Below are 71,609 nucleotides of genomic sequence, written 5' to 3'. Positions count from 1 at the left end.
TTAGATACAGGCTCACTAATAGGCCTGCTTTGCAGCATCTTCTCTGCTGACCTGAGTTCTCTGTATTAGCACACCTGTTTCGGTGGCTTTCTCCTTCAGCCTCAGAATCTCACTTATCTCCAGTCGTTTCTCCAGCAGCGACATTCTTTCTGTTGGCTTGAACTCTATCTGGCATGAGTCGCGCTGGGTCCGCATAGCAAGATTCCCTCCCTCTCCCCCCATCCCAGAACCCGTGTCTTCTGGTATTTGGAGCAATTATATGGTTTTTCTATTGGGACGATCTGTCAACAGCTTCTGGAAACAGCTTATGCATCTTCATTAGGGCTCCAGCGATATGTCATTCCCAGAGAGGAGGAGGGGAAAGAGGAAGCCAAGTTGGCTGGGATGATCAGGGAGCGAGGTCACACTGCTGGCGGAAGAGTCTCGGTGGGCGTGAGCAAGGGTGATGCGTGGGCCCGCCCGAGGGGTGCCTTGCGTGTCAATGGACCCTCCACTCCCCTGGGAAATGGTGATCCCTCATCTCACGCCTCCTTAGCTCCGTGCTGCTGCCAGATCTGAAGCCCGCTGGAAACAGCTTAGGCGTCCAAAGACAATTTAGGCTGCATTCCCAAGGCCGCTTCCTTGGAAGAGAGTCCCAGTGGCATGACAAGGCGGCTTCCAAGTCAGTCTGTTCAAGAAGCTGGCGCAAGCCCGGGGAGGGAGGCAGAGAGGGAGGCTGAAGCAGGACTGAAACGAAAGCAACAGTGAACTGACTTGGTTATATACATCTTGTCCAGTGGCATCTAGAACAGGAAAAACTGCAACCCTATATAGTACTCAGAAGTAAGTTCAAAGGCGTCCACAGGCATTCAGCTTAGCAGTAAAATCCTATCCATACCTGCTAAGGTGTGAGCCCTATTGAGGTCAATGGGCCTTACTTTCAAGTAAGAATGTCAGTCTGGCAGTCTTTAAGGTGCCACAAGATGCATTACTGTGTTACTCTGGAGATAACGTCAGTTCTTCTTTCTGTTCCTCTAACTTGGAATAAGAACTGAGGGGAAACTGATCAAGATGTCTCCTCACCCCCACGGGTTTGGGATTAGCAAAACAGTGTTTCCCATGCAGGACTAGGTAATCACTAATGACGTGTAGGATGGGGCCTGCTTGGAGCTGAAGGATCTTTTTTCCTGGCTAAAAGTGCATAGGATTTCGTCCGAAGGCTGCAATGTTAGGTACAATTTCTTTAAGAGTAAATTCCATTGAACTGGACGAGCCTCGTTTGCACGTAAACGTGTAGCTCTGCTTAAGATGTCGTGAGGTCCCGTTCACTTCGTGCTCCGTCATTCTCTTCTTAATCCTCTCCCGCGCACTCCCCCTTTTTATACCTCGATCCTAAATCAAAAGCGAGGCGAAGATATTGGCAAACAGCAGCTTGCCATTAACACCTTTCTGGAGGCCCTTTCCTGGTGATTTCTCTTTTCCCCAACAGGGTGTTTGGAGGTGATTACTGCAGTCTATCCGACGTGTTTCGCCGTCCGAGTCACTGTCTGGAGGGTCCCTTAAGAACTTCGAGTTGGCAACCTCCTCGAGCGGGGCTGAGCCCACTCCTTTCTGGTCGCAGCCGCGGCGTTGACAAAAGACGCCGGTGGGTGGCGCTCGCGTTCCCCCATACGAATAACCCGACCGCTGCTTGTGCGTGGCGGGCGGATTCACGCCTTCGGGAGAGTTCGCAGCGCAGAAATGCTAGAAAAAAGGTTCATTAAAACACACACACACACGCACACTGTGCTTGGAACTTGCCTGCTTTCCCAGCAGAGAACTGCAGCTCAAGGGGTTAAACATGCTCGCTGGATCTCGTTTTCCTTGCAGTTTTTTTTTCTCATTTTCCTTTCCATGGATAAGCAACTGATATACATCATAAAGTCAGGCTTGAGGAAGAATCGCTTCAGAGAATTAGAGTCTATTTTGTATGTATGTATGTATGAAGGTGCTGGTCATTAGGGATGCGACGTTAATAAAACTGTTCGTCGTTTTAACCTTTTGCTTGTGCTTTGCTAATGAGATAATTTTAGGCAAGGGAGAGAAAAAATATTGTTGTAGCCAAATCTTTGGAGCATTTCTATGCAAATATACACATATATGTATATCCAGGTGGGATTGCAAGCCATTTCAGGTGGAGGGACGGATGAGAATTTTGAATAACCCACCACTTAAAAACAAGCCATGGAGCCAACTGGGTGACTTTGGGCCAGTCACAGACTCTCAGCCCAACCTACCTCACAAGGTTGTTGTTGTGGGGATAAGATGGAGGAGGAGAATGATGTAAGCTGCCTTGAGCCCTTTGTAGGAAAAAGGCAGGATATAAATCACAATATGAATGAAAGAATGAATGAAACAAGCAAGCAAGCCTCGAGCAGTGAATAGGTGTGAGAGAGCTATGCAAAGCTCTTTCCCCCTGTGTGCTAAATTACCCCATGGGGAGGAAGTTATCAAACACAGAGGAGAATATAAAACTATGGTCTAATGTGACAAATGCAGCAGAATTGTTGGCCCAGAGATGATAGAATGATGGTGCCATTTCAGACTACCGACAGAGGAATAGCATATTTTTAAGCCTCTCCTGTAGAAACATATCCTTGCAAGGATGCTAGTATCACATCAGTGCATACTTTGGCCTGTGGTTTTTCTCCCAAGTGTGCTAGTTTTATTTCCCTTTTGTGGTGGTGTTTTGGCTCTCAGTTCATACCTGTACCCAGTGCAAGATCCTAATCTTACAGTACAGTTCTATGCATGTTGAAGGAAGTCCCTTTAAATTTGCGTAGGAAGCCACTTCAGCCTTTAAAGCTGTTCATGCTTTTGGACCTCAGAATCTCAGATTGCCTCTTTTTATATGTATCTGCCTAGCCATACTTTGAGATGATGGTCTTTTCACTAGCAGCAATAAGGTACAAGCAATAGCAATGAAACAGGGCCTTCTCAGCAGTGACCTCTTTCCCTGCTGCCTATTTCTACATGGTATGTGTATGAAATAAGAGAGGGGTAAAGAGCATTTTTATTTTTCCAGATCTTTAAAACTTTTATTATGCTGTAGATTAGCATGGTTTTTGCTCTGTGATTTGCTATCAGCTGTGGCATATGGGGGTTCTCTCTCTCTTTTTGGTTTTAAGATGATCTGTTTGATTTCATAGTTGTACTTTTTGTGCAAGTACACTGCATTTACTCCAATTTATACCAATGGTAATATTTTCCCTTGTATTCACCCAGCGAACTATTATTATAGAGCAGCTTCTAGGCTGACTTACTGAGTGAACAAATACAACACTGCAAAGAATTTTACTCAAACCATGGGAGAGCATTTTAACAAGGCAAACTGCATGTCTGCTGCCTGAAGTGGTAAAATCCACCCCCTCATTCCAGGCCGAAGTTCTGCAGTCAAGGAAGTAACACTGCCCAGAGCATTTCTGTAGATCTACTCAGGGATAGCCATTAGTTTTACCCTCTAAGGGTTTGTGACTGGTTGGTTGCTTTTTCTTCTAACAAAGGCAAATATTTCTTTCCCCCTGTTCTGCCATTTCCTGGGAAACCTCTTGCATTTTACCCCTTGCTTTCCACGATCAGTGCAAACAATGTACAAATGAGGCAGCAGTTCAACATTACCACCCAACCAGACCAAGGTTCCTGCATCGATTAGCAAGCAACCAATTCAGCGAGAATTAAACACACTCATGATTATATACTCAGACTTCCACCTCTTGTCCCACACTTATGCACATCTGTAAGGACATATTTATGTATTTTTATTTGTTTTTTTTAAGTCAAGGACGCCCAAATGGGTTTCCAGAGACAGTCAAACATAATTATAAGGGATTCAAGGCTGGAATCAACTGCCTTTCAAGATCCACTAATGACCATACGATTCATTTACTCCCTTAATCCTAAAAACCTTGCAAGTAAATAATGCTGCCATTAACTGCCCCCCCTTAAGAAAAGAATCTAGCCAGCAGAGTAACCAACATCTGAATATATTTATGAGCTTGCTGAAGTAGCATTGTTCATTTCGCATTACAGCTCCACAGTCTGCTGAAGCATTCAGATGAACTAGGAGACAGAAACTGAAAACGGCCATGTGGCTCTGCAGGATACAGGGCAAGTGGAATGAAACTGACATCTACCGCCTCTTGTGATAGAACTGGATAGCTGGCCTATCCTTGGTTCTTAGAATGATTGCGCTTTTCAAGCTTGTACGAAACCATGACTCAGGAGTGTCCAAAGAAAATGCAAGAGCTCTTTCACAGGTTTTGAAGGGAAGGGCTCAGAAGTAAGTCCTGTTGGGGCTTACTTCCAGGAAAATGTGCATAGGATCCTAGCCTTAGTGGCATTTGGTGCAAAGGAAGGGCAAGGCTTGAATTTTTTCCTTGTGCTCCTGGCTAGGTTTTCCTAAGTACTCCTTTGCTTGCAACCAGGGTCACTAAATGCAAAATTAGAAGACACAAAAGGGTTCAAGACAATATTCCCCTTATACAAATCAGTGGTGCAACCTCATTAGAATGATGCATACAGTTCTGGTCACTACACATAGACAAGGATATTGTAAATCTGGAAAGAGTGCAGAAAAGAGCAACTAAAATGTTCAAGGGGCTGGAGCAACTCTCCTGTGAAGAACCGTACAATAACTGGGATTGTTTGGTTTAGAAAGGAGGTGAATAAGGAAAGGCACAATATAGGTGTACAAGATTATGTGGTGTGGACAACATGGGTAAGGAGAGATTTTTCTCCCTCATCCATGATACTAGAACCTGGAGTCATCACATGAAACTGATTGGAGGGAGATTCAGGATCAGAAATACTTCTTTATGCAGCAGTTAGCCGAACTCTGGAATCTCTTCCACAAGATGTAGTGATGGCCACCAGGCTTTAAACAGGATCTGAACAAACCTATCGAGGAAAAGCCTATCAGTGGCAGCTAGTCCTGATGGCTGTATGCTGCCTCCAGGATCAGAGGTATTCTGCCTCTGTATACCTGCTGTGGGGGAATATGGGTGAGAAGATGCCATCCTCCTTGTGGTTTTCTCTGTGCAGCTGATTGACCACTGTGTGAACAGAATTCTGGGCTGGATGGACCACTGGTCTAATCCAGGATGGCCCTTTTCATGTTCTTGTGGGTTCTTATGGCATCTGATTTTTTAAATTTGAAAATTCTAATAGAATACAAAGCTGATCTTTGTATTTTTAGCTAAAGATAAAAAGTTCAGTTAAACTTTCAGGTTTGGCTAGATAGTTTCTGTAGTACAGTCAGATAATTTTGTCCTCTTTTACAGGACAACTGTTTAAAGTAGCATGTAAAGTAACAGGTATTACAATCCTTAGTTCACTGTGTCAAGTCAGCCCTGCGGTGCTGGGAGCCCTCCTGGTTATTCTCCTTAGTGGGACTGGTGTTGTCTGTCCAAGAGTTCTGGCCCTGATGGTTGCACCTCAAGACAGACCAAAATCCACTACTGCACTGGTGTCCTTTTCTATATTATCATTGTCATGCAAACAGGTTCTCAGGTGAATGATAGACACCCCCTGGATCCATTTACCAGATCAGTGAATTGGGACAGCTATGACTCAAACTTATATATGGAAACAGGTCTCCCTGAACAAATTATGCTTAGTTTCAAGAATTCATGAACTGGTTCTGGTTTCAAGTGTGCTTTTAATTTGTTTGGATTTTGTCCGAAATAAGTATAATACTCTGGACGTTTCGTCCTGGTAATGCAATTGAAATTCGGGTTAAGTTTCACTTGTGAGTTGAGAATGGTGTTCAGTAGCTGCATTTCTATCAGAAGACTTCAGATTTGAGTTTATTTGCCAGCTAGTTTAGCATTTAAATGTGGACTAGAATCACACTGCCTCACCAGACGCAACAATACATTGCTGGCACTACCATCAGATTGTTGCTGCCTCTAAATAAGCTGAACCCTCTTGTGCCACCCAGATTGATTTGGGACTTTATTTCCATGAATTTTGAGAAAATCTGTTTAGGATCAGAGTGCCAATCTAAAAAATCCCTCTGTGACTTTGCCCTTGCACTGTCATCATGCACACTTGCACACGCGTGCACACACAGGCTTTTACATAGTGAGTCTGTCTTGCACCAGGTGATACGACCTCCTCTAGCTCAGCATTGTCTCCTTCTCTGACTGATAGGAATGCAGCCACCGCCCCCCTTACAAATGCCCAAGCACACCTGAAGATGCCAAGAACAGAACCTACAAAGCATGTGCTCTCACCACGAGGTAAAATGCAATGTAAGTCCTTCTTAGAGTAGATCCATTAGAATGCTTAGACCATAAGTTACCCATGACTAAGAAGTCCCATTCATTTCAGCTGGTCTGCTCGAGCAAGGATGACACACATTGGATTTTTCCACTAAGCTAACATCTCCCCCTTCTTTAACAGTTAACAGGGGAAAGTGCCACAGCCTTTCTCTGGCTGTTTGGCCTTAGGATGATGCAGTGGCATGTTTAGCAAGAGTTGATGCAACAAGAAAACAATCTGAGGATAGGATTTGAGCCAAGGAAACATGTGGCAGAGACCCTGGAGACCTGCACTCCAGATGTCCCTCGATATCAGAAGCATTTCTGGAGAGTACCACTAACAGCCGCCATTTGCTCTTTGTAAGTCACCATTCACTTTCACCTGATCCACCGGGTCCACTGTATCATGCAACCCTTTCATCCACGGAATAGCTCATCAAACTTCCCCCAAGAAAACAGGGGCACACATCTCCTGGAGGACAGGTGAACTTCGCAAATAATAAAAGAAATTGCCACAAGAAAGGACTGGATCCCAATAGAGCACACTTCCTATTCTACCTCGTATTACCAAATTCTTTGTAAGGGATGGGCTGAAGGGAACAAAAGGAAGACACATTTGTTCAGGGAATCCACTGAGTACAATCACTTACTCCAGTGCAAGGGCAGCTCTCCAGATGTTGTAGCCTACAAATTGTCCATTCCTGAATTAAAGCCTAAAGAACAAGGAAAGCTGCCTTTTGATTTCAAACAGGATACTTTACGTATCACCTTGGTCACGGAGACCAATTAAAAATCGCAACACGGCAAAGCTAGCTTTCCAGTTCCACAGAAACCTTCCTCCAGCAGATGCTAAACAAACTGGAGGGGAAGGAGTAACACCGACTGCTGACAGAAAGCACAGAAGCTGCTGCTGCCTGCTGCAGGTGACAGTCCCAAGATGTTGCTTCTTCCCCCCCCCCCCCATTACTGATTGCCCGAAAGCATCCTGGGACAAAGAAATAAAGGTCACTCTCCCTTTGGTAATATGAATATCCAGCCATTCATGGAATCAATATCAGGCAGTCATCAGAAATCAAGGATCTTTTGTAGGGAAGAGAGAACAAACATAGCAAAAAGTGGTTAGGCCTTACATTAGCAGAGCCAGAGATTAATTTTAGGTAAAACACCAGACCCACAAAAGCTGAACTGGGTGCTGCTACCTTTTTGCTGGAGGGCAGGTTCTTTCCCCACAGACACACAAGATCTACCTAGGTCACTCCCATGAAAAGAGGGTCTTTGGTGCAGCCAGTGATGTGCCCTGGAAACAAAACCAACTAACCGGTCTGCGAAGAATGCCTTGAATCTCCTCACATTTTCAAGCATTGCAGAGAGGTTCTTTATTGTGGGACCACCACCAAGAATAGAGTGACATGCTCCACCCTCCACTTTTTAACACAGGGAGTAAGAACTTTCAGAAGGGTCTGTGGCAGCAGAACCAACAAGGGATCTCACTGCACTTCATGAGTCCTACAAAACTTGGAAGCTGGCACACTGTTCTGTGTGGCAAGGTGGTCCTAATAATGCATTCTCTTATTTCTCCTGTTTGGATCCTTGCCCATGCTTTCAGTCACCTGAATACACCAACCAACATCCCTGCATTTCTGTCCTTTAGCCTATTTTTGCTTTCAGTGTCTGAAAACTTGTTTGGAGAAAGAGGAGTCCCTCCTTGCTGCTGATCTGCTTCAGTCTTGCATTGGTTGGTATTTATTCATTTGATGAAAGACCATATGGCACCTTCCCTCAGCCAATGGCACCTTCCATGGCAGTCTCTTCATTTGGAATCAAGGAAACTGATGGCTCTCAAGTAAAGATGTTCAAATCATGCTGGAATTGTGCTCCAGATTTGGTCCGGATCCTGTGTTGCTGCAGTATACTTAACTGTGTTGATGCATATTTTAATTCAGTTAAACATGCTTGCGTGAGAAGGGAAAGAGGCGAACTGATGCCATTTAACACTGCAGCCCTATCTATGTCTAGTCAAGTCAATGGGTGTAAAATGGCAGCCCAACTCTATGAATGTCAAGACAGAAGTAAGGCAATGAGGTAGGTGGGTATGGGGCCACAGCCTTATGTTTAGCAATTGTATCCACACTTGCCTGGGTCTCAGTGGATTTACTCCTGTAAAGACATGGACAAGATTTTGCTATTAAATGAGGCCGACATCCTAAAGATTCATGCTGGAAACATGTCCCATTGAACTCAGTGGTGGTTTCCGCTGAGAAAGAGTCTTTAGGAATGAGATGTCTACAACCCCACAGAGTCTGCTTACGTATAAACATTGAAAACAAGGAAACTACTCCACGCCTTGGCTGGAATCCTTAAACTTCTGAAGAAATCTCAATTATTTCAAGAGCAAGTACTTTAAGATTTCAGTAACACTGTCTTTAGGACTTCCTGGATTTGGTGCTCTCGCTTAACTGGGCTGTTGATCATTTATCTTCGTTGAATCCCTGTGTGCTGGTTGTACTGGGTTGGCAATATATTGAAAGCCATGGACTGTTACAGTGGGGGGGGACACATGTTTGAAATTGCCCATAGTTCCATGATAAAATGTTCCCTTTAAAGACTTTATAACTCATAACATTTTGCTCTGAGCAAAAGGCTCTTATCAGGTTCCCACACCAAGATTTTATTGAGCTGTTACTTTATTTTATATTTTGGAGGGTAGAGCAATTCTACATGATTTGTTCCGTTCGTTCCAAACATTATAATTTTATTGATCTACTTATCTGAGATATAGAAAAAGCCAAGTCTATATTATTTCAGATAATGATGATTGGTTAATGATAACCAGAGTTCACTCCATCTTGGGATGCTTTTTACAATGTTCTTGTGTACTTATTTCAAATGCACAAAGAGCAACAATGTGTCAGTGAAAATGCATGAACGTCTCTTAACACATGTGATTTTTGCATTTAAAATTTTAAGTTCACACATCTGAAGTTCAGGTTTTCTGCTGTAAAGACATTCATTATATCATAATTCATGTTGAAAGTAAAACAAGGGGTAGACAGTGCGTGCCCTTGAAAGCCCCTGAATTGCCCCTGGGTTTGCTACTCAGTCCCTTCTTCCTGGTTTCCAACATACCTGGGGGATTTCTCCCCCACGAAATCAGCATGCTAAGGAGTCCAAAAATTGCTACCAACAACGGTGTTGTGTAATAAAAATCTTAACCGGAGACAAGCAAACAACTCCTAGCGAGAATGACAAATACAGGGTTACAGCCAACATTAGTTCTACTTAGGGCAGACACATTGGAATGAATGGGATTTAATTTAGACTTACATTGGCTTCACCCCACAAAGAAGGTTTTTGAAAAGATCAAAGGGCAACAAGTTTAGACCCTTGTCGAAAAACCTTTCACTCAAGATTTGGAAAAAATGTGTCATTACATATGCCTTTATGAAACATACCATAGCGAAAGTGACATGACGAGATACAAGGGACTTAGATCACGTATTTGTGACTGAGAAAAGCATGCTCGAGTGTGTGTGTGTGTGTGTGTGTGTGTGGACCAGTGAGCGCGGCAGTCCGCATTTCAATCTTGCCAGATCACTTCTAAGGGGACTCAGCAGGCACTTTGTTAGACCGAAAGAACTCCTTTTGGCACATCTTTCCCACTGAAAGCCACGGGGCTTTCACGTACTTAACTTTTCTTCCAGCTTAGGATGTGTTTGTCTGGTTTAACTTGTTCTCTTCGTACTGCAATGAATAGGGAAAGTGAGGGGTAGAACTGGCTAGGCATCTTTATTCATAAATAAAGGAAAGGGAGATTTTTCCCAGGCGACTGGGGATATGTAGGACAATAAGAGCATCAGAGTTCAAAATCTTAGCTCATAAATTGTTTGCGCGCTGCAATCCTAAGCAAGTTTACTGGGAAGTACATCCTTTAGGATTCTATAACCCCCACCCCTGTAGCTCTTATACTATTGCATTCCACATAATAGGTCGTTACATGTAGCACAATTATCTCGCTAGGACTTCGGGTTCATATAAACTGAATTTTAAATTGCAGTAAATATGTTTACAGTGGTGTAAGATTTCCAGTCTGAGGATCACGATTCAAGGATTCCTTAAATCAGTACTGAAGCAGCAGGGGCTCAGACCATCAATTGTGAATGGACAAGTTTAAAATATACCCTCATAACCTGGAGTACTGGATTTTACATTGGTTCTTTAAAAGAACTCCACTTGATGATAAGGAAGACAGGGCAGCATGCATAAAACACAGAAATCAGCGAGAAAATGGAGATCAGAACCCTCTCTTGTCACCAGTACAAGCAACGTGGCAGAGCAATCTGAAATAATATAGGCATTAAGGACATTCTCTCTTCCTCCCACATTTGTTTTCAGAGGCGGTCTCATTTTCCTGCTGCAGACTTGAAGGTTTCCTTTAGCAGGAAGCGACCTCATATGTACTTTTCTGGTAGAAAGCACTATTGAACTCATTGGCACTTACTTCTGATTGCACTGTTATGAAACTGAACCATTTGCCCTGCAAATTCACTAACAATCTCCAAACAGCTGGACACTGAACTGAAATTGCCTTTGCTCCTGTAGGAACAACTGTGGCTGCTGGGCATTGACGGATGAATGTGGACTCCCATCGACTTGCCTCTCTTCCTCATTCCCTTCTTCCCAGAAGAAAGCTTCCACAGGCAATTTGGGCTGTCTGCACCACTGTTCTCCACAAAGTTTTAACCCTCTTACCCACCACACTGAGCAAGAAAATCCTTCCAAGACATGATGAAGAGCGTTCCCTCTGAGTTAGATTCCCAGCTGTGTTGTCGGAATATCATTTACTCAGACCTCTTCACTTGGATTCCTTTGCTCTTGAGCTCCAGCTGTCAACCCAAATCAAGGGTTGTGATGGCCAAATCAAAAGTTTGCCACATGGGAAACATCAGCAAAATAGGGTTCTGGGGCATGTGTAGAATTCCCTTTGCCATTTATGACATTCAGCCTCCATATCTGGGATTAGGGCAACAATATTTCCATGCTGTAGGCATAATTTGATTCCATCCTGACAGTACCATCTTAGGAGGACTCTTTTCTGTTTTCAAGTCCAGAAGTCAAGTCCACTAAAGTCAACAAAATTTACTGCCATTCTGGAAGTCCTGTGCTAAATCTGCCATCCCGTATCAACCTGCTTAAGGTAAAGGTTTCCCCTTGACGTGAAGTCCAGTCATACCTGCCTCTAGGGGGCGGTGCTCATCTCCGTTTCCTGGCCGAGGGAGCCGCGTTTGTCCGCAGACAGTCTCCGTGGTCATGTGGCCGGCATGACTAAACACCGAGGTGCACGGAACGCTGTTACCTGCCCACCGAAGTGGTACCTTTTCATCTACTTGCGTTTGCATGCTTTCGAACTGCAAATTGGCATGTGCAGATTCGAACCGGCGACCTTTCGATCAAGCAGCCCAGCAGCACAGCTGTGTAAGCCACTGCGCCACCTGCAGTCCCTTCTGCTTACGTGAAAGTAATTCTCACTGAATGCATTAAGGACTGGGACTTCATTTTGAGTGATTAGATATAGGATTGCAATGTAATTTTTTGTCACACGTGCACAGCTGTTTATTGCTGAATGTGAAGATAAGGAATGCAAGTATTAGATTCTGTGTTAGTTACTAGCAGCCACTTATGAAGTGTTCACTGAGAATCTCCATCTCAGCCACTGTTGTGTGGCCGTGGTGGGTGGAGAAATGGGAAGACAGGGAAGGGGAGCTGAAATGCGGAGTCTTTGAAGTTTATTCCCAGAAGCAGCTGCCTGGGATCCCCTGAGAATAAAACATCAGAACAGAGGCTGAGAAGGTGAATTCGTTTTGGTAGATCTGGCCAAACGGGCTGTAGTCCACAGAAGATCAGCCTTTAATTTGTGATAGTGTTTAAGGTGTCATGGATCTGATTTGTTTCTCCTGTTAGGAGAGGTGAACAGAGTCATTTACAAAATTCCCTTGCCCTAGCATGAGCCAGAATGAGGCAACAGATACTAAAGAGCAGCAAATCAAACCATTATAGTATTCATTTTTATATTCTTAGTGTCAGGGTAGCTTCATCAACTGGTTACTTGATCAATCGATTACTGAAATGGTGGCACTCTGTTTTGTTTTCTTTTAACGTTTTTCCCCCACACCATCCAGTAAAGTTGCATTCTATCCCTACAGTGTTGTCTACCATTTCCTGAACTCCCCCAAACACTAAGCTACCAAGCTCTAAACGCCCAGCAAAGCTCTGAACAAAGCAGGAATTATTTCTAAGAAAGCTGGCTAGAAACAGATCTCTGGAATATGAGATTAATACTCTTGTCTGTACCTGGCCTCTTGCCCACCCCCATCCCCCGATTCCGGTGTGGGAAAAGAGCGTTAAATTAGCATCTTGATGATGTTATTCCCTTGTCGGAAAGTTTCAAAATTCAGTCATCTGCCCTAAACAAAAAATAAAAGTATAGGAAATACAGTGCATAGAAAACAATGAAGTGTGCCCACACAAACCCAGAGAAAGCTGACTGCAGGGTGGAGGATAACAAAGGAAGACACTAAATTGGGGGGGTTTAAGTGATCCTAAGGTCCTGCCCCCCCTCCCTTGTATCACCTGCTCCTGGCCTCATCACAGTAAACGGGGAAGAGCTGCCACTAGACGCGCATTCCACTGAAGTCACTGCAGCCCGAAACTTCTGCCTGTGGTTCCCATGGCTCTGGATCGCAGGCATAAACTCGACCAAAAGTCTTCCATTTACAAGAGATCCTGAAGGAGAATTACTGCAGCTGTCCCACTTCTTTCTCTTTCCCTGCCAGACATGTCTTTAAATGGTGCCTATGAGCTTCAAGTGGTTCCGTAAGTTCTTCATATTTCACAAGTGAGAATGTTTTTAAGAGATCTTCGAGGAGGGCGTGTGTTTGTGTGAGAGAGAAAGGTCTGTAAATCTACAGCTCCTTGAACTACAGTATTTTATGGGCATTCAAAACCATTGAAATTGCCCATTAGGCTACCCTATTTGTCTGTATATGGTCATGTTATAGAAATAATGACACGTTTTATGTTTCAAATCACCATCAGAGTAAAACATTTTTCAGGTGTAAACGATTACACCATGTCTTAAGAATCATAACTGCTACATGAGATTTAATCCCCCCTAACTCCACCCTCTTTGTCCGGTTATTCTTTGTTCACATAATTATGATTTACAAACTCCACTAGAGCCAGGAGTGGTGTAGCTTTGATTCCGACATCCAGGCTGAGCCAGTAATTCCCTGATCAGGATAAGAGGAGGAAAAGTGAAAAAAACAGCAGCAGCAGCAGCAGCAGCAGCAGCAGCAGCAGCAGCAGCAGCAGCACACACACACACACACACACACACACACACACACACACACATACAAACACAAAGTATTGCCACCAAAACAGAATGACTGAAAGGGACTTCACTGGTCTAAACATCAGGTTCCAAACTCTTTGAATTTCATCTTAAACAATCAGTAGATCAAAGCTGAATGTTTAGGTTTGGAAGAAAAATTATTATTTTTCTCGGTCCTGATTATAGCATATAATTTCTGATGTTGCTGAATACAAGGCATAACCATAAGACAGATATAAAATGAAGAACCTGCTCTTTAACACGTTTCCAAGTGACAGCTGAAGTCCGTCCACATTGCTTGAAAACAACATTACAATCCAAATTTTTTAAAAATCTTGATCTGGAAGTAAATGCAAGTGAATTCAGTTGTATTTTGAGGTGTGGCATTAGGAATGACCTCCCAAGACGGTTTTCTTAGGACCCACTTCTAAATCTAACCTAATTTATATGACTTTGCTTCCAAATTAATTTGGTTCACATGCAATACCAGTCCAGTTGATCTCACAGGAAGTAAAATAGTGTTATTCCTTCTTTGGAGGCCCTTATCCAGACTGTGAGTCTGTTGTAAGTGAAGGGCAAAGTAATGTAGAGATGATATACTTGCAGGTTTTGCTTCCCACTCCTACAAAGCATTTGTACTCATAGTATTTCAAATGGAAGATAATAGCTCAAGCAGTTCAGTTTTCCTTCAGTATATTGACAGTTCCTGGGAACTACTTCCAAGTTTCCAACTTGATTGCTTAAAAATGCATGTGTTTCAAGGGGGAATTGCATTTTAACTCACAGAGAGACATGGGGCCCCACTAAAATTAATTTGTCTGTAGTTAAATTATAACATATTATAATCACTGAAGTCGTTTTCATAATTTGCTTTCTTATTTTAAGCAGTTAAGTGTGTACTCTTTTAATACTAATGTTGGACGATTTCAGCACAAAAGGATTTTTTGAAGGCCATTTCTTTACAGACAATAAATCACTGAACTTTACCTAGTGAATCAAATAAATGTCTTAGCTGGAGCCATCTTTGTGTCAGTTGACCTTTTCTGGAGGCTTGATCCACCAACTAGCAAGCTTTTAACTGATAAACTGACCAATTCACGTAATAAAACAAGGGTTCCATCGAGCCAATAACGCGACCTGCGGCCGATAGCAACCAAAATCATGGCATCGCAAACCTGGACGCGCTTGCTCGGAGGCTAATCGCGTTGAAATCCACAGGGCTCGCAAGTTTTTTAAAAGTGGCACACGGACAGTCTTGGCTCCAAGCAGCTCAACGATTTTCAACCAAGTTCACTGATTTAAATTGCGATTGGGCTTCCAGACTTATTTAGAGCGAAGTCCGCTCAGCTCGGGAGGGCTTGCGGATCGGGGCTTCACTAAAAACCCGTCCGTCTGTCGGAGAGACATCCGTCACGCGATGGTGGGAGCGCGGCCAGCCTCGCGTCTCGGAGCCTCTTGAACCTGAACAGATTTATTAGCAGGCAGTACGGCGCTCCGTTTCATACATGACGTGGTCCCGTGCACTCACACACGTGTACGAGGCGGGCCTGGAGTAGACGCGGGAGCAAACTGCACTTCAGGGGGAACAGGACTTCGGTGACATCTCCGTGCAAGCCCCAAATGCGTGCAAGGTTAACAACGGGATGCTCAGACCTTCCGCCGCGACATTTTGCTCGTCTGACCCTCTCCCACCGCCCTGGTCCTGCCGCTTCTCGGTCTCGGGAGCGACTGAGCGGCCCGCCTGAGGCCAAGACCCGGGTTATGCAACACCGTTCGTACCTTCGCGGGGATCCTGCACGCCGCCCTGGGTTCCTCGGAGGAGGAGGAGGCGATGTGAATGGAGCAAAGCAAGCAGCAAATGCATGCGGGTAGTTCCCGGGCGAACAGGCTCCGAGCCGAGGGCCGGGAAACCGAGCCGTTCACTCCCGGGGACACAGCCTTACTTGCCAGTGAAGCGTGCGGAAGCAGGAGGTTTTCCTTCCAAGCAGACGCTTTTATGTAAAAATAAAGTGAGGGGGGGGGGATCGACTTCCACTGAAAATCTCTTTAAATCGCACCTTTATCGCAAGCACCGGCTCTCCCACGAAAAACCGTGGATTCCGATTGGAGCTGCAAATCAGGGCTTACTTCCAAGTAAGTGAGTTTTTGGATCTCAGCCTGCGGTAGCAGCACTCCTGGCTACTCTCTGCACTGACGTCAGTTCAACTGGCTGCAGATTCAGTCTGCACAACCACACCAATAAGCCAGCCTAGGCTAAATATCCTTCAGCTTTAACGCAAGCCGTCCTGGCTTGCGGTTCGGGGGTGGGGGGGCGCAGACGGTGCCGTGCTAGCCATGTTTACTCAGAAGTAAGTCCAGCTGCTTTCAGGGTTTCCTCCCCAGCCACTGGTGTTATCTGTGTTCATTTACTCAGAGGTGTCTTGGCCTGCAACCTTGCGGTACATTTACTTAGGAGCAAGTCCCGTTCAGCGGTAAAGCTGCAACGCTTACCTGGGAAATGTATTGATTTGTTCGCTTTGCAAGCCCGTAAAAATGCATTAAAAACCTTTTCCTGCACGGGAAGGGAAGCCGAAATGAGATTAACTCTCGAGGCCCGCACACGTGCTTTCAAAAAATGTAAAGGCAAAGAAAAGAAAGAAGACAGGCCTTGTTTGAAAATGTTCTGTTCTCATCAAAGTGGACACAAAGTGAAAGAAAGAAATCAAGGAATCACGCAGCAAATGACTGTCACCCTATTAAGACAGCCGGAAATGTCACCCACTCCTGTCTCCGCCATAATACAGTGACTTTGGATCTTTTTGGAAGGTGCACAACCGAGTCACGGCGATGTTCGCGCGCGTGTAGGACAGAGAGAAGGGGGGGGCGAAATGTAATGGGGTGGGGGTCGAAATTGTTTACTGTTCTTCCCGCCGCCGCCAAGAAGCCCAGGAGACTCCCGAGTTCCCGGGACTTTGATGAGAGCGAGACTGGACGATGAGCAGAGTCGCCTTTCTCGCTGACACGCCGGCCGTGGCCACTTGGGAGGTCCTCCCCGGCTAATGCAGCCACCGCTAACTACTCCCAACAGGAGACTTTGTGGACCAGCCCAGGGTCACCATTAAAAGCAGCGCTTAACGAAGAAGAGGAGGAAGCAAGTCAAAGGCGGTGGTCAAAGGAAAGCCCCTCCATTCATCGGCAGGGCGAAGCCGACCCCCGCCCCCTCCATGCCGATGCCCTGGCAGCCTTCTCTCTCGGTGTGTGTTCGTGCTCCTGCCTATTAGGCTCTTAAGGGCTTGTTTCCCTGCCTTCTCTTTACAAGCTGCCGGGATCTGGCCTCGGGCGAGAACGAGGGGGCGACAGCACACTCGCTCGGATGCAAATCCCCCTAGATAGATGCAGCCCTTGATCCCGAGGAAGCAGCGAGCGGAGGATCGAGCCGGAAGGTGTGGCTCGGGCTTGCCTGGGAAAAAACTTTCCAGGATTCGGGAGTTAGGGGAGGACTGTCACAACAAATTCTCAGCAGGAAGAGAGAAGCCTTACAGAGCTCCCAGCCCAGGGTCCCACCACTGGTGGGAGGGGGCGGGAGAGAACTGTGGATTGTTGAATTGTGTGTTGCATCCAGCATTGTCTGCATGCAAGTCCTTTATTGCTTCTGAATATGCAGAAGTGTGTGTTCATCCATGCCAGGCTGATCCACTGGCCAGCCAGCAGCACTTGCTCTCGAGCAGCCCCCTCCTCACCGTCTTATGCCGAGTGTCCCTGTTTGAAACTGAAACTGCTTTTCACCCAGGGCTCTCCTATGCGTGTCCGTTTAAAAGTCCCGTTACGACGAAGGGTTTATTCCTACCTAAGCAGGTATAGGATTGCAGCCAGACTTGTGACTCGGAATATGCTGAAAAGGTGCGATGCTTCATTTAGCTTTATTGCAGTAAGTGGCTTGTACCTTGAGCCCCATTCCAGGGCACCAGGAAAAGCTGAAAACCTACACAGTCTTGTTCAGGAGTAAGCTCCATTCTCATTGAAGAAGACAATGCTAGGGAAAGGGAAAGGCAAAAGAAGCCTGGCAAAAGGGGAAAAAAGAAATTTGACGGTCCTCATCACCAAATACAAGATTCCATAATGGGAGCCACAGCCTTGAGTTTGCAAGGATGTTTTGGAGGGAATTCATAAATAGGTCGGAAATGTCTTGAGTAACAAGCACCATTCATCACAATGGGACTCGCTTCCAAGTAAACACGCAGTGCTTTGCATCCGGCAGCAACCCAGTCTAACGCTACCCAGGCTTACTCAGAATAAGCAAGCCCCGCTGTCAAGTCTGGTGTGCACTTCTAGGTCAGCGTGGATGGGGCTGAAGTCTCCGGGCCTGCAAGCACACGGGCTGTCGGTTTTTTTCGAGTTGCGGATCGCTGCGCCACCGCACGGTCTGGGCTCGTCCGCAGCCGCTTTCCTATTGATTCCATCCTATAGATCTCCGACCGCAACCTCATTAAGCAGAAGGACTTGGATCTGAGCCGACTGAAGTTCCACTAAAGACACGAGTCCCCTCCATGCGGCAGCTCCCCTGAACCGGTTTGCGGTTTCGGCAGTAAATACGCAGTACATCAAACAAGTAAACAGCGCCAAGGGATCACCTCTGAAGTCCAGAAGTTGCATCCAGTGTTAGCCCTCCTTAGAGCAGAGCCATTGAAACGAATAGGACTTAAGTTAGCCTAACATCGGGTACAATCCACTGGGCTCATGCCGAATTTCGTCGTGCGCTTAGCAGGGGCGCATTTAACATTCCGCCGATTTCCGTACGGCTGCTCTGATGACGACTAAAGCTGGAGTCGAGCCCCGTCCAGATTTTGGCAAGGCGCTGCAGCCACGAGCGGGAGCGCCGCGGGCCTCCCTTTGTTCGCAGCAAGCCGCGGGCGGCCCGCTCGCCTTCGGGGGCCTCTCGCCTCCGCAGGGGAGACCCAGGCGCCCGTGCGCCCCGTGAGATCTCGCCAAGCTCGCACGTGTCCTGCGGCAGGCGCGCATCCTGCCGCGCCTTGTCCCTCGGCCGCGGCCGGCGCCCCGGCGCCTCGAAGGCGGGGGCCGGGCAGACGCGCCCGGTGGCGGCGGGAGAGAGCGGGGCGCGCTCAGCCGAGCTGCCCGGCGTGGCTAGGAGCCGGTGTCCTCCGTGTGCCGCGCGGGAGTTTTCCCGGCGGCAAGGAGAGAAGCGGCAGGCGAGAGCAAGAGCAAGAGCGAGAGAAGCCAGCAGGGGAGCAGGGGAGAAAACGAGACTAGGATGCACGTGAAGCTGCAGCAGTGGGAGAAAAGTGGGCACCCTTTGCTTGCGGGAGGATAGCTGCCGCTCTGTGCTGTGCATGGATGTGTCCCTGGAACTCCCTAAGGAACGGGGTCCGGTTGTCGTCTAACGTCTGCCGAAGACGTCGGGAAAAACAAAACCAATAAATCCACAAATAATGCTGGGAACCGAAGCACACGCGCTGGACACGGTGCTTATGAGTTTGCGGTAAGTCTGCAATCCTAAGGTAGACGGACAACGAGTAAGTCCCAACGAAGGCCCACGAGATCTTCTCAGGGATAAATTGTTTTGATTACAGGGGCGTAAAAGTTAAAAAGAAATAAACAGCAGCAAAGAACTTCCACTTACTTGAACTCAGTGGCAAAACCTCCACTGATGTTCGTGGAGGGGCTGGACAGCACCCCAAAGGCCTTTTTCATCCTGGTCGGAGGTGCTTTATCTACTTATTTTTATATTGTTCTTAGGATCAGAGTGCCAGTTGTCTAAATTTGATCTGCAAATGTGCTGAGGGTCGAGCATCCAGTGGGGAGCCTAAGATAACATTTCTCCAGGGCAGAGGGTTGCATCTGTTGTTACGCCTACTTAGAGTAGACCTCTTGCAATGACTCGGGCTTGAGCTAGGCTCGGGGTGCTAGAATAACACTGGGTGCAAGCCAGTAGGTCAGAATCCTGTTAGTTGAGGCACTCAGGCTGCGGCGAAGTCCACAGTACAAGGCCCCTTGCTCTGAGCCATCTGACTCGTCCGGCAAAATTACACATTTGCCCCGCAGAGGGACTGATACGCAGCCAGTTATTTTCCCAAGGTGAGTTTGAGGAAGCGGCCGGCAAAGGTGGGATCATCTAGCGCTCTTTCTTGGAAACATCTCCTTATGATCTGTATATGTCAGTCGCAGTATTCACAAAGGCACATACTCCCTAACTCTGATCCTGAACCAGGGAACTTGAGTATTGGAGAAGCCTCCAATACGAAACTGGCTTGAAAGACTGACTGATTTAAAACTGTTTTACTTCCGAGTAAGAAGCCACACCCTGGACTCTCCCACCACAGAAGCTTGGTTTTCCTCACTATCTGCATTTCATTCAGTCTTTGAGTCATGTGAGTTTAGCAACCCTAGTTACGAATGAATGGATATAAATTTATAAACCGATCCAGAAAACGTAGACTCGATGAGCGCTGGCTAGTTCGAACTGAAGCTGCGGGGCGTTGTTAATTGTGGCGGAGGAGGGACTATAGTGGGCTGACTAAGGTTGCGTTCTTTCTTCGGTGCACTTACTTCGGAGTAAGGCTCGCTGAAGTCACTGAGAGTTAGTAAACGGAGGAGTGAACAACATCATGATTTGAATCAACGGGTTCTTTTTCTTTGGTTGGGGGATCCTCCTGTACAATGCTTTCTAGGGTGAAATAGAAACACTTGGCTTCTGGACTCCTTGCAGAAGCACAGAAAACTCCCAATGATTTGGATCCCCCCCCCCCTTAAATGTGGATGCCCAAGTTCCAGGTTGGGAGGAGGGTTGAGCTAACCTGAGTTCGGTCTTCTGCCTTCCGTGGGACGACCGAAAGAGTTTCGGATCAGCGCCTCCTTCCCTTCCACCCACCGACCAAACACGGGAAACGCGCCCGCAGCACTGCAAGAGACTACGGAGGAGTCTCTGCCGCAGGGACCCGCGTTGCTCTCCGCCAAGGAAGGCAGCCGAGTCTTTCCAGCAGCGGAGCGGGGAGACCTTCCGTGGGACTCCAGGACGGTGGGACAGGCCTCTTCGAAGCTGGACGGCCTTGCGCAAACGAGCCCCAAGAGGCGCCACCCGCTCGGCTAAAGCGCCCGGCGCCCGCCCGGGGGTCGGTTACCTGAGTTCTCCTGGTGCGTTTTTCCGGCGGCGATCTCCGAGCGGAAAAAAGCTGGGCACGAAAGAAAGCGCAGAGAGACGGGGGCGAGGGCGACTCTTCTCACCCGAGCGCAAGCAGCCCTCAATTTTCCCGCTGGAGCTGGCGAAGTGGGGGTCGCAGGATCTGGGGAAGGCTTCTTTTTTGGGGGGCGGGAGAGACGACGCTGGAGAAAGGAGGGCGGAAGGACGCGAGGTTTCGCATGGGAAACTCAATCTGCCCTACGGTAGCGCCCGGGTCTGGGATCTGTCACCGCTGACAGCCGCCTCCACGGGACTCGCTTGCGCGCACACGCAGCCAGATCGGTCCGTCTTCAGACCAGCCGCCCCCTCCCCGGGAGGGGAGGAGGCTGCGCAAGGATTCCGGGGCTCGATTTGCTGACTTCGGGGGCGGAATGAAGACGGGAGCCCCTCCGTGCGAGGTGTCGCCGCCGGCAGGCATCTCTCAGGACCACAAAAGGCCATCAGCTTCGGGCCGGCATCCTCGGAAAGGCTCTGATGGATAATTTGAGAGACCGTTACAGCTGAAAGCAATTGCTGCGCTTGGCTCCATAAAAACCAGGTTTGGGGTGCGTGAGGGAGGCAGCGCCCCCCCCCCCCCCACCGGCCCGCACTCTGCATGCCTGTCCTCTGAAACACTGGTTAGGTTGTAGAAAAAGAAATGCCCAAACTGACTGTCCTGGACACATGCTCCTGTAGGGGGCGCTCTTCTGATGCGGGGCGGGGGGGCGTTCTGCGCATACACACACAAGACGACCCAACTTGGGCAGAGAAAGAGCCCTTCTCAGTCCAGTGTTCTGTTCACAGGGTGGCCAAGCAGCTGCTCACAGGAAACCACTGGCAGGACTATGCTGGTCTGTGCAGGCGTCGGTCTCTGAAACCAGAGGCAGCACAGAGCCTTCAGATCTAGCAGCCATGGATAGCTTTCTCCTGCGGGAGTTTGGCCAATCCGCAGACGTCCAAAGGGGTGGCCGCGGAGCCCATAGCTCGGCTCTGTGCGGTGTGGAGACGTGCTCCTCTCTGTCTGACTGTCTAAGGATTGTACCCTATGTTAGTCCTACTCTGAGTAAGCCCATTGAACAGAATGGAATTAAGTTAGAGTAACACAGTCCTGAAGTCCTCAGTTCCAACAGTTAACCCTCTGCATGCCTACTAGGAATTCACATTGAGTTCAATGTGCTTATTCCCTCCAAAACCTTATAGAGAGCACCATCATAGGCATATATCATTGTAACTGCATTTACATCCTAGTTTAATTTTTCAAGGAACCCAAGTTGGCTTATTCCCCTCTCCATTGCGTTCTCATAACAACCCTGTGAGGCAGCCTGGGCTGAGAACCAGTGACTGGCCCAGTCACTCTGAGCTTCATAGTCGAGTAGGAATTTGAACCTGGATTTCCAAATTTCAGTCCAGCACTCTAATTACTATGCCACAATTACTTGCAGAAATCTTAGAATCAGGTCCCATTAACTAGTGAGTTTAGGGTTGTATCCTAGGGCTGACTGGGGCTTACAGCCACATAGGATTGGGCTGCCACATGCGCAAACTAAATTCCAGGATGCTGTCCTGCATTCCTCAAGCCCTTTACTCCTTTCTGGGATAAGATTCCATGTTATATATCTCAGCTGGGGCATCATTAAAGGTGCTGGGCGCCCAGGGAATGTCTCCCACAATCGCGTTACAGCTGCTCCCACGAGTGCCAACGCCATCCTGCCTAAAATTAGGAGGGGCGTTTCCAGCTCCATGTCATCCTAGACTTGGCACATCCCTTTGTCTTTTTTGGGGGTAGGGGGCAGGGTGTGGTATCCCAGCCATTGTTCTCCCATAAAGGGGACCCAGACTTCTATTTCTCAGCAAGAAGTAAAGTATACCGGCAGCTGAGATGGGTAGAAGCAAAATGAGGCAGAAAGGCCTTTCTTGTTGCAAAAGGGTGGGGTGGGGAATAAAATATGGGAATTCTCCCATGTTTAAACAAACGACTATACATTTGTAGTCAACCACCACCTGGGCGATGCCTTCTGAAAACTTAACACAGCAGGAAGTGAACTGGGATAGAGCGTCTCACCTGCTGTGCTAGTCTTTTAAAACTGATCAGGATGCATGGAAAAAGTCTCCACCAGCCGCTCACTGCAGCTTAAGCCTGCCCCAATGCCTTCAAAAGCTGGGGGTCTTAGTGTAGCTTTTCTCATGCAGTAGAAAGGTATGATAAAAGCCTGAGCAGGCAGAGAGAACAGCAGCATTTCAGAGTGCAAGTGGCCTAAATCCATTCTATCTGGTGCTCTAGAATTTTTTTTAATTTGCAAAAGTATTTTTTTTAAATAAAGGCACATCTTATTGCCAAATCTATCACCTCCTTTTACTTTCAAGTATAAATGTTGTTCCAGCTACAAGTGTTAGAGACCCACTTAAGGTCAGAAATAGTTTAATCTCCTCTATCCCTACACATGCACTATCTGATCATGTAGTTGCACTCAAAATTAGAATAATTAGGAGGGAGGCAGATATAAGCTTTATGTCCAGCAAACTAACTAAACTGAACCTACAGCTGACGCTCTGAGATTTTAAAATCGAGACCTTTGGAACATATTTTGTTGAAAAGTAGATGCATCTTTTCTCTTTACTTGTTAACTCCCACATGTGTGTGTGAAGGTATAAGAAATTCTTCTCTGTGGTATTTCATCAGCTGTCCATTCCTCTATACCTCATCTGATGACATTTGTGAACTAGTCCTACTTCTCATCCCAGGTGACAACCATCTAACCTCTAAGGTAAAGCATATCATCAAGACCTCCCTGGCTCAGATTCAATTCATTCCCTTGGATTTGGCATAGAAATAAGACTAGTTAGGAAAGGGAGATGGGTTCACTCATCCATGGCTTTTTTAAAGATCAGTGGTAAAATCCTACTTAATTTCTATTCATTCCAGTAAGCCTGCTCTATGTAAGACTTATGTTGGATTTTACCTAATGCAGATCACTGATCTTAGGTGGGGCTTGCCTCTAGAAATCAAAGTTTTCATTCTACTGTCTGTCTTTTGTTTAATGCAGAGTGTCCTATCCTTTGGATCTGTGTCATGCAAAACTTCATTTCATGATGGAGAAAAGGGAAAAGGTTGTTTCAATTTTCCATGCAGTTCCTCTGTTAAACTAGACTGGGCTCCAGCTGGTTTAAGGTAGATAGAAGAGGTCTTAGAGCACCATGCTCTTTTTCCGACAGCCATTTGTTTCTTTAATAGATGGAGGACATGAGGAACTTTTTTGGCTCCATTTGCAAGATGTGGGCTTTGGTTGCAGCATAACTGTACAGGAAGATCCAATTCTGTAGGGAGAAAATAACTGCTGTAGAATCAGTTTCCTAGGCAGAAGAGGATGAAATACTGTAAGATGATGTGTTTCCAATGCTTTTGCTCCACAAATCTGCATTTCTCTCAAGCTAGTGCCCTCCATAAGTGTCCAGCTGTAACTTCCTCCATATAATAACTGAGAATAATAGGAGTTCCAGTTCAACATATCTGGAAGACACCTTGTCCATCTGACTGGACAGGGCTATGGACCTTCTAGGTGTTTTGGTTTCTTTCTTGCTTGCTTCCTTGCTATCTCTCTCCCTCCATAAGTGGTCTATTAAGACAACTTTTACCCCTATCTCAGTTAGGGAGGAGTAAGTTCCATTTCTGATGATCCATGCTTGGAGGCTGAATATAGATTGAGTATGGGTTGTCATTCAAATAGGTTATTGTGTCAAATGAATGAAGCAACTGAAGAGAACCCATAGTTTGTTGTTGCATTAATTATGGATTGTTCACCTATGGATTTTTCATCCTTTGAGCCAAACTTTTGAGAAAAATGCTTAGCACTCTGTTGCACAAGCCATGCAATCCTTTTCATGCTTACTTGAGCACAATGTCACTAAATGTGCATAGGGTCAGGCCAGAAGAGCCTTCCGTTCGGATTGTAGGCAGAGAAGGAAGGGCATTTATGACTGCCAGCAGTTCTCCAGTAGTCTTTCTGCAGTTCTTGAGTCAGATGCTGGATTCCTCCAAGAACAAACTGTCTGGTTAACTTGAGGAAAATAACCCTTTCCATCGCACATCCTCAAAGTATCACCTTGGTAGACAGCTCTTCATTATGATCACTGTATTATTTGCCCAGCTGCTTAAAACAAGGCTTATACTCAGTCCTAAACCCCTTTGTTTCCAGTGTGGCTTTACTTTTATGCACACATGTTTAGGATGTTGTAACACACTGACAAGTTCCATATCCTATATCTGAGTTTCATATAAACAATTGCCATTTTAATCAGGTTTATTTAGAAGTTCATCACTTCATTGTCATCAATCGGGATTTATGTCTGCATAAGTATTTTTAGTGTTAGAGTTCTCTTCCCCTTTCTGCAACTATAGTAGGAGCATAGCCTTTCAACCTGTTGCCTTCCAGCATCTGGGCGGGGATGCTGGAAGTTGTAGTACAACACATCTGGGGCATGTTGGGAAGGCTGTACTGGCACATATTTTCTCCCTGGATTCAATACTAATGTATACTTTTATGTCAAGCCAGAACACTTCTTGTTTCCCTTGAAGATAATAGTTATACCAGAATCTAATTCCTGCTTAGTGAGAAACTGGAGTTTCCTCTGGTTACAAGGAAATGTGGTTGTATGATTGGCAAGGACAAAGAAAGCCATTCCTAATTAGGGCCAATCATAACCCTGTCCTGGCTCCTCCATCTTCCTCCAGTATTATAAAATCTTTCCCTCTTTTTCCTTTCCCAACGTTTAGGATAACAGGCTGCTTGTTACACAGTCTTACAAAATAACTTTTTTTTCTCTTAACAGGTGAACAGTTCCTCGGTTGTTGCACTGTTCAAAGTGTGCTTTTAATGCCTTCTTTTATTATTGCTTTAACCAAGTTATCTTTCTCTTTCACTGTTCCTATGATTGTTAGCCACCTTGAAAACAATTTTCTTGGTGGAAAGCAGAGTCCAAGTCAAATAAATGGTTCCAAACCCCAAGTCTTAGTACTGGGTTTCTATTTCATAATGAGTCTTAATATGCCCCAGAATGGAGGAGAATCATGGCTACAAGAGATTTTAGTGACAGCTCAGCCCAGAAGTCTTTTTTAGTAGTACAGCTGAGGTCTGGTCTTGGAAGAAAGCTCACAAGCCCAGCATGTACCAAATGAGTTTGCTCCTTGCCTTGAGTAATTGCAGCCCACTTTTACACATCTGGATTTAGTGTGAGAAGGGTTAAGCCTGTTTCCAAAGAATAGTATGGCTTGTAGGCACCTCTCATTTTAGATATAACTGGTGCAGAGATGAAGAGCTATAGATTGGAAAAGTGATTTATAATGTATAATTCATCTAGGTACAATCATGTCACACTATACTACAGATACAAGGAGTCAGTAACTCAGATATTTTGACTCAAACTGCCATCATCCCCGATGATTGGCTGTTTTGACTGGGGCTGATTGGATGTTTAGCCCAAACAGCTGACTGGCATGAGGTTGCCTACCGCTGATGTGGATAGCTCACTCACGCTCATAGCAGGGCCCTGTGGAAGAGACTTTGATATTTGCATTCTACAGATAGGCCTAGCAACAGAAAGGAAGGTAAAGACAACCGAAGTCTTTCTGGAAATTATGTTGTATGAATACTAATTTCAATAGCTGGCCATTGTCTCTTCTTCAAATCAAAGTGGCCTTTCCAGAAAAAAAGAGAATCCCACACAGGTGGAAAATCAAAATATACTATTTCCCACACTTTAAAGATAGCATGATTAGAGAAGCTGCATCTGTTTTCCTGGTTCATCTGTAAAATATTGGAAGCATAGTGCCTCAGCAAGGAGAAAAGTGATAAAACCATGTTTCATGGGGTAGTTTCCTGACAAGAATGCTGTGGGAGCAAAACATGTACCTGAAAAGCAATGTAATACTGGTAGCATTCCACAAAGCAGAAAGTAGTTCTGTGTCAAACACAATCTGTTCAGCTTCAGGAACAGGTGCAAGCAAATACCTCTACCTTCTCTGACATTTAAGCAAGTCCTCCTGCTTTTTCCATAGGATCTGGCTTGGCATAACTCAGAAATCTCAAATTGGTGGTGAAGAGTTTTAAAAAACATCTGCAAAAACTGGATTTGTTTGGTTAAATATAACTGAATGTGGTTCAAGGACTGCAGCCTAAGGACCATTCTCAGGATGATAAAAAGAAATGGGGTGTATGTATGTATTTTTGTTATCTATATTTTAGGTATTTTTAAATTCACAGAACAATGTCCAGAAATGTCCCTTATTCATCCATCTCCATGAATAGGTTTCTCTGGAATATTCTCCCAGTCATGGAAAACAGAATAGTCTAATAAAGTTCTACTTGGAAAGGAAAGTATCCATTCTTTATACAGCTTAAGAGGAATATGAAAGGAGACACCATCTTCTTTCCTCCTTCGTAGTAGCTGGATGGCTATTCAATGTTTGCGTATGACCATCAAGATTTTTTGATGGATTCCTATTAAGTCTGGAGTATCGTTTGGAGCAGAAGTCTTGCTTGTGGAGAACTGAAGGCGGAAGACCCAGAGCCTATCACTGGATTGTTGAAACCGTTAAGCAGCAGCAGCTACTTCAGCTGAACTGAGTGTGCGCATGTAGCTAACAAAGGGAAAAGGGCCCGGAGAAGGATGGTGTTCTTGTGTGGGCAGAAAAGAAGCTCTCTATTTCTAGATCACAGTTCCCACAGATCTGTTTTGTGCTTATTTGTAAATCTGTGGGACTTTTCCATCTTGCTCTTGTACATCAGGTATTTGGAAGAGAAGATAGTAAAAAGACATAATTTTCACTCACACAGCCCTAGGATTTAACATTTTTTAAAAAATGAACAAACAGTGAGTTTCAGGGGCAGAATCCTTGCCTAAAATGGTTTGTGCCTTAATCTCAGATTGGGAGAGGGAGGACATCTCCTTGGGCTACTTTTAAGTCTATGAGGAGGAAATGAACTTGGTACATGCCCAGAGGTTCCCTTTAATTTTCACAGGTGCTAGGGCCAGGACTGGATCGATATCACTATGGGCTTTGTTAGCAGGCTGTAGTGGAAAGCTACTCTGTCTTCAAAATGCTGAACTCATATACATGACAGATACACCACCATCACTCCAAAAACTAGGTTACCTACAACAAGGCAGAAGAGGAAAATATTCCAAATGTCAGCATATTGCTACCGCCCCCTGAGATCAGCAAGCGAGAGAGGCCCTTCTTCGGAACCTTCCATGAAGGAAATTAGGAGGATAGGTACTCAGAGGAGGGCTTTCTCTGCGGTGGCGCCCAATCTATGGAATGCGCTCCCCACAGAGGTCCGCCTGGCGGGCGTCGTTATTTGTTTTTCGGTGCCAGGCGAAGACCTTTTTATTCAAGCATCATTTTAATTGTTTATGTTATTTTTATTTTAAGTTTTTTGGCCAGGGTGACTTATTTTATATGGTTACATGTATTTTATATTGTTATTTATGTATTTTCATTTATTTATTTGTAAACCGCCCCAGGCTTCGGCAAATGGGGCGGCCTAGAAATTTTCTAAATAAATAAATAAAAATAAATAAAATACTGTAGCCGCGTGCTCTTAACTGCCAGAAACTAAGCCTTCGGTGAGGCAAGCATGACTGGGATCACCAGGCAGGCAGGATTTGTCCCATGGACTGAGTTCAAGAGCTTTTATGTACCGGATCTAGAAGTTCTTGAAGGTCCCCTCTCCCATCTTTGGGCAATGGGAGCTGAGTAGCAAGTGTGGACCAGCCTTCTCTCTCTCTCCTTTGAATGCATGAGCAGAAAATGCAGAGAAGGGAAAGCAGATGATAATGTATGGGAGAAAGCAAATACAGTTCTAAGCATGCACACATGCAATAGCCTTCCTCCATCAAGTGCCAAGTGGCAGCAGCCATGTAAGCAAACTGTAGTGAGGAAGGACACACAAGGATACAGGGCCACCATCAGTTCTGCTGCAAGACTAGCCACTTTCCGCTCCTTCTCTTTGGAACACCCAGCCAGTCTTTCTTTGTAACACTGGAAAGTGGTGCTCAAGTTTTCTCCCCCTCTTCCTTCCACAACTCTTTTCCTTTTGTGCCATGTCTTTGAGATTATAAATCCGAGGACAGGGCCTAAATTTTTAAAAGTGACATGTAACCTGCTCTGGATGCCATTTTTGATTCAGAATAAGGTAAAAACTTAAATAGAACAGTTTTGGAGGTAAGCACTGAATGCTGGCAAGTTCCCAGTGCTACAGCCAGTTAGCCTATGCTTTGATTTAGCTTAGTGCAGGACAGAATGCTGGCATGAATATAGATTCTGGAGCAAAAATTTGTTCAGTTTTTGAAGAGTGCTTCACCACCATTACTGAAAGCAGACAAACTGGAATTAAAAAGCACTCAAATCTTGAAGATGCGTTACTGTGCCTTCACATAAGTCTGATTTTTCTCCCCCTGCTCCACTTCTGTTTTGAACAAGATTTACAGTGACATAAAATAAAAATAAGCCAGTTAACAGCCTGCAAGACCTCAGCAAACAAACATTTTGCGGGGGGAGGAAGAAAATGCTGAATTAAAATGGACGAGAAGGAGAAGGGGGGAGGGAGGGAGGGAGGTTTTCTCTTGCATCCGCCTTCCAGCTCGTGGCCTGGACCGAGCTGGTGTTTGGAAACCGGCGCGGTGATTACACCCAACTCTTGCACAGGATGGCTCCTCGCGGTCTGATCTGACGTCAGGGTGTCCACAAAGACTGGCGTTGCAAGACGGAGCACCCGTGCGCGTGCGCGTGCCGGGAGCGGAGGCGCGGGCAGCGAATGGTTCTAATCACTGCCAGATGTCCTTAATAGCAAATATCAAGACTTATATGGTGCCTAAGAATAAATTTGTAATCAGTTTTCTACGAGCCCATCATCAAAGCATCAATACTGCTTGGGGAATATTGCCGGGGGGAGGGGGGAGCCCGCCTGCCGGCCTTTGGAGGGGGTGGGAGCGCAGACCCAAGGGTCGTCTGAAGGCTGGAGGTCCCAGCATACTGCCCATTTCATTTTCGATGCTTTTCAGAATTTATGTGAATACAGAATTCGGAGAACAACTGTGCTTTAATCTCCTTTTAGAGGGGCAGGCTGGAACAGCCGGGTCGTAATTGGCCAATTAGAAATGGAAAAGACTGAAGCTGCTTTGGAAAAAAGGAACATATTTCATAGGCTGGAAAGAAGACAGAGAGAGAACAAAAAAAAAAAAAAAACCTAAATTACTATCGTAGAAGATATTATAACAGCGGGTGAAAGAATTCGTTTATTTCTTCCTTTTCAGAAAAGCCTTCATTCACAGTGAATATTGTTAACATGTCTCTGTCCTCAGGTCTGAGCACAGATGGGTGAAGTCCACCTTGCCTTACAGGTCAGGACAGCAAGCTTGTTTGGAAGTCAGCCCCCATCCTTCTGCAGTCAGCAGCAGGCTCCCTGTAACCTACTTCTGAGTAGACACGCACAAGATCGCACAATTCCCAGGCGTCGAAGACGGGAGCCTAAGAGGAAACGCAACCTTCGGCACGCACCCTTCCAGCGCAATCCTCCGCACGCCTCCTGAGGGCTTGCTCCGAGAATCTCAATCGCTGGCAAGTGGATGGAGGACCCTGAAGCTGTTGGAGGGCGGCTCCCAAAAGGGGACCCACAGAACCGGATGTCGCGCTGGCGTCATCACTGGCGAACAGGCGCGATCACCCCTCTTTCCCTTCTCCGGCGTTTGCGACGCTCAGGAGCCGCGGCAGAGTTAGGCTGGGAACGGCGCAACGCAGAAAGCTCACACAGCCACTGGCAACGGCGACAAGGCCAACCCGGGTGCTAGAAAGACGCACACTGATTCCTAGCGAGTGATTTCTAACTTCTTTCTAACGCCATCTGCTGTTTGAGTGCATTCGCGCGGTGGGGGAGGGGAGAGGCATTGAAATACTTCCTTTTCTGTTTCTCTGGCCATCTAACAGGGAAACAGATTTTGGAATCTGCATGGGGGAAATTCCTTTAGGATCTAGAGGCTTGCGTGGATTAAACTGATGGCAAAATAAGCTTTCGATACATATAGCCGGTGGGAAGCTATAAGTGCACACGCGCACGCCCTCGCCATTGGTTTCAATACTGACGTAAACAATTTTAAGGGATTTTAGTACAGGAGATTATTTGTATCAGAGAATCTGTTGCATGATTATTTATTTACCTGTATAAACGATCACGTGTACCCGATAGGCTCAGTACATGTGTCTGCTTACTTGAAAGTAAGCCTTGTTGAGACCAGTAAAAATGTTATTCTATATATTGAGAAAGGGAAGGATTGATAAGTATCAGCAGTGGAATGACTACTACTAATACCTGTGCTGAAGTACCTGGATGCAAACAGGCAAGTGGATCAACATAATTGTGTACTTATATACACTTGAAGTGTCTTTTTGCCAGGAAGTCTTTTTAGAAGCAAAAAGACACTTTTTCCAAACAGATGCATTTGGCAGAAGTTTAAGATACGTGGAATTATATGTTGGCATTTTCATCTTAAACATGCTTGCTTTTAAGTTACTCATGAAAGTCTTAAGACCAACATAAATTCAATTAAGCCCTGGTATTTTGGCTTCTCAGTATTCTGATCCAAGCTGTGAAAAGGTAGGATCCCTGAGGGAGGATAAATGGTAAGATTGAAATAGAAATCTGTGGACATTTCTCTATCTGTATATTTATCTAAGTCCTGCGTTTGAAAAATCAAATGGGCTCAATGTAACCCAAATTACGTACTTTTCAGCACTGTTATTACCATGGGAGGGATCCAAATACACATTTGGAAGAAAATCCCACTTTGTTCAATTGGACTTATTCTCTAGCAAATATGTATAGAAATTCAGTGTCATGTGTATTCTTAACTCTCCTACTGAATTTTGCTAGATTGTGGCTAATATGCCTACCACACACATACACAACTTTATGGTAAATCAAGTCTTCCAATTTCAACTGCATCATATGTATGAAGTTAAAACTGGTTATTAAAAATCACCTGACCTTTCTAAACAGACAAACAATTTGCATTTTGAAGATTCTTACTTTCTAGTTAATCTGTCAAGAAATTGATGTAGATCTCTGCGCCTTGAGCTAAAAGCAGAAAGGCAAAATGTCTTTCTCCCCACCCAGCAAGCCTGTTATCCCACATTATATTTTTGAGATATTCCAGTGGAATCTACTTCCGGCAAAGTAGAATTTCAGATCCCAACCGAATGTCTATGCTACACGAATTCATGAATTTCACTGTCACCTCCTAAAATTCACAGCAGCACCACTGAAGCTATAAAAGAGTAACACCCCATACTGAAAATATGAGTAAGTGAAGACCAGAAATCAAAAGAAGTTAATTTCCAAACAAAAGTGCATAGGATTGGAGTGCCTAACGGCAATCCACAAACCAGTTAGTCTCAGACAGTTCAGATTGTCCATTTAAAATAAGATACTGTAAGGAACTGCTCCAAATATGACAAGCCACTCCACCTTCAGCTAAGGGAGAAGGAGACCTACTGAAATCAACCCCAAAACCTAATTCTTTCAAGTACTACCTTTTAGGGTCAGTATGTCCAGTGATGGAACTGTCTTGTGTACAGCTTGGAACCTCTCAGAAACCAATGGGTCTTATTCCCACGGAAGTGTAGATAGCATAACAGCCTTAAAATCATTTAAAAACGTTTCCCTTTAAGCAAAGAGTGCAATGCTGCAAGTAAAGAAAATAATATTGTTTGCTAGGTCTGTACAGTTCCAAGAATAGTAAAAAATAAGGCCCTGTTCCTTATTCCTGAGAAAATTATACAACCCCCCCCCCCCCCCATGACTCTTGCTCACTCAAAGAAGACAAAGCAGGATCCCATTTGGAAAACAAAGATATAGCTCCCTAATACCTTCCCAAATTATAGAACACTTATGAATATCTGCATATTATTTAATAGAGGGGAATGTGCTAAGTTCTTGCAAATCTTTGGTCATGAGCAAAATGCATTGCTTGGAATTCCCACTTGGACAATTTTGTTGCTTTCAAATAACTGGTGCACAACCTGAACATAATGCATGTTCACTAGAAAGCTTGCTCTCAAATGTATGAGTGTAGACCTATAGCAAGCGTGGGCAGGAGATAGATGGATCTGGCTGTACTAGGAGGTCTCTGAGTAATTTGCAGTAAAACCAAGAAGGACTTCTGATGCCAAGCCAGTTAGCAATAACAGCAACATAATCACACTGGCCTATATACACTCCTTAAATGACAACTGACAGTAGATAATATCAGCTAAGACTTCCAGTAAGATTGTGGTTAGGTATCTCTTCCAAATCATATTTACAACACAATCCTATGAATGTCTACTCAGAAGTTACACCTGTTACGTTCAATGGGATTCACTCCCAGGGAATTATGTGTACAAGTACAGTCTCCAGTGAGAAAGAAAACCACATACATTTTGATGTAACTCGCTACTCTAAAAGTGAAGCTAGGAATCCAGGTTTGGATCCAGATTCAGAACGTACCCACTGAACTCAAGGGAACTTATTCTTAAGCATGAGTAAAACCCAGGATCCAACCCATGATATCAGGGTCACAGTCTGGTAGGGGTACTGATCCCCAAAACAAAGGATTTACTGGAAAACAAAGCACTGATTAAGCCAGACACCCCCCCCCCCCCCCACTATAGAATCGTCCTCGCTGGGGATCGAGCCCAATATTTTGTATGCTCACTACAAAAACGATTCAAGCCGGCCTATCACACCGATAGGACAGACTCTTTAGGTTTGCAGAAGTTGCTTTAGTGCAAGCTCTTCGTGCTTTCCTCGAGGCCATTTTTCCTCCAAGGCAGCTGTAGGAAATTCTCCTCTCTCATTCATTAATTTCCCTCTCGGATTACCTAACCAAATAGCTGCTGCAGCCTTTTAGCCATTAGCACCAGCCAGGAGGCGAGAAGAGAGCGAGATCCTGCTCTTGGCCCCTCTCTTGCTCGCTGCGGAGCGGTTATCGGGGGGGGAAGGGGAACACGGGGAGGGGTTGCGGATAAGGCGACTGAGAAGTTCAGGCCTGACCTCAGCAGGAACTCTGCAGATAGAGCGCTGGGAGGGCGGCGGGGGGAGCGGAGAAGAGCCGCGTCTCTCTCTGCCAGGCCAGCCCGGTTCCCAGCGAGTCGCCGGCCGAGAGGGCCGCGCTCCCGAGAGCGGAGAGGCCTTATCAGGCTCTCCGCTCCAGCCCGGCGATCTGGGGCCAGGGCTGCTGACATCCCAATCGGCCATCAATTTACCTTCCACCGCCCCGCTTCCCCATTTAGCTTTTAACGTCAAAAGCTACATTTTTGTCGGCTCCGGCCTGTCTAGGGCTCTTGCGATTTAGCTCCAGGAATGATTGCTCCTGAGAAAATAGCAACAGCCCCATTACCGAGCAATTAAAAAGGATCTTTCCCCCTCCCCTCCCCCTCTCCCCCGTTCATGCTCTCTCCTAGCTCTCTTAGCCTGCCCGCCATCACCTTTCAGTGGGTCGGGTGCGGGGGGGGTGGGGGAATATTTAAAAGCCAAAAGCCCTATTGATCATCTTGTGTGTGGGAATGGGGCAACGCCAGCCAGCCATTCACCACCCAATGTCTGCTTATTGAGGCTGAGATCCTAAGTTATGCTTACTTGGAAATCAGCCAGCTCTTCTTTCACCCAATGGTTGTTAGGGTTTGTGGGGGACAAGGGAATGGTATCTCAACATCTGAGGAACAAATCTAAGGGTCTGGTCCCATCAAAGACTTTAGGGCACAATCTTGAGAGTTTAGACAGAAAAAGGCCTGGAACTCCCAGCACAACCAAGTCACTTGCACCGGGAGTTGTAGGCCTTTTTTCTATATAAACTTGCACAGGATTGTGTCCTTTAGGGTGTAATGCTACCTCTGCTTAGGCAGAAAAAGTCCTACAACTTCTAGCATTCCCCTGCAAGAGATGTAGGACTATTTTTCTGCCTAAACAGGCACAGGCTTGTGCCCTAAAATGCTTTAAAACACATTAGCAGAACAATTTTCTTAGCATTGGCAGCTTTATTTGCTGCATGGTGCAGTAACTCAACCAGTATCAGCGCTTACTAAGAAGTCAGTCCATCAATTTCATCATTATTACCCAAGTTGCTGTTCCGCATTTAAGTGATCCCAGGACTGCAGCCCCCAAATTACCAATCCCCCATTTTGGTCCCTTTTGGATTCTATAGTATATTTCAGTTTTTCCTGTATGCAAACCTGAATCAAGGACAGAACCTGTTCTCACACTGATGTCTCAGCTGCCTTACCCACACTATTGAATTATTGGCCCCTCTGCCAATTCTTGGAAGTCTTTCCCCAGGATGGCCCTGAGCCTTAATCCCACCAAATTAAGTTTGGAATGGCGGCATGGTGGAGGGTGCCTGTGAACCACGGAGTGAGGGAAAACCTGGGTCGAGGGAGTGTAAATTAACTTTGTGCAGGTTTCAGTTGTATCTGCTGCTTAAGAAGGAGAGTTTGAGTAGGAAATAAGTGTGGGAGAGATCTCTTTTCTTTGCTAAATTGGGAAATATTTCTTCCTTCCAAAAAAGAAAAAGACATAAAAACCACCAAAACAAAAATCAAATCTCCTCTAAACACTACAAATCTTGGACATAAACTTGGCTCTTCTACAGCACTGTATAAAAGAGTTGCATTTTTCGAAGAATAAAAATACAGTACACTGATTGCACAAGAAAAACTTGTGCAGTTGGGGTCTGTGCCAGGAAACTAGGAACAGACACAAACAAGCCACAATGGAGGAGGGGTTAGCCTTGCATCCAATGTTAATCTAATCCAAAGGGCGATCCTGTGCAAGTCTCCTCAGGCACAAGGTAGCAACCTTCCCCTAGGCCTTACTGCCAGGCTTACACAATGAATGGGTCTCCTCTAAGCAGGACTAGCATTGGATACAACCCCTCAGTAGTTGTGCGATCTGGAGTCATTTCTTTCTCTAGCCAGAGAAGAACTTAGAAATCTGATAACATGATAATCATTCACAGAAAGCTACTGGTGTGTGCGGTGGAGGGATTGTATCCACCTCCTCAGCAGCGGGAACTAGAAGGAAAACTTTGGAAAAGGGGGTGTCCTTTCGAAGGCAGGCGTGCCTGTAAACACAGCGACCCGGGCCAGCCCGGCCCAAGCCGCCTGACCCCGAGACGGGAAGAGGGCACATCATGTTGGCCTGGTTGTTCTAACCTCGCAACCTCCCTGTTGTCAGGGAGGCCTGGGCAGCGCTGTACAAGAGCGTGCTTATCTTTTTATGGGCAGCTGGAGATCTACCTTCTCTCGTGGTCAGAGCCCTCTGGCCCGGCTGGAGCAAGCCACTCAAAAGGGGGCGGGCGCCCAACCTGGATGCCGTCCCATTTAGGCAGCGAGTCCGGCGTGCTCGCTACATGAAAGCGAGTTTGAGAGAAAGGACAGATGAAAAATCTTCTCTCTTAACCCGACTGAGACCCCACCGAGCTTCCTCGGGGCCAGCTGGACTCCTTGCAAACCAGGGGTGGCTTCGACCTCACTCCGGCAGCCCCAAGATGCCGTTAGTGCTCAATCGAGCGATAAAAAGATAAGCATCGATCAGTATCCGCCTTATCAATCGATACATTACATGCTGAATCCCTAGGCTTAGGAAATATAAAGAAATTGGCTTAAGAAAGATCTGTTGCGCGCGCGCACACCCCCACCCAGGGGAGATAATTCAAACTAAGCGATCCTAGAACGGGTCCGTCCTAACCCTTCAGTCCAAACGCAGTCCACGTCCTTTCCGAAGCGGCTTCGCTTAAGAAACAAACGCGATCGAAGCCTTAGTCAGATTCAAGGGAGGCGGGGAGACCGATAGACCTGGAGGGGTGTCTACTCCACCCATCAGGGTTAGGTTCGGAGTTTCCACCAGTCTAACTCGCATTCCTTTGCCAGAGTAGTTTCTCCTTTAAAGCCATGTATTTATTGATTGAATACTTCTTCCTGCGAGTTGGAAGACTGCAACCCGAGCGAGTTTGGGCGAACTCGGTGAGGTCACTATACCTCACTGTAAATCTTGCATCTCTCCCCAACCCATCCCCCATCCCTTCCCTAAATCCCTCGCCTTGTTCTCTGCTTCGTACTCGAGGAGGCAAAATTACTTGTTACATAATCACTTCTACCAAGGCTTGCGAGTGTCTTTGGCCTGCCCCAGCCAAAGCGCTAGGGCGGGTCCAGGTTGGAGTCCGCTTCTTACGGCTTTCTGCAATATCCCGAGTATAAGACGCAGCGAAAACAGTGGATCCAGTAAGTATGAAGTACGTGTCACGTTAGCTTCCGTCCACAGTTCCCTCCCTCTTTCACAGCCAAACACCTTGAGAAGCTCACTGTAAATGGCTAGGGCTTCTGGAAAAAGAGACCGTCTCTCTGGCTCCTTCTCTCTTTCCCTCCTCATTCCCCGACAGAGAAAACAATGCAAAGCTCGTCTCTGACTCGCTCCAGCGCAAACTACTGCTGCATTTAGACACGAAGAAGCAGCGTTCAGCCGAATGCGAACGCTCCGGACCCCTTGATTTCAGTGGGATTTCTATGAAGAATCCCTGGTTAAGAGGAAAGCCAAAAATCTCAGAAATGACACCCCACTTCTTTATCGCTCCTTCCGCTTCGAAACGGTAAAGAAAGTTCTCTTTTGCTTCCCCGGGGAGAACCTGCACTCAGAATAGATGAGCAACGAAAGCGCTACAGAGTTCAGGGTCCTTTCCCAGGTAGCCCTCCAAAGGATCACCTTTTAGATGTCACCTTGATCATTCCCCTCCAAATATTATGCATACCACAACCTCTCTGTCTCTGTCTCTCGGAGAGATTGTGTTTAAAAAATTTTTTTGAGACATAAAGCGTCAGATTTGCATTTAGTAAAAAAAAAAAAACCCAAACACACAGTGGTTTATTGAATACTTACAGCATTTACACCTTTCAATATTAATTCAACTCCACGGATTATTATAATTATTATTTTAATTTTAGGTTTTGCTTCCTTAGGGAGGACCGAAGTGCACATTAACAAAGAGCTGTTCGAACAATCTCTTCCGACCATTGAGCGACCACAAGGAAAAGGCAGAACAATGAAGTCCCATCTCAGCGCAAGACACAGCAATCTCGGGGAGGGATAGGCGGGGGGGGGGCGGGGGCGGGGGCGGGACGGGACTGTTTTGATCTGAGCTTCCCATCCACATGTTCATCCAACAGGGCAAGTATTAAACATATACACTTCACATAACACACTAATGCCTTCAAGATTATTATTATTATTATTATTTCGTCCCGTGTGTTCTATACAAACAAAGCAAAATAACATTCATGGGAGGGGGAAAATAACTAGCGAGACCACACGATCCCTTACCACGCCGGAGTTTTCCTCTTCATATATTCAAATATGGAATGCTTTTCTTCCAAAGATCCACATTTTGAAAGGGGAGACTAGGGGAGGGAAATTGCACATAAATAAACCAGACGATTCCAAACAAGAAATAAAAGATGTCCCCAGCTCAGCAACCTCTCCTGAAGTTCCAGCGTCCTCCAAGACATTATTTCCTCCAGTCCTCGCCGCGCTCTCACTGCTTGAGCTCCAAAGCCCACACGTGCTGCGGCCAGCCAGTTCTCCCTTTGGTTTTCTTGTCACTGCTGCTAACTGTGCTTTTCAGAATTTCGTTCTGTTTGGGAAAGGAGGCGAAGAGGAGAAACAAAGAGATTATCGCCCTGCGGTTTCTGGGTCACCTCCTCCCGCCAGCCTCACCTTCGGGGCACAAGGCAGGGAAACATGCCTCGCTCACTTCTGGAGCCGCTTCGCGCGTAGTTCAGGACTGCCCAGCTCTCGCTGAGGCCTCCCGACCGTAGATCGAACCGCAGGCTTTGCCTAACTCTCTCCGGCTGCAGGCGCCCGCAAAGCGGCGTGTGCGCCCTGTGGGGAGGGGGCTTTTCAGTCTTACACAAAAGCTTTTCAGTCTTACGCAGTCTTGCACCTTCTGAACGAGCCTGGGCTGATTCGCAAAGCGCTTGGCGCTGCGGTAGGACCACATACCCCGGAGTACAGAGCACTGAACCCAGGGGAACTTCCGCGTCAACGTGGAGGTAGATGGCAAGCGGGATGGCTCTCTGAAGCGGATCACGAAGAGCGAAGTGCCTTGGAAAGCGAAGCTCTGGGTTCTCCCTCCCTCTCGTTATGAGGGGTATGCCCACGGCTCCGGGTTAAGCGATTTCAGAACCGGCATGATAGAGCCGCAGGTCTGAGCCAAACAGAGCATCAACCGAGCCGCCCGCTCATATTGTGTGTGTGCGCGCACTCATGCGTGTACACACACAAACACACGCACGATGACTCACCAACACCTCCCCTTAAAAACAAAAGCATCTACGGAAACATATTGTAGAGGGACTGTATAATTTCTCCGAATGGCAGGTTCAGACAAATTCCCTGTGACTCTTGCTATGAAATGCATGTATTGTGGAACACACGCCTGAGTCAACATGCAATTTCCCTTCCCATTTTACTTCGCATCCATGCAGTCATTCCCGCCCTCCTCGCAGCACATCTGTATATTATTCACACAAACACTGCATAGAAAACTGATTTCTATAACTTTGTGGATACACGAGCTCCATATGCTTAGCCAAGCTGATTGTAAATGGCTAGATCATGACTAAGAATAAATCTTTGGAAGCTTGGGATGGCGGGGGCTTAATGGGCGGGGGATTCCCCTCTAAGAGCACAGGAAGCCCCTCCTGCAGCCTTCCTGCTTGTCCAAGAAAGTCTGTTCCAAGTCTGTACCACCACCCTCAACGCCACAAATTAAAGAATGGATGGTTGAGCAGGGTATAAAAGGCTTACTCCAAGGCAGATCCCTGAAAAAATTGCGGCGCCCCGATCATAAACACTTCTGCCTCGGAAACCACATTCCATGGGTTTTGGACCTAGCTTAACAGGTTTAGGGCCCAAACTTCACGGACTGAGCCCAAACAGGTATAGGGTGCAAGCTATGCCGGGAAATGTAGGGCCTTTTTTCTGTTTCAACATGCAGAGGACTGCAGCCTTACAATATCCATTGAATAATATTGCATATGAGTGGGATTTGAGCCCCAAAATAATCTTAGTTCCTTTCCTTAGTTCGGTGGGATCTTTTTCTTTTTGTGTATAGTATATACTCAGATTCTTTTTGACCCCAGTCTACAGTGCTCCACCTTTCCTACGGTCACACATTGCACTATTGCATTTCCAAATAGCCCATTGTTTTCAATGGAAGATACTTCCTAAGGCTTAATCTCACTGCCTGAAAAAATGTGTGGAGGTTTAGTTGGGAAAAGAAAATGTATTCCGAGTGTTTGAGTTCAGGATTGTTCGCATGATTAACCATTCTAATGCGAATTGAGATTCAAAGTCCTGCAGAGAATATTGTCTTCCCAGTCATCCTTCTCAAACATATTTAAGGAAGAACATCAGCAGAAAATTTGAGGTTATTATAACCTGGTTTCCCCATGTGATTAATTAGGTTTTACTCTGTAGGTTAATTCTTGGCTTCCAAGAAGATAAAAGGTCGGATATTTTGAATTATTGGTAGAGGAAGGGGCCGCCCCTTAACAGGCATTTGAACGGTAGACTGTATCCTGCATTAAGCGAACTGGTGCGCACACGGAGAGAATCGAGGTCCCTGGATTATCTCCGAAAAGGGGTGATCGTTGGAATTGAGTTGAGATCAGATCTATTGGATCTGAATGCTTCTGCGCGAATGTGTAACTAGGGTTTAGCAAAGCCCTCAGTACTGCAACACATGATTTGCAGATTTCAGCGGCGAGGAAGAAGAAACCCGAACACACCGGCCGGTGTCATAAATCCGAAATCTTGCAACTGGGTCTGCAGTCTGGGATTGCGTCACTGAAATGCCACTGATGTTGTGGGACTGCTTACCCCTCCCCTATCCCAGAAAATGCCTTTTGAGACGATTCATAGCCCCCCCCCGCAAGTTTTTGGACGGAACTCAGGATCTCTGCGGGGCTTTGCCGACTGGGGGATCAATCCACGACTCCCTCATTACAAGGCGTTCCTTTCCTTTTGATTTTAAAGGCAGCGCTGCGAAATTTGTGAGTTGTGGACTGTAAAACTGACAGCTTCATCCACGGACTGGAGCGAGGACATTTCCGGTCCGACCCGAGACTGGGTAAGAGCGAAATCCATGAATTTAATCGGGCATGAATGTTTGTCGTTGACATCCACGGGCCGAAACAAGAGCGAGAACGGCCGGTTGTCTTCCCACTCCCAAGACCGCAGCCACTCGGATCACAAAGAGTTTCTCTCTCCGCCCCCATCCCCACCGCCAGGAGATTCCTCTTTAAGCAGGCCTCTTTGCATTTCCTTGAGATTCCCTGGAAGCGCGTTTAGGATCGAGATGGGCAAGGACGCTCCGGGACTGCTTCGGTCTTACTTGACCTAATGTTTGTTGCGTGGATCCCTGCCTATAATGCCTTCATGGCTGCAGCGATCCTAAAAGCTCTTCCTTCGAAATAGGAGCGCGTTCACCGTCAATGAACGAGGTTTAATTTCCAAGATCATGCGTACCCCAAGAAAGCCTCAAACGAAAACAAACTGCACTAAACTCAGTGGGGAAATTCACCAATTCAGTATTTTTCGAAGGGCCCCTGCAGTTTATACAGCAAATGGTGAAGGCGCAGGGGACGGATATAAACTTCTTCCTTTGATACCGCCCCCTGAGGCCTTCCCTATACTTTCTGATTAATGATTATTAATAACAATGATAATATTAATAATGAGCGGTATAGTAGACCTTCCTTTCAAATAGAGGGGCGTGACTATGTATCTAGAATCGACTAGTTCCCAAACCTATTGTCCTTCCATCTAGAAACATGCGGACCGAAAGGTCGCTGCGAAAGCAAATTACGCGTCGGACAGAGCACTACTGGACAGAACCCCAGCTCGGTTCTGGGGAAAGTAATGGGATTTCTGGGACAAGAGGTCGTGTTTAAACGGGAGTGTGGGAGGCCGGGGACTCCACTGCCTTTAGAATACTTCCCTGGAAATAAGGCCGGCTGAAATCAGTGTCCCAACACAGCCCCTCTCACATTAAACGTCCCCCCGTGAGCGAAGCTGCACGCTCCTCGAGGGCTTGGCACTCGTTCAGTTCACACGGCTCCGGTCCGCGGAACTCGGTTCCAGCGAGGAGCGCTTAGACGCTGCTTTTCCGTGCAACAAGCCCGAGCGCCAAACGCGAGTTCTAGCTCGGCAGTGGAAGATCCCGGCCGCCGTGGATGCTCCAGGGCCTTCCTTCACCGGCCGCGAAATGGGATAAGCCATCCCCGTCGCTTCGCCTCCCCCACCCGCGGCTCCTTTCCCGCGTGGGGCCCTGTCCCGCGCGCCCGGGACCTGCCCTGGCAGCTCCGCCGCGCGTTCCCCACCGGACGGAGGCGGGCCCAGCCGCGGGGAGGAACAGCCCGTCCCCTGCGGTCCCGGGGCGCACCTCCAGGGCTGCGCTCGGTCTCCCAGGCTCGGAGGACGGCGGCCCGAGTCCCTGCGGCGCGCCCTGGAGGAGGCCGGCCTACCCGTCCCCGGCGTCGGGGGCTGCGCGCCGCGCGCCCTCCCCGCTCCTCCTCGCGCCACCCTCCCCGGACCGGCGGCGGCGGCGGCGGCGGCGGGCGGCGGCGGCGAGCACTACTGACCAGCTCCTTCTTCCTCTTGTCCTCCTTGACGTCGGTCTTCTTGATCTCGGCCTTGAAGGCCTCGGCCTCGCCGTTGGCGTCGTCCTTGGCCAGCAGGTCCATGAGGTAGGCGATGTAGCTGGTGGCCAGGCGCAGCGTCTTGATCTTGGAGAGCTTCGTGTCCGCCGGCACGTTGGGGATGCACTCGCGCAGCTCGGCGAAGGCGCTGTTGATGCTCTGAGTCCTGCGCCGCTCCTTGCGGTTGGCCGTGCCGCGGCGCTTGACCGGCCGGGGGCCGCCGCCGCCGCCGCCGCCGCCCCCCAAGCCCGGCGGCCCGCCGCCGCTGCCCGGGGGCGGCACGCCGCCCACGTAGTGGTGCGGGTGCTCCAGGCCCGCCGCGCCGTTGGCGTACTCGGGGCTGTAGGAGAGCGCCATGCTGTAGTCGGGCGGAGACATCTCCGAGGGGTGGCTGCTGATCAGCCAGCCGTGGAAGTAGGGGTTCTCCTCGTGGCTGCAGCGACTGGCGGCGGCGGCGGCGGCAGCGGCGGCGGCGGCGGCGGCGAACGGGTAGCCCTCATGGTGGACCACCGGATGGTGGGGGAAGCCCCCCACCAGGCTCATCGCCGGGCCCCCGGCCGCCCACCACCCCCGATCCTGTCCCCTGGATCTCAGCTCCCGAGAAGACGGGCCCCCGCCTTCGGCTGGCCTTAGCACAGGGCGGTCGCCATGGGGTGGGCGCTGCAGAGTCCCCGGAGCCCTCCGAGGGCAGGATCAGGGCCTCCCTCGGCACTCATGCGGAGCAGCAGGAGCGGGCTGAAGCTGGAAGTAACCACCCAATCCAGCCAGGGCAGGGGGCGCAGCCCCCCTCCCTCAAAAGAGGAGCCCTCCCCCCACGGATAGGTTCGAGCTTCACTGGCTGTCCTTGCTTTGCTTCTTCTCGGCTTTGATGGGGGGAGGGCGAAATAAGTGGGCGCGGAGGGAGGGATGTTTACTTACACCTGCATTTTCTCCGCAAGCCCCCACTCGGCCGAACCGTTTCCCCAAGGTCTGTCCACTTGCTTCTGCTCCCTGCACGGGAAGCGACTCGCTCGCTCGTTATATCATGAAAGATCCCAGCATTTTCCCCTGGCTTAGCGTGGGGGACTAGAACCCACAGAGTCCACCCCTCGGGGAAATCCGAAACTTTCTATTCCTATGGAGGAGCTGCTGAGAAGGATGATGACGACTGTGAAGAAGATGGTGGTGACGAAAAGGGGCAAAAAGAGAGGAATGGAGGAAAAAAACCAGTCGCGTTCAGGATTGCTTTCCAGATTCGGAGGTGCGTAGAGCGCTGGTCGAATTTCCCAGCCTGATCTCCATGTACAGCTACATCTTTAGGGCAGCTCGGGTTAATATATGTCGTCAGAGGTTCTCTCGGCCAATCGGCGACGTCGGGGGCGGGGCTCAGCGCTCTGGGCCATAAAACTTTTTTTTGATCTTCGCGCTGCTAATTGTTCGGCTTCTCTTTTAGGATTGGCTGCCGTTCCTATCCATAATATAATTAAAACAAACGAGGGAAAGGGTCCCCCCCTTCCAGCACCGACAGAGGTTAATGCAAGTATTTAACAATGCTTTGCTGTAAGTATGTCTATGCATGCCGATATTTTGGTTGCTGAAATAGACAGATCGACAGATAGATAATCTAAAATTGCTTATAAATTCGGCTGTACTCTAGATTGCAATAACCTGCATGTATTTCTATAGTGTATGCTGTACTATAAGACCATATTGACTGCCGAAAGTGGTAACAATAGATAATGTGGACGATCAATTTAGTTACATTACATATGTTTACATGCATAATTCTTAAAGAAAAATATTGAAGTGGGACAATATCAGAAAGATTCTTCGAACTGAGATTAGCATTTATTACAGCTTGGAAGTAAACTCCTTTGAAATGAATGAGATGCACTTCCAAGGAAAATGAATTCAGAATCTGAGTGCCACTTAGAAATTATCAGAAATTATCTAACAAAATATTCTTACAGTAGACTATAGTAATGCATTTGCTCCTTTCATCCACTTTGGTCCATTCAGGAAGACTTACAGCCAAGATCTATTGGCTTGTTTATGATTAATCTGGTCTAAAAAGCTTGTTACATGTGGTATATATGGCAAAATTAATGCTCCAAACTAGGAATTGGATGGTGTTGCTTGCAAACCTTTGCTTCTTACAGACACAAACAAATCCATTGCTCAAATGGATGAGAAAGTAATCTTTCAAGAATAATTATGTTTTTCTTTTCCAAAGCAAAATGATGACATCTGAATCCTTTTCTTTCAGTTCTGTGGGTATTCACACGCTCCCTGCCTGAAATAAGTTTCCCTTCGACTTAAGCAGCTCAACAGAGTAAGTAACCAGATCTTATTAACAGCATGTTATGTTATTTTCCCGTTTAGGTTAACAAAGATATAAATATCTCTTTGCATTTTTCTTATTTTGCTATAAAATCACTGCTGCCTATAATAATAGTAATAACTGATCAAAATGCCAAGGCATCATGAAGAAAACAGGTTTCACTTAGGGAGGGGGAGTAATTAAAGAAAGGTTTAAAGGCTGCCCGCTGAAAGCCAAGAGATATAAAAACTTTTGTGCCTGTGAGATGTTGAACACATTCTAACAGGAAAAGGGATTCCAACCTGCTTTTCATTGAGAAATTGGTAACTGGAGGTAAGAAACGGAGCAAAGAGTTTCCTGTTGCCTTCCCCAAAGAAGACTCAATAGCTGGGCATTTTTTTTCCAGCCTTGGCAAGAGGACTGCTGGATTTGGAGTAGATTAACATGCAGTTCCAAAAATTGTGGGGAAATCACGTTAACAAACCCCCCAGACCATGAATCCATGAGTGAAATGGGACTTTACTTCTTGCTGCTTCTTTGGCTTAAACCTGAACACTCACAGTTTGCAGATCTCAGGCACAAGCCCTTCTGAGGAATCCAGGTAAACTTTTCATGGGTACCTGATGCTTGGAGAAGAAATGTAGGGACAAAGTTAAGGGTGTCTTTGGAGCATTCAAAATATGTTGCACTTGGACTGGGAGCATGTTCCATCAAACAGGTTGCCCCTTAAACTCAAGTAAACATCTCTTGGTGAGAAATCTTTCAGATTGGTGCCTGCCATATTTGTCTCAGGAATCTTGTTCCTAATTTGAGGCTAAATCCAGTCTTTGCCATATTTTGAGCAGACCCCTTGAAATCTATGGGATTTAAAGCCTTAATTTAAATCTCATAAATTTCAGTGGATGGGCTCCAACTGTGGCACTGTTTGGATCCAAACCGCATCCTATAATGTGTCACGCTAGAGGATGCTCTTTGCTTAAATAGGCTAGGAATAAAAATAACTGCTTGCAGCTTCATCTTGTAGAGATATTAATGTCATATAAATTGACTTAGTTCAGTTGCAATCAAAGTACAGCCTGGGACTATCTCAGTAAGTTCAGTGGGGCTGTGACTACAGTTGCAGCCTTAAGATCAGAGTGTCAGGAATTGTGTGCCCTGACCGATGATCCTGAGATCAGGGCAAACCCCATTTATCTTACTATTAGAATTTTCTTCAGCCAGTCAAACAGAACTCTTCATATCAGAGTTAGACTTGAGCTTGTGCTGGCACATTCATGAATGGATGCATAGCTCAGTCAAGCAGCAGCAATTTAAATAAAGATCCACATAGCGGAAGTATAATGGATATACAAATAGAATGCATCTGAATATGGTAAAGAAATGTGCAGATCTCTTTCAAGATCTTGGTGCATACAAATCCCAAATTCTCTCCTGGTTAGATATTCTTCTCATACAACGATTAAATATAGTGAGTGGAATTCTAATTATTTACAGCCACATGAGAATTGTGCCATGGTTTTCAATGGAGCTTGGATTGTATTCAATTAATGTGAAGGATGACTGTCAGGAAAGGAGTCCGGATGGGGAAATCAGAGCCTCCCTCGGCAGTCCGGCTAAAGCCAAGCATTCGCTTTAATTCCGATTTCCCGATTAAGCTAATTGGCACCCCGATCCTAAAGGCGTTTACTTGGAAGTAAAACCTGCACTGTTTTCGGTGGTCTTGCAATAAACGTGCTCAATCCAGCTTAATATTGGCTCCCAAATACTACTTTGCAATCCTGAATGCAACCTTCCTGGAGAGCAAGTCCCCTTGAACGAAGCTCGGGGGACTCCCTTCCTCGCGAGGAAATGCCCTTTGTTTTAGGACTGGGATTGCTTGCATTAGGAGCTCAGTCGGACTCTGGGAATCCGGCTGTCCGAGGCTGAGCGGAGCTGCTTGCCGGAGAGCGCGGGGTGGCTGGCGGAGGGGCGAGAACAACCCAGCCGTCTGCTTAATAATGCCCTCGCTTGCAGTCGGATGATACATCCCGCGTTCGTCTATCTGTCCGGAAAGAAATTAGGACTTCTCAGAGGACTGGAGGAAGCGATTTCTTTCGCAAGTATTTTTCGCTCGCAATTAAAACTGGGCTCCCTCGCGCAGCCTTAGGACATGCCCAAGCGCAGGGCGGAAAAACTTCTCAGCGCCAAACCGCTGCAGCTGGTTCCCTCATCTCTTCGGGGAGAAAAGCCCTGGCAAGCAAAGGGCTGAGGAAAGGCGAGCGGAACTCGTGCATCAGAGGGGCAAACTGCAAACGGCTTATTCAGTAGAGGAAGAGGAGAAGGCCATTCCCTTCTCGGTATTCGCAGTCAGGGGCCCTTCACGCACCACTGTCCGTGGGCTTCTTGATTTGCTTTCAGAATGTGTTGCTTTAGTTATCCTGAAACCTCCAGGCAGACTCGTCCGAGCAGGATCGGTCTCCCCGCCCCCAAAGCTACCTCCCGCTTTTGATCCTCTCCTTTGGAAAACTTTCCTTCAATTTACTCCAACTAACCAGTCCCACCCGCCCCCGAATTTCGTATGTGCTTTCCATTCTGTTCAAATCCTAAAAGCCCGAACTGGAAGCCTCAGAAACCAGTAACGCTGACTTCCCACTGAGGCAGACTTTGTGGGTCTGAACAAAATAACAACGGTATTCCGAGTTTTAAAGGATTCGCATTTGGAGTGTTTGCTGTGTGTGCCTGCGTGTGGGATTTCTTAGTTCCATAAACTATTGCTTCTTACAAACCATGAACGGAGTCTCTAGTGCATTCATGGTAGCAGCTCACTGTATAATAAAAAGCCTGTTAAGATGAAATAAAATTTCCTGCACGCATTTAGAGTGCTTAAATTTCACTGAAGCAAATGGCAAAGTTACAGAGCAATCTTCTGCATGTCAGCTCAGAAGTAAGTCTCATTGAGTTCAACCGGGCATCCTGCCAAGTCAGTGGGCACAGGGTGGCATTCTTAAGCAGTTTACCCACCTGTGGGGTCAGAGTCTGGGGGAACTAAATGAATTCTGAGTCCTCTGCTGCGGATAGTTGTGCTCAGGACTGTGTTGCCAACTACTTTCAATTCCAGCTGGTCAGCTTGTTGGAATGAAGGAAGGTCAGTTATGATGTATACACTAAAACGTACACAGTTACAGATTATGAGACAAGATGGGGGAAAGAAGGAGGGCTGGTGAAAAAAGAGAACATTATAAAAGCAACCGAAGAACAGCAGATGAATTCAAAATTAATGATGGTGAAGATAAAGCAGAGGAAGGCAAAAGAGAGGAAGAGCGAAACTAGGTGTCTTTCTTTGAGCAAATCTGATGTCTGCACACCAAATCAATATACCTGTTTATGAGTCTTTATTTCTTGTCTTTCAGAACCCTTTTTGATCCAATGGCTAGCCAAGCCTTGCCTGAAGCTTGGGGTGCTTACAAACTGAGTGCAAAAGTCACCTGAAAGAAGCCCCAGACATTGCTGGCTGGATCTTTCCTGTGGGCCTGGAGAGAGGGAGCCTTGGAGAGAGCCCAGCTGATTATTTGGGCGGGCTGCCCTTCTCCGAGCTGGAAGTCAAAGCGCATCAAGGTGACCCTGCTTCTCTGCGTCCTGGATGTCGGAGTGCTGCTCCCTATCAGAGACTTCTGTGTGCAAGGTGCTGTGCATTTGAAAGTGAAATCCTTCTGCCTTGGCAGTCCCTGCTACCTGCAAATATAGGGTTAGGCTTATATGTTTTACTTTCTAACTTCCCTTAATCCATTTTTATTTTGTTTTAGTCTTTTAAGAAAGGAATTGAAGTTGGGGGAGATACTTTAGTTTCCCTTTAACATTGCAAGATTATATTATATTACAAATAACATGCACAGAAACACACACAATGTATATGAAAGGGACATTGGGTTGTAGGGGAAATGCAGTGTTTTGTAGCTTTTTATTTTTTGGTTTCTTTTACAATTCCAAAGAATGGAAACTTAAAGACTAATAAAATGACACAGGTCAAAGAAGCATGCCACTTTTTTGTATTTTCTGACAAATCAACTCTCATCAGCTTGCTTCAGTCACCTCTGATTTTTAAGGTAGGGATTGACAAATGTGTTTTGATACAATTATTTCAAAGTCTTACAGCAAACAAACAAAAAATGTGTGTGTGGGGGGGATGTACAGGAAAGCAGAAATATATTGTACCATAACAATATTGTTCAGTGCAGCTTTAGCTCTCCAAGATGCAAACCAAGTCCCATTTGCACCCAAAAAACCTTGTGCAAAGCGGTCTTATCCATGCCTATTCAGAAACAAATTCATTCCTTCATTCCTTCATTCCTTCATACTCTGCCCTTCCACCAGGAAAATAGACCCAAGGCGACAATTTCTGCGCCCCCTTTCTCCCACACATGCCTCCTCACCCCTCCCACTTCCAAGCAGCTCACAGATATAATAAAATGAGAGTGACATGTGCAATAGGATTTATGCAGCCACTGCAGCATAATATCCATCTGATAGTTCTGGTTCGCAGTGAGAATAAAAGTTTGTGTTTGGAGGTATAACTGGTCAAACAGAAAAGAGGTTCAGGCACCCGGTCTCCTAATGCAGCCACTGGCTGGTGGCTGTTTTCCCCTCTCACACTCAAATGGAGTTGTCCCTCATGTTTTTGCACCTGGTTTGTCCTTAGAGAATCGTTTGGCCAATGAGCCGGTGAAAGAGCACTCCAGTTTATAAACCGAATCTCCCTGGCACCTAAGATGGCAGTTCTGAGCAAGCCCATTATAGCCACTGGGACCGGAATCCGAGAGTATATGGAGGTGAGCCTCAAGTGCAGTATGCTGGTCGACCCCTCATCCAGAAGAGGCTGAATTGACAGCACTTGAGAAATAAGATCAGTCATTCAGGTATTCATTGGCTTGAAAGTCAACTGCGTGGTCGCCTTAATGAGCCTGTGAATTCTGCTAGAAGGCTCAGAAGGCTGCGTGACCTGTGAGGATTTGCAAGCTGCGGCCAAGGGGTGCGTGTCCTCCCACTTTCACCCGCTCACCCCAGTTGACAGCACTGTGGTTATTTATTGATTTACCAAGATATTTTTTACTCCGCCTCTCTATTGTAATTCCAGTACTCCCCTAGTCCTAAAGTACCTCAGTGCACCCCCCAGTCCTAAAGCTGGAAAAGTATCCCAAGGCTTTCAGTGGAATTTGGCTTGACTTTGTCTCAGGGTTTGGAATGTTTGTGGATAAAGTTCCTTAGAGCAGGTTCTCCTAAACTGCTGCCTGGTGGTTCCTAGTAGCCATATTTATTGATGTGCAGCTTGCTCTTCTCCCAGGTTTCTTTCATTCATTCCAAACGTGGCTTCTTCGGGAGTTCTTTCAGATGACTCCGGATTTACTTCTGATTATTTGGAGAGTGGGGGAGGAATCCGGAAGTGGAACAGCTTCTTCCCCTTAATTCCCAGCTTATCCAGAGTGTTGGATTTAAGATGCTTGCAGGCTTGTGGTTTGCATCCTTACATTTGCTATATTAAACCGATTAGGAGCAATCCAGCGAAAATGGTTGGCCTAAGCCTCCCAGAAATAAGTTCCACTGAAATAGTTGGGAATTACCCCCAAGTCAACTTATGCTTAGGGTAGGCCTAGAGACTGACAGGTTTATTCTTTGAGGGCTGGTATCGTCTTTCTGCCAAGCTTCCCCCTCACTCTCAATTTGAATTATTAATTTATGCAGAAATCAGGGAGTCTTGAAAGCGAGCTGACATCTGGCTGGCTGCATCCTCCCCACCCCCACCTCAGCAGTTCCAGTTACAGAAATTGACCAAGAATAGAAAGGCCTGTTTGTGGGTGGGTGGTAGAAACAACAGGGCAGGCCTTTGCAATACACCGTCAAGGAACTGAAGCTCTTTACTTTTATAGCCTTGCATTTCCCAGCTTTGCCATTCACTAAAAAGCAGGCCTATTTGATGCACAGACTCAAGATGGGTGAGATCAGACTCCATCACCTTGAAATCAGTCCGCACAGTGAACACACACAGTTTCTACATGTCATGGAATTTTGCCTTTTCCTACCTGCTGCCCTCCTGATATTTTGGACTGCAAATCCCATCAGCCCCAGCCAGCATGGTTGATAATCAGGGATGCTGGGAACGGTTATCTCAAGGGTACCAGATTAGGGAAGGCTGCTCTGGTGGAAGTAAGTTTTGTCTTTTTGAAGAATCCTAACAATGTAATACTGTACATGTCTTCTCCCATAGAGGTCAATGGGACTACCTCCTTGGTAAGTGAATATAGACTGCAGCCTAAAAGAGGACAGGCTATTATTGTTTTTGGGATTTTTCTTTCAGATATATGCAGCTCTGACTGCAATGCCATTTTCAAAACAGATGTTATTTATATGGTTTGTTTCTTTCCCTTACTGTTTTGTTGTCATAATGTATGATATATTTTTTAGAACAACATTTCTAAGTTTGCCTTTAGTTTTTTAAAGCCACACCTTGAAAAATGAACAATTCTGTGCTTTTATTGGTATTTGATTCCTTCCCATCTCCATGCCTAATATTCAGAATTTAACAAAAGGTTGAATAGAGGAACCCTGTCAACACCCAAAAACAAACGTGGCATTTAAAGTGTATATTTCATCGGTTTCTTTCAGGGAACTATTCTGGGTATGAATGCTAAAATCAACAGAAATCAGTGAAGCTTGCATCGAATCTCAATCCTAAGAATATTTATTCAGATATAACTTCTGGTTTCACATTCACTAGTACAGGTGTTTTGAGATTACAGCTTTACATTCTGAGAATTGCATCCAAGTAAAGAAATGCAGCATGGGAGACTTCGGCTGGCTGCTGTCCAAGTGCGCACTGGTCGGGAAGTTAACACAAATAGGACTTACTTCTGCGTAAACAGCCATGATGATTGTGGTTGTGCTGGCCATCGACAGCCCTGGAAGAAAACATATTTTCAATTTACCAGCACTTCGTCTGACCAAGAGGAAGCATCAGCCTATGTATTGTCCCAAAGTAAACACATTGCTTTCCAGTAGAATGTACTTCCCTGGGTGCTGTTTCAGGATGGACTGCGCAGTCCCAGTTCGGCCAATGGACTGGAACATCTCCGAGGCGAGTTCCTTGGCTTGGCTGGCTTTTGCCTTGGCAGTCGCCGCCGCCGCCGCCGAGCAGAATGCTGCATCCTTCTGTTTGGGAGCTGCCGCAGAGGTAGTGGGGGAACTAAAGCCCATGTAGAAAGAAACCCCAGAGCGTCCGGCCTGCTTACAGTCATCAGCCGATCTCCGCGAAGGAGATAATCAGACTCTAGCGCAGCCTGGTGCCCTTCAGACCTTTTGGAGGACAACTCCAAACATTCCTGACCTTTACCTTTGCTGACTGCAGAAGACGGGAGGTGAGGTCCCAAACATCCGGAGAGCACCAGGTTGGAGAAGGCACTTTGTAATCTCGATGGACAATACAGCGGAGTGAGCCTGCTTAGAATCGGCCCGTAAGGCAGTGGTTTCAAACGCAGTCAGGGGGACGTGGACTGCTTGCTTAGAGTCTGGGGTTAAAGGACGCCACAAGTTACGGCTCCGTCAGAGTTCTCGGACGCGGGCTTTCTGAAACATGTAAAACAACCCGCTGCCTGCCCTGCGGACCAAAGGAGGGCCCCTTTCTCAGGGGTGATCTCCTTGCGAGGCGCTACCCAGCCCTTTGGGTCAAGAGTCAATGGCACGGGGCTCGCCTGGTGACCTCAGGCCAGTCTGCCTTTCTTAGCCTAACCTGCCTCCCAAGGAGGATAAACTGTAAAGCGGAGGAAATGCAGCCTGCAGCCTCGAGTGCCCTCTGCGAACCAAGGGAGCCGCCCTTGTCCTTGGCTTTCGTGCGTCCAGGATAAAACGGGTGTGGGGGATCCTGTACGCTACCTTGAGCATAGCAGGGAACCGCGGGCTAAGCAATGAAACGATCCCCGGGTAAAGAGGGCATCGCTTCGTCTGTTTCAAGGTCTGCCATAGGATAGCGTAAACATGGAGTATCGGCCCCATTCTAGCACCCGGCTCTAGGCTTATAAGGGCTGATTTTTATTCAGTGCTGGCAGGAACACAGGCAGGTGAGGCAGCCTCTGCGGAGGTGCGCGGCACCGGCTCCTTTGCAGTCCTGGAGACAGTTGCGCACGGCCAGCTTTTATGAAAGCAATACCCCCTTGTGGTTGCAGTGCAAATGGAAGATTGCCTCCACCTTCCTCTGCCAGCGTCACTGCGGCTGTAAGAGCTGCACGGCAGCAGAAATGCTGCCCCCCCCAGCCCCCCCCCCACCCGCACCCCGCTCGTGGCATCTCCTTGGCGCTCAGGTCCTCACGACCCCGGAACTGCAGAAGGCGATAGGGCCGCGACCAGAAAAGGAAGAGAGGGCAATCCTAGCTGGAGCTATCGAATTGCCCCGTGGATCGAACAAGGCCCGGGTGGTGGGATCCAGTGCAAAACGTGGGGAATCGCCAGAGTTGGAGACGGTGTTCTGTGTGGAAATACGGCGAAGCTATTGTTGGCTGGGGATTACGGGAGGTCGGTGGCTGTTAAGCTGTTGGGGAAGGCGCTTTAACATGCATGACATGTTGTCGAGGGAATCATTTCCTCGATTTGGAAAACTTGCCCAGGTGGTTTCACGTTTTATTAGTTGCCTTTAAAGACCGGTCGAGTTTAGGAGTCAGACTACCAAATATGGGGCGCGATTGAGTCAGAAACGAGCATTTTTTCCGTGTTATTTTTTTACAGAATTGCTAAGCACCTGCCTAAATTTCTACCGGAGTTGCCCCGGGTGATTAGCTAGCTCATTTTTAAGTGCATTTGTCTTGTGACGTCAGATGAGGTCAGTCTCTTCTGGATCCAAGCCGGGCTTCTGGAACGTGGGGAACCAAATCCTAAGATAGTCAAATCTCAACGCGTGTTGAATTCATCTGGTCGCTTGCTGAGCGTAGTCCTATGCACGTTTACTCAGAACCAAGTCCCATTGAGTTCAATGGGGCTTATTCCCAGGAAGCCGATCGGGGATTGCAGTTTCAGGACTGGTCTGCCTGCCACAACATAGGATTTTTACCAAGTAAAGTAAGGGGGAAAAAAAGTTGGATTTTAAGCTAAAGTGAACGACTTTTGCAAAAGTTGTGTATAATGCGCAACACTCACACCGTGCCAGAAAGGTGTCGGTGTGCATGTATTTGTATATTCAACCTCCCCTCCTCCCCCCCCTTTCCCTCCCCTTTCCCTCCCTCTGTATCTAAACGTAATTGATCTGGCTGAGTGAGGCCGTTTTGGTAATTTGGATATACCAAGTCTCCAGATAATGACATATAATCAGACTTCAGGTCACTTGGTCATTCTCTCATGACAAACCCCTCCTGCGCTCTCTGATCTGCTTTCAAACTAAATTTCACACAAACAAATAAAGCAAGACAGGAGCAAATTCTTAGAGCACACACACGCCCGGGCATAGAGGGTATTGGGGTGGGGGAGAGGAAGAAATATTAGGAAACTCTGCTAATAGAGCATAGTAAACATGCTCTCTGATGGGTTGGGGGTGGGGGAATATACCGGGTTTAGGAAAGAACATCTTATCATGAAGAGAGTCATTGTGTACAAAAGGCGAAGGGGAAAAATGTTCTGGCTCATGTTAAAAATGACATAAATTAAAATAAAAATAATTACAAACAGAAAATGTCATAACATAAACACAGGGGGCTTACTGGAAAAGCGGGCAGGCAGCAGACGTGTTGGGAGACCTTCCCTTCTCCGCGCTCGCCTGCGCGTCCTCCTTTCCGGCCGCTGGGAGCGAACGGCTGAGCCCGCCGAGCGCAGCCGGGCAGATGCTGCTGGAGACGAAACCCGCATTTATTTTATGTATTCGCAGCTGGTGCGTGTGGAAACTGCCTGCTGGGGGAGCGACTGCCCCTTTGCCCCTCCTCCTCCTCCTCCTCCGACCTGGCCCTGGCCCTGGCCCTGGCCCAAACACACGTAGCGTGTAGAAGCCCAGGCTTCATGTGTGCGGGGAATAAGAATAAGAAAGGAAGTGCGTGGGAGATCGGCACAATCATGGCTACAAACAGCACACTGGGAAAACGGCCTTTGTGGTCCTTTATGGCTGTGGGTGAGATTCTGTACCCCCCACCTCTAAGGAAGCCTCACTGAAAAGAATGGGACTTACTTCGGAGCAGATACGTATAAGACTAGACTCCATGTTACATTGCATACGATTATACCCTATATTGCAGGACTGAAAGCCAGCATGGCACAGTGCTTAGAGTGTTGGTCTGGAAGGGGAGAGATCTGGGTTCAAGTCCCGTCCTGGCCTCGAAGCTCGCGGGATGACTTGGGTTAGTCACTGCCTTTCAGCCTAAGCTACCTCAAAGGGTTGTTCTGAAATAAAATGAGCAGAAGACGATCGTGTAAGTTGCCCTGGGTTCCTTGCGAAAGGGAAAAAGGTGTGATATAAATTGAACAATAGCACTGTGGCGATCCTAAATGCATCTGTTCAGAACTAACCAAGGCTGCGATCAGCGCACAGTTGTCCAGGCACTCATTCAGTGGGGCTTCTTTCTGAGCAGACGCAGTCACATTTGCCTGGAAGTAAGCGCCAGTATATGCAGTACGTGTCACATCTGAATAAGCATCTAAAGGAATGGACTGATACTGCTGCATCCTAGCATGAGTTAACCCGGGAAATAACTCACTTTGTCAGGTGATCATACACCACACAGGGTGCGACAAGGTGAGAAACGAATGGTCCCAAACTGAAATTCGGAATGGCATAGCACCGCCTTTCTCAAGGTGGTGTCCTCCAGATGTGTCAATGGGACTTGAAGTCCTACACATCTGGAGAACACTACCTCCAGGAAGACTGACAACGCATCAGTAATCAAGACTGAGATTACATATATTTATATTCAAAATATTAGATATAAGTGTCCTTACAACATGATTTCTCATGTTGCCTCTTCATTTTGTGTAGAGACTCTTTTCAAATGGTTGTGAATTAAAATTCTAGGGGAATGAAAACTTAAAACGAAACATGCTTTTTGGATTGTGCCTTAATTTAATTTAATAAATCGATAGATGTTCTCATTGCTGACAACGTCTGAGCTCATGTAATTTTACTATTCTGATAACTCTCCCTTTTTGCTCATTACAGCATCTCCACATGGTCCAAACCAGATGGAAGGGGTTTAAACAAAATAGGCATTAAGGGTGTAATCCTTTGCATGATTAAACAGGAAAAAATGCCTCACAATTCCCAATGCTGGGACCTGTTGATTTTTTTTTTCTGTCTACACTTGCACAGGATTGGGTCTTAACTCACTTTGTAACACATGACATCACAATTCTGAGGATACAGCATGGAAAGAAGTCTCATGACTTACAATCACAGATTTAGGGTGCAGACATATACTTTGCTATGGAAAAGCAAATTATAGAAATGAATCCTAAGGTTCATAAGTCTTCCACTACTAGAGGAAAAAGCTGAAACGAAACAATCCTTACAATGTCATGAGCCCACAGCCACAAATAATACAAAAGAGAGATTCGGATGACATACACTGTTCAGGCTGCTAAGTTCCAGAGAATAGCATCCCCACCTGAGGGAGAGCAGGATCAACATGTTCTTGATTGAAATAGACCAGGTTTGCTCCGATAGACAATGCCAGGGCACGCCTATGTCTGCCTGCTCAGAAGCCAGCCCCATCTGATTCAGTGGGACTCACGCCTGGGTAGGTATTAGAGGATTATAAACTTAGTAGGCTGTTCTGCCTGCTTATGTTTGGTTACCCCTGAAAGAGAACCTATTTTGCTCCTACCGGTGAACTGCTTCTGCCAACGCTGACAAGTAAAGAAAGAAGTAGAATTCGGATTGCTGTGGTGGGCCCAGAGAGCTGTGCCCATCGGGTGGTACAGACATGCTTGAGATAAAGAAATATGTAGCAAAGGCCAGGGGAAATCTCTTTTGAATGGCAGTGCATTCAATGCAAAGGCAGAATGACTGTGGTACTTCCCACACCCTGGCTTACAAAACTCCATCCGAAATATTACCGCTTCATATCATATCTGCGCGAACAGCGCAGCCTCAGACTACACTTCCTGTAAATTGAACTACTGTGTCTTGTCAGAGCCAAGGAGCGGCAGGTTTTTTCCGCAGAGAGACGCATGCCTAGTCAGAGATTCTGATAGCGCTTCCCCCGTTTCAACCATTCGAGCAACGTCGAAACCCTAACAGCAGCCCCCTGTGTACGCATCAGGAACAGGTCCCATCGAACTCAATGGGGTTGACTACCCGGCACTTTCCTGTGTCCTGGTGTATTTTGGATTTATGACGCTGTGCGCAGAGTCTCTCTCATCGGATTAGAGCAGTCGGTGGCGCAATCCCTTATCTGCTAATTCAGAAGGAATTCCTATCGAGTTCAGTGGGGTTCCTTCCAAGCACATGGGTACAGCCCAAGGTTTAATGTACATTTACACTGACAGGAAGGTTTAAAAGACTCTAAAGGCCAACCGCGAGGAGGAGGAGGAAGGGGAAAGTTACTCGATTAAAGACTGCGATCCTAAAGACAGCTAGAGGTCAATTCGCGAAATAAAGGATTGTGGATTAGCTGGTTGCACGGAAGCCATTCAAGAGCAAGTAGTCTGAAGAAGCTGGGCACCGAACTACCTTTAGGTGGCAATGCTGCAACCTCACCGGAGAGATCATCCTGTTGCATGTCAATGGGCTTACTTTCCAGTAGAAATGCACTGAGAGATGACGAGGTGTCGGGACTGGTGCGCTGAGCTGCACCGTCTCTGCAGCGGGCCAAGCGCTTGCTTGCCGCTAGAAGAATCCTAAATGGGAATCGATAGTCAGGTTAATCGTCGTAAAACGACACGTTCCGTTTGATCATCCTTCTTATCAGAGCGATAAGCGAACAAAGCCCGCCGTTCCCCTTGATGGATTCAAAATACACTAGGAGACAGGAAAGGGACTTCCGGTGCAACCTTATACCCATTTACCCGGGGCTAAACCCCACTGAACCCCATAGGGCTTGCTTCTGAGTAGATGGATAGACAGAGCATGCTATTAGCGTTCGGACATTCCTGAAATTGTTGGAAAATAAGTCAGGGAGTGAATGACCTCCGACGGGAAAAAGCTCCCAGCACGCATTGGTATAGGACGGAGTGGCTTCTTGGGAAATAACCTCCTTCAAACCGTGTTTCCTTGCCGAGGTGGCGCGAGCATCTTCACAAGATCAGAACTCCTTATTTTGAAGAGTTACTTCGAAATGCTCACCACGGAACTGGCTGCTGCCCTGAGTGGAAGTAAATCAGCAACATACAGTAAAAACGCAGGAGGCATGTTCTAAATAAAGTGACCTCGATTAATTGTTCCAACCCTTTCTCAGCGTTCAGCTGCACCCGCCCTAAGCACTCTGATAAAAACAAGCATCACCCAAACTTCTTAATGATTTCTGTGTTTATTTGTTTTATTATATTTATATAGCCAAGGTGGCTTGCATAGATCTCCTCCTCTTCTCAAGCTTATCCTCACAACAACCCTGTGAGGCAGGTTGGGCTAAGAGTCCATGACTGTCCAGTTGGAAGAAAGACTGTAGTGTCATTTCAACTTTAGCATTGCTGTTATAAACCCTGCTTGGCCCTCCAATACCCACTCCTTGAAAGAATGCCAACCATCTACCAGTAAATCCATCCCTTCACAATAGAAACAGAGTAAGGGAACCTGAATGCAAGATCAAACACTATACTTTTAGGTGAAGAGGTGAGGAGGGATGAGTTTTGTGTTTAAGTTCTTCAGAGACACCCAAGGATGCTTAAACAAATCTGGAAGTATTACCCCTCTAGTACTAGATGTATGGAGACAGGTGAGGTATGGCTACTCATTGGTGTGGGGAATTCTAGGTGTGTACTTCTTTCATCCTACTGGGGCACAGGGAGCTGCCTCCTAAGTCAGACCGTTGGCTCATTACCTCCTGACTTGAGAAGGTCTTGCAGATTCTGGATGGAGAAGAGCTATACTGGAGCTTTTGCAGATTGTATGTTCTACAAGAAACTCTGGCCTTCTCTATATGTCTAAGAAACAGCAATGCGTCTGACGGCAGCCTAAAAACTAAGACTGAAATCCTATACACATTTACCTCACTAAAATGCACATTCACTTACTTTTGAGCGGAAATAGATGGGACTGTGCTAGAAGAAAGTTTATGCCACAGTAAGAGTGCAATCTTACTCTCAAATGAATGATGAAGAATTATACTTCAAACTCTCTGTATATGTTAACATATCTTTAACCCCTTTCCTGGGAGTATGTCCCATTGAACACAATAATACTTATTTCTGAATATAGGATTGCCCCAGAAATGTGTTTAAGGCAGTCTTCTCCAACATGGGACCCTCCAGAGGTGTTGGACTACATCCCCCAGCACCCCCAGCTAGGCACGTCAGGAAGGGAAGGTATCGGGTAGGGCTGCTTTAAGTGGGCGCAAAACACCCAGTTGATTCCGCTGCAGTTAACTCCACAGCTCCCCTCTGACGGGTCTTGTGTATTCCAAAGCAGAGGGAAGGCGTTGAAGTCCAATCCAGATTTTAAAAACCCTTTACATGACCCTCCCGCCCTGATAGGGTCTCAATCTAGACTAGGCATAGATGCTAAACCAAGAATATGGAGCCAGGTATCCTGTCTATATTTTGGACTGCACCTCTCATAATCCCTTCTGGCTGGCGAGGGCTGATGAAAGCTGCAGTCTAAAACATCTGTATGGCACCAAGCTGCCTACCACATGAGAGACACACGCTTGAAGGAATGCCTGCTCTGCTTCTCAGCCAGGCCCCGCGCTCTTCCACACCCTCACGTTATCTAGGCGCGCAAGGAATGAGCACCAGGCTCCTGTTGCTGAGGGCCTGTTAATCCCTCCTGCAGTCTCCACACAGTCAGAAACATTCTCAGGCAGCTGATCCAACTGGGCGGCTTAGCTGGGTCTGTGCGGAGCAGGATCTGAGAGGTGCCCGGTATTGGTTAGTATTCTGCACAAACAAGCGGAGAAGCCCTTTCAGCCAGGAATGTGTCCCTGCAGCCAGTCAAACATTCTTCCCGACACGATCTGAATGTGTGCACTGCACGTAGTGGCCAATGTGCCTGTGTTAGCACATGCCGAGGCATAGTCACTCAGATGGCATCCTGAGTGAACCAACATTTGGGCAGTAATGAGGGAGAGAGGTATTTGCAGTCAAACTGTAACCCAGCATGCTTTGTTTTTGCAATACAAATCCACTGTAGAAATAATCTTATTAAGCCTACTGTATGAAAACTCCCTTAAAATGAATATATCTCTGACCTATTGTAGATCTTGTATTTTCATTAATGATACAGGAAATGGTGTGCATGTATATGTGTAGGGGACTCCCCTATTTTAAGTATCCCTTGCGCAATCCGGCTTAGGTTTTGTATCTGAATTATAGAAATGAGGAAATATACCCCCTCCCCTCCAAAAAAGCCCAATTTATGAACCGTTTAATCCAATACACATTTATTGCACGGAATGCAAAAAGTTGCACGGAATGCAAAAACACTTACTCTCTTGTAAGTGTGTAGGACTAAGCAGGTTCTTGCCAGCTTCAGTTATGCCAAAACACTGCAGCGCTATAAGGACTTACAAGGAGATAGGCCATCCTTGGATACAAAGGTGGAAGTAAGTCCAGGATACAATGGTTCTGGAGTCAGTCTCATTGAACTTGATGATATTTTTGTCTGAGTAGTCATGGAATTGAGCTATTGAAACTAGGCATTTAGATTTCAGCTACAGTGGTTCATCTACAGTGAAAAAAGATTTTTTCTCTTTTAATATAGAAGATTGATTGCAATGGTGATGATTTGTTATTTTAAACTTTGCTGCATTCTACTATTTTTATTGAATGTTTTTTCGTTGCACATCTGATAGAGCAATTCTTATATGAAAATATCAGTCCCTAGAACTCTATTTGAATCTTGTCTGGTTTCAGCAGCATTACTTCCATATAAAATTGGTTAGGACTGCAAATATAGTTTATATAACTCTTGGTGATACTTGCCCAGCCTATCTTCTAATTTTATGCTTGTTATAAAACTAAGCAACATTATTAAGTTGTTCTAACTTTGAAATACAGTGCCCAAGACAAAGGGATCTTTGACAAAGCATCAGTATAGCAGAAAGGATAGGGAAATGGAATAATGAGAAACATAAAGGTAACTGTTTATTATTATAAAGGAGGAAGAGGAAGAAAAAATGCATTGCCTTCTGAATACATTGTTTTTATACTTTTATTCAACACATCAGGTATAGAGCAGTAAATAAATAAAATAATGCAGAAAACAAGATGATAGCAAGGGTAGTGGGATCTTTGCAATAAAGTAGAACAAAAACGACTGTGCCCTGCAGATACGTCAGACTTTCTTCGGAGCTAGGTAGATCAAGAGAATGGGTACCGGGGAAAATAAAGGTGGAGGGCAAGAGGGATGAAGCGTGTTTGGCGGGCAAGCGGGACTTGGCAAGAAGGTGGAGTGCTGTTTTTGGTGAACCCTCGTGGAGTGGAGACGAGATGTTATACTCGAGACGAGAAGGTGGAGGTCTCGTGTTATACTCACGATCAGGCTGGGTTAAAGGGAAGTAAAACAGCAGGTACTTCTGATGAGTAGGCAGTGGATTCCAAACCGCATTAGGCAATCCGTGCAAAAGCATCACAGGGCTGCAGTTTTTCTAAGCCTCCCAGCACAGTCACATTTGTGACGCAGGAGGAAAAAAAGAGCAAGGGCTGGCTGTAATGCAACGATCTCAGCTATGTCTGTCTGTCTGCCTTCCACTGCACACACGCAAGCTGCGCATTGTCTCAGCTGTGCTGTATTTACCAATAAGGAGCTGATGGAGCGCTTTGCATAGGCCCACATTCCGCAAAAACCTTTCCAAGAAGCGGCTTGGTTGGCCGAGGCTAGAAGGGATTGGGAGGAAGAGCGAGCGAGAGAAATGTAAGCGAGTAGAATTGGCAGGAGTGATAAGGCGGAATAAACGGCAGCCATAGGGGTTTTGGCCTCGCTTCGCCAATATACCCCAGCGGAAGAAGAGCCCTTCTCAGGCCGTGCGGGGAAAAGCTTTCTCCCTGGAAGGGGTTAAGGCTCCCTCCCCCCCCCCCCCCCCGCGCTTGGACACCTCCTCCCCTTCTTTCCGAGCCCCTGCATGCCGCTGCTTTCCTCTAGAGGTCTCATTAGGGAAGCCCGAGCGGCTATTTTCAACATTTCCTCAATCAAGTGCTGTTAAATATAGCTACACAAACAAATGGGCAGCGAAGGCAACGCAAGAATTTTGTCACTGGCAAGACCCAGCCGAGGTTTCGCTTCTTGTTTGCTTTGTAATTACTGCCTGGCTGCTGGCTCCTTTGCCCTTTGCTCGGCAGTTGCGCCTACCCCGCCCTTCACCCAGCGACCCGTGTTCGCTGCAGCCGGCCAAGCGGCCTACCTCGTGGGCGGGCCTGGTTGTACTGCCGAAGATGCAATCGCCCGCAGAGTTTCCTGGGAGTAAGGCCCGCTGGACTTACTTCTCAGTACACGGGCATAGGACTGCACTGCTGAAAGCCATTCAGTGCTAGCTCCTTAGGAAGCTCTGAGCTGGAAAGAGTGGGGCTCCTTCCGAGGAAATGTGCCTACAATCAGCTTTCCAGGGGTCTTAGAGAGCAGAGGTAGGCAGCTAGTAGCTTTGGACTACCTCTCCCATAAACCCTGACAAGCATGGCTCTTTCTCAGGGACTGTGAGAGCTGCAGTGTAAAAATTCAGGTGCTAGGTTGCCAACTCTTATTACAGGACCTAGGTGTAACATAAATCTTAAGGCTTAAGCTTGTGTATCTTGAAATCATTTGCTCCCTTTCTCAAATGTCTATGGATGGCTATTCCTTCGGGTGCAGCCTCATGCATGTTTAGACAGAAAAATGTTCTACAACTCCTAGCCAGGGCTCAGGAATGCTGAGCCTGTAGGACTTTTTACTGTCTAACCATCACTAGAATTGCATCCAAAGTAATTTAAGGCAATGCACCTTGCATTTTCCCAAGGGCATTCTCCTGTTTGGTAGTTTGTTTGCAGTTCATTAAGCAATATCATGGTTAGGCAAGTTTGGCTCAGAGACTTAATATCCTTATTAAGCCTTAATAGGCCTCCCTGCTTTTGGGAATAATAGTGACTTGCATCGGTCTCTTGCTGCTGTTTCCAGTCTTATCCCCACAACAACAATCCTATGAATAGGTTGTACTGAGTGTATGACTAGCCCAAAGTCAGCCACTTGGCTCCATGGCTGAGCAGGAACTAGAACCCAGATTGCCTGAGTCCCAGTTCTGCATTCTTAACCACCACACTGCACTAACTCTCAATGTATTGCAGTCCTGTATGTCTACTCATCAGAAAGAGGTACTGAGTGAATTTGCGCCAGCTTACAGGCCCCAGTTAACCTGGCCTTGGATAGCCCCTCAAAACCAGTTACTTCAGCATGTGACTCCTCTGCTGGGGCCCCTCCTGCTCATTATACTGAGTGATGTTCTGACTTCTGCCCCTGCAAATCTTGTCCTAATGGCAGCACCACCAGTATGGTGCTACTGTGTGCTGTCAAGTCATCTACTTATGGTGACCCCATGAATGCATGCACTCCAAAATGCATGCATTCACAGCCCTGTTCAGCTCTTACAAGCTCCAGGCTGTAGCTTCGATCCATCTCCTAGTTGGTTTTCCCCTTCTTCTGCCTTCAACTTTCCCTATCATTATTGTCTTCTTCAGTAAGTGCTGTCTTCTTATGATATGCCTTAAATACAACGGCTTCAGTTTTGTCATTTTTGCTTCCAGGAAAAGTTCTGGCTTTATTTGCTCTTGAACAGCAGTGTACCATCATTAAACATAACCAGAATAAAATACATAGATACCATAACATATAATTTAAACATGTAAGAAAGAAAATGGAGGCTTTTGATGAAGCAGAAGGCATGCCAAATTCATACCAAAGAAGGTTTTTACACTGGCAATGAAAAACCATTCATGAAGAAACAAGGCAAATTGCTTGTGGGCAGGAAGTTTCACAGCCTGGGAACTGCCACAGAGAAGGTCCTAAAAATTTTTTTTTTAAAGGAAAAAAAAGATCTTTTGTTAGGGTGCAATCCTATGCATGCTGAGACGTCCAAAATGGGTTAGCCGAGTTAGTATTCTGGCAGTTGTAGATTTTTTTCCCTATCTGTGCATGCATAGAATTGTGCCCTGAGATTCTGGAAGGCCCGTTCTCGCTTGCAGCAAGGCAAGGCTTTAGAATAGAGACTTTCAGCCCAGTAGCAGTTCCTGAATGCTCTGGAGATCATGAGACATCCTGTAGTCTTCTAAGCATTCTAGGAAGTGTCGCCATGAAAGCCTCAGGGGGAAGGCATGGCTGATGATGCTACAGCACATGCCCCTTCCTACAAAGAGGGAGGAAAAAACGATGCAGGGAAGGAATACTTGCGTGAAAGCAGAAAAAGCAGCACTAAGTGGAAACATAGAAACAGGGAGAGTCAGAAGGGGTCTGCTGGGCCATCTGGTTTGACCCCCAGCTCCAGCTGGCTCCACTCATGACATGCCTACCATGTGCAGTACTGTGGCCACTCCTTATAATTTAGTGTCCATTCAGTTTGTTACTGGAAGACTGGAGACAAAAGAGACTTATCACCCGTGGAGGTTTTATTATTTATTTATTTAGCACTTTTATACACCATCTCATAGCCACATGGCTCTATAGATGGTTTACATAGTAAAAACCAACAACATTAAACTTCATACATAAACAATTAAACCACAGTATCAATAAATGGTAAAAATAAAGGAACATCACCCTCATAGCAAGAACACCACATAATAGTTTAACAACAGATTGGAAAAATCACAATCACAAATACTAAACTTTACTTTAAATACCAATTAAAATCAAATTCCAACTAAAATAACAATTAAAATGCTCCTTGAATAAAAAAAAAGTCTTGGTCTGGCTCCAGAATGTGTATAAGGATGGAACTTGGTGAATATCTCTGCAAAGCTGATTCCATAGATGGGGCGCCACAACTCAGAAGGCCGTACTCTGGGTTGCCATGACAGTCTTAGGGTCTGGGTAGGCTTATATGGATGGAGAAGTTCTTATATGGATGGAGGTTGGGAGCTTCAGTGTCAGTAGGTCAATGTGTTCACTTTGGGACCGTTAAGGAGCTATCCATGGTGCTAATCCAATATAGGTTCAGTACCACGGACAACTCCTTAAAAGTTCAGAGTGAAACCCGGATACAACCCACTGTGGCTTATCAAAGTGGGGATTCAACCATAAAAGCGGAAACTTTGATCCTGAGCTGTGTTGGAGCCCTCTCATCCCAGAATCTATTTTGAGTTCTCTATTTTGAGAATCTATTTTCAGCTCCAAGATATGGAATGTGAAGACCAGTGGCCTTCTGGATGGTATTGAATTCCCAGCCAAATGACCCAAGCACATGAGATCTGTAGTCCAACAGTATCTGGGGAGCAGGTTCCCAAACCCTGCAATATATAACAGCTGTACAAAAACGGCATATTCTACATCAAGGCAAAGATCAACATAGCTTTTTGTCCATTGGCAGGCTAGTTAGTTGACTAAGCTCTGCTCTTGAACCTGCTTGGAAGTGTGTCTTAAAAACATTTACATAGGAGCAAATCCAACTGAAGTCTATAGGAAATACTTGTGAATAAATATACATAGGACTGGACTACTAGAAAGTAATCACATGGAGTTCACTGGAATTAGCATTTCAGTTCTAAATGTAGCCTTATTCAATAAGTTGAATTATGCTGAAGAATGCAAAGTAGTTTAGCATGTAAAAAGCTGAGCTGAGACTTTTTGTTGTTCATTTTTTGGCCTTAATCTACCAAACTCCACTCTTGGAATTCTGAATGACATTGTTTCAGAAGCCTCAGTGAAATTGTGTATCAGAGCAGAACAAAGGCAAAATGCAGAGATCAAACTTTAAAAGCTGTTGCTGTTTTAACCAACTTAAAATTGCCCATCCCTTGTTTAAGGCTGAAAGGGCTGAGAGATCCAAATTAATGCAGAGCAGTGCTGCCTAAGCACCAGAAGAGCTTTTGAGAAAATTGTTGAGCCCAGAGAGAGATAACTGCCATGGGATGTACACTACATGGGATGACCACCCTGGTCATCACTAAAGGCTTCCAACCTTCTAGCCTGCCCTGTTTAGTCCACTTAGCCAAAGCTAAACCCCAAGAATCCCTCATCCATCTCTGACTGTGCCTCTAGCACACTGGCCAGGGTTGTGATCTACCTTTCATCTGCCAGGGAGACACACTGAGCCTTTTTAATCAGAACCTTGTGTCAGCATCTCAGTGGTAAGAGGATGGACAAAAATAACATGAGTGGAAACATGTGGAGAACATTGGGAGAATCTAAAGAAAATGCCCTGGCATTTCTAGGACACGTCTCCTCCAGGAATGGGTGTAGACAGTGAAACTGAGGGCCTATATGAGTATTCCAGAATAGAATGGGGGTGGTGGAAAACTATTTTTGAAGATGATTTCACCCCCAGCCCAACAAAAAAGATGATACTTTCAATAGATAGAAGTCTAAATTTCTACTGAGACTTAATAAACTGCGATATAAGTCCACCTCAGTAAGGAATACTGACATGAAAATTAGAAGCAAGTCCTTTCACATGTTTAAAACTATCAATGAATCATTGTTTATATATCCCTTGTGCTTGTCTAAGAAACCAAGGCAGCCAAAAACATAAATAATTATAATAAAGGAAACTTAAAGGGGACTTTCATTACCATTATGTTTCAAAAATCAATAATCTGAGTCCCTTAGGTGATCCAAATGATTGCTGACATAAATTCACATTTTTCTTCCACCAAGATGCATATATTCAAATAGCATATATGTAAATATGTTCTGTCTATCTGTATGCATTGTTTAAACTGTGGAATCATAATCTCTAGGTGTTCTGATGTTTTGGAGATTCAGTGGGATAAACACCTTTCACTATATTAAATGGCAAATTATGCCTCCATATCCTAGAGCAGTTATGGCGAACCTTTTAGAGACCAAGTGCCCAAACTGCAGCCCAAAACCCACTGATTTATCACACAGTGGCAATCCTGCAATCAAACTTGAATACTAAGGTTTTAGTTTAGAAAAAAACAACTTACAGCCAGTCCAAGCAAATATATATATATCTTTGGCAGCACACTTACTGGCCATGCAAAAACTTGGACGAGCCGCAGCTAATGAGTTCGCAGCTTGTGATGTTCCATAGAAAAAAGGGCGATTTTGAAAAAGCCTTCCTTGAGTAGGTTTTTCTGCACAGCTCATCATTTCTGCCCATTCTAAACATATGCCAAGCATCAAAATCATGCCAGGACACGATGTTTTTGTAACCTTAACCCTACCCTGGTGCACACCCCTAACCCTAATAGAGGTCTAAAGTTCCATAGAAAAGGGGGCGATTGCGAAAAAGCCTTCCTTGAGTAGCTTTTTCTGCACTGCTCATCATTTCTGCCCATTCTAAACATATTCCAACCATCAAAATCATACCAGGTCACCTCGTTTTTCTAACCCTAACCCAGTGATGGTGAACCTTTTAGAGACCGAGTGCCCAAACTGGAACCCAAAACCCACTCATTTATCTCAAAGTGCCAACACTGCAATAAAACCTGAAAACTGAGGTTTTAATTTAGAAAAAACAACTCACAGTCAGTCCAAGTAAATATATATATATCCTTGGCAGCACACTTACTGGCCATGCGAAAGCTCAGATGAGTCACAGCTAATGAGTCGTGGCTTGTGATGTCATTGCCTGGTGCCGCTGCTCCTTTCTGAGCGTGTGCATTGCCCCTGTGTGTGCTGTTATCTGATGCTCGGCTGCTGGGGCGATGCTGGGGCGTCTTGGCTCACGTGCTGACAGAGAGGGCTCTGCGTGCCCACTGTGGCACGTGTGCCATAGGTTCGCCACCACTGTCCTATAGGCTGCTCATCTGATTTGGATTTATTCCTTATGGAGTGAAAAAAGCGGTTTTAAAATGTGTTAGGTGTCTGCTAAGAGCTCTGGCATGGTAAAGGAATATTTCCTTTGGAAATGAAATTTGTGTTTTTAAGCTTTCAGAATGAATTAATGGATATATCTGAGTATTAACATCTCTTTAAAGGGGAAAAATCAGAGCCACACCTTTAAACAAATGACCCATTTTAAGAATTTAGTATAAACAATACACAATATTTTTATGGATAGAAAATACCTGAAAAGCTGGAGTTTTAAAATTAGAACTATAACTTTATTTGTCTTTATTGGCCTACATGGATCCTTGGTATCTTATGATCAAGTTTGGTATCTTATTTGCACTAGCCAGTCTTAAATGGCTGGAACAAATATCCACATTCATTTATGGCACTGTTATCTATAGAGAGGAGATGACTGAGAATATTCTCTGTTTTGCTTTGTTATCTGAGAACATGTGAATAAGCCATCCTTCTCCAGACTATATCTCCTAGTATCTGCTAGCCAGTAATGTGGAATGAAGCATGCTGGGAGTTGTAGTCCAATACCTCTGGAGGATACCACATTGGAGAAGACTGGAATAAACCTGTTCCCCATATACTAGGTTGGTTCTGATCACTGATTGAACAAGGGAAAGAAAAATTTCCTGTTTGCAAATGGATATTGTTTCGCTTCAGGCTTAGCAAAATATCAAGAGAACTACTGGAATATTAACATAGGATTGTAGAATAGTAGAGTTCAAAGGGGCCTATAAAGACATTAAATCCAACCCCCTGCTCCATTCAGGACTTCAAGTTAAAGCATCAGTTAAACATTTTTGTTTCTTACCCAGGTGATTGCTATTTCACTGTATAAAGATGCAGAGAAGATTCTAGTTTAGCCTCAAGTTGCAACAAAAGCCTTTCTTGTTTTTACTGCAACAGACTAACATGGCTGTCCTCTGTCTGTAAGCAGAGTCTGACGGCTTTACACACACACACTCCCTCTTAACATCTCACAGACACGAACGGTTATCCCTAAGTAACCCAGAACATTCTGTTACTGTTCTATTTGATATTCCTTCTTTTAAGCTGACCTCAGTCAAATAAGTATAATTTTAAATATAAACATGGCAATAATTCCCACAAATAAGATCAGCTTTTCACAAAGCAAGGTTTGACTCTAAGCAGCAATTGCAATCTTTGAAACAGTAGCAACCTTCCCTAATAGTTCAGTTGTCCAAACAACAATTGGAATTGGATAAATGCTTTCAGCTGGGAACACTTTCTTAATACCTTTGTAGGTAATGGGATTCCTAAAGAGTGCTGCTTTGTGAACACCAGACTGTATGCCCTGAGCAGGAAGCAGCTGCTCTGCTAAAACAGACAATATTGTGTCGATGATTTTATGCTATTTTATGATATAGTTATGCTTTCAGAGAGTTTGTCTGAATATTGTTTATGGGGCGTAATCTGTTTTGCATAGGTTATCCACCCTGGGCTCTTTCAGAAGAGGGATGCAATATAAATCAAATAAACATATTAACAACCATGCTTGTGACAACAACAGATCTCCTTTTAGAAAGCCCATTATCTGCTGGAGCCCTTACGTGGCTGTGTTGCAACTGAGATGCTGTGACAGGGAATAAAACATGGTTTCTTGGCACTTTTTATTATGTGAATATTAATGGAGGACATGGTCTAAAATGGTGGCAACACAGAATGCTGCATTATAACATGGAAGCTCTACTGTGCTAGAAACCCATAAGCAGAAGGTATGCATGCGGCACAAAGGGGCCTGCAGAGCAAGGATCTTGTGCTGACTCTTGTAAAAGGAAACTGCTTTCATTAGTGGAACAAAAGAAAGAAAGAAAGGATGGATAGTTATGAATAGAGTTTCAGCATCTATAGAGCACTACAGAGCTGCAGTCCTATACACAGTGACCTGGGAGCAAATCCCATTGAACTTGATAAGGGCTCCTTTTAATTGGGAGTATACCGTGAATGTAAAGTGACTGAATACACATCAGATTCAGATGTGTGTGTATAAGTAGTAAGGATTGCTACTATAGTAATTCTTGACACCAGCTTCTTGCCCAGCCCACTCAGCACTTGCAAAATTGTTTTAAAAATGGATTGTTGACGGTTGAGGGCAATTTCAGCAGTGGCTAGAAAAACAGCCTGGCCAAACGTCCAAGGTAAATCTTTCAATCAGTTTTCATACGGATCCACTGTTTTATCATCCATGCTTGTAAAGTATGAAAATCACTGGTCACAGCTAGGGTTCCTCCTAAGAACATTGCAAATCTGAACTTTCCCAGAGACAAGTATGTCTTCTGTGACTTTCCATTGGGTTTGATAGCATTACGCTCACAAATGCATTGCTTCTGAATATCTTTCTCCATAGCATCCCATAGCACTGTTTTGGCATTGTATTGCTGTTGTAGGTCTGGAAGAATGTTTGGATTTTCTCACCGTGTTTATTGGCTTGCTTCGATAAGAGAATGTGATTAAAGCACCACATGGGGGAGTATTAACTGTTCCTTTAACCTTTTGTAGACAGAGTTGTCATCTGTAACAATTATGGTACTGATATACAAGTCCATGGTAACTTGTGTTAACTACTGAGCTATTTAAATATTATCAGTATGGGATTAGGAGTTGAGATGGTGTAAAATTGTACAATCCTGCATTCTCAAATAGGAAATGCACTAACTGTGCACCGTATTAACATATTTTAAATGATCTGGAAGCTTGGGTTCTACTATTTAGTTCTCTAGGCAACTTGTCTATCCAAATTAATGTTACAAATTGTGTTTAGCAGCCTTCTAGCACTAATTTCCTATTTTCAATACTCTCATAATGAGAAACTTCATTATGCGATTCTCTTTACAAATATGCTCCCAGTTTCTGTCTTCACTGTAGCCACAAATTTAACATGTGATCTGTTAGAGTGCAAAGGTCAATTTTATGTAAAGCTGATGCAGACATCTTTATAAAGACAGGTGCATGGTCTGTATAAATAATAAGACCTATTGTAGGGATCTTGTCAGATTGCAAAAAATAGCCTGATGATAAACAATATAAAATCTAATGTAAAGCTCTTCCTATAAAGAGAAGAAATAAAAGTTCTTCAAGGTATAAATTACCCAGATACCTTATATATCAAGTCTTCCCTTTTTACTAGTATTACCTCTATTTTTAGCAGATTACTTTCCATGAGCAGATTAAGTACCTCATTAAAGTCTCTTGGAAGTCATAGGACTTCCTGTGTTAATGGCCCCATGTCAACTGCAGCATGAGAAACTTCATGGAGAAACTCCAGGATGTCAATGGGTTGGATACAAATTTAGTCATACTTTAAGACCCATTGACTTCAGTGAGTCTATTTTTAGCATGCCTAATTCTGGACACATCCCTTTATCCAGTACATTCATTTATTCACATTTATAGGATAGCTCTTTATTGGCATTTTTTCTATTTTTGATTTTTTCTTTTGTTCTAATAACATCATCTGATTCTCATTTTACTAAATTCTTATGTATTAGTGTGGCTACAGCTTTGCATCTTGAAGCATTCCAGTTAGCATGAACCGTAACTTCTTATATAGACTCATGTGGGTGCCTTTTCTGTCTCTGTGTGGAATTCCTCTGCAAATATAATTGCTGTGTGC

At 45.8% G+C, this 71,609-nt stretch overlaps 1 protein-coding gene and 2 long non-coding RNA genes across 5 annotated transcripts; 1 reads left to right on the top strand and 2 right to left on the bottom strand.

Annotated features, from left to right (window-relative positions):
• Positions 1 to 38,108: 38,108 nt before the first annotated feature.
• Positions 38,109 to 43,503, bottom strand: LOC123021726 (heart- and neural crest derivatives-expressed protein 2). The gene is made up of 2 exons (XM_044426773.1): positions 42,546 to 43,503; positions 38,109 to 38,533 (listed from the first exon to the last, which is right to left on the bottom strand). Exons 1-2 carry the CDS (start codon positions 43,143 to 43,145, stop codon positions 38,435 to 38,437), a joined length of 699 nt encoding a protein of 232 aa, XP_044282708.1. The 5' UTR covers positions 43,146 to 43,503; the 3' UTR covers positions 38,109 to 38,434.
• Positions 43,504 to 43,977: 474 nt separating this feature from the next.
• Positions 43,978 to 51,665, top strand: LOC123021729. Of its 2 annotated transcripts, none has more exons than XR_006414388.1 (4): positions 43,978 to 44,141; positions 44,848 to 44,913; positions 48,291 to 49,793; positions 51,538 to 51,641. It is a non-coding gene; the product is annotated as an uncharacterized LOC123021729 (long non-coding RNA). The 2 variants fall into 2 exon arrangements; XR_006414389.1 differs by having other exon boundaries at positions 43,980 to 44,141; positions 48,291 to 49,706; positions 51,538 to 51,665.
• On the bottom strand, positions 51,591 to 56,464 carry LOC123021728. Of its 2 annotated transcripts, XR_006414387.1 has the most exons (3): positions 55,752 to 56,454; positions 54,612 to 55,700; positions 51,591 to 51,830 (listed from the first exon to the last, which is right to left on the bottom strand). It is a non-coding gene; the product is annotated as an uncharacterized LOC123021728 (long non-coding RNA). The 2 variants fall into 2 exon arrangements; XR_006414386.1 differs by having other exon boundaries at positions 54,612 to 56,464.
• Positions 56,465 to 71,609: the final 15,145 nt, after the last annotated feature.

The sequence above is a fragment of the Varanus komodoensis genome, unplaced genomic scaffold, assembly GCF_004798865.1.
Source record: "Varanus komodoensis strain SLA01 unplaced genomic scaffold, ASM479886v1 scaffold180, whole genome shotgun sequence".
Classification (NCBI taxonomy): Eukaryota; Metazoa; Chordata; class Lepidosauria; order Squamata; family Varanidae; genus Varanus; species Varanus komodoensis.
Note: the sequence above shows the minus strand (reverse complement) of the source record. Positions and strands in the feature narration are given on the sequence as shown.

Coding starts and splice junctions, on each gene's coding strand:
- LOC123021726 (XM_044426773.1), bottom strand. CDS start 43,145: ATGAGCCTGGTGGGGGGCTTCCCCCACCATCCGGTGGTCCACCATGAG. Junction 38,534..42,545: donor ACAAGAGGAAGAAGGAGCTG/GTCAGTAGTGCT, acceptor TTTCCCAAACAG/AACGAAATTCTGAAAAGCAC.